Source organism: Lissotriton helveticus, chromosome 4_1, assembly GCF_964261635.1.
Source record: "Lissotriton helveticus chromosome 4_1, aLisHel1.1, whole genome shotgun sequence".
Taxonomy (NCBI): Eukaryota; Metazoa; Chordata; class Amphibia; order Caudata; family Salamandridae; genus Lissotriton; species Lissotriton helveticus.
The window spans coordinates 972,377,281-972,449,369 of record NC_136063.1 but is presented as its reverse complement, the minus strand read 5'-3'; positions in this window follow the sequence as shown (position 1 = coordinate 972,449,369).

Below are 72,089 nucleotides of genomic sequence, written 5' to 3'. Positions count from 1 at the left end.
GGCCCCTGGAAGCATGAAAATCACTTTAAACATGCTAATTTTAGCTCTTAAACTGATGATCTACCTACAAATGTGAACTGACGTTCAAAAATAATACATTTGAAAACGGACCATTATTCACCTTTCTGAAGCATGACGTAATGGGGGGGTGTTATCTCTTTTGTCAAAAATCACCTGTTTTTGCTTGAACATTAAATGCCTCCAAATTGTATTTAATTCACTTCCCGGGGTGAAGAAACCCTTTTTGAGAACTCAGAGTGAGTATATTGGCCATTTTCATGCACTTTTAACTGTTCCACAAATCTTGTGTTTAGGGCCCCTGGAAGCATGAAAATCACTTTAAACATGCTAATTTTAGCTCTTAAACTGATGATCTACCTACAAATGTAAACTGACGTTCAAAAATAAAACATTTGAAAACGGACCATTTTTCACCCTTCTGAAGCATGACGTAATGGGGGGGTGTTATCTCTTTTGTCAAAAATCACCTGTTTTTGCTTGAACATTAAATGCCTCCAAATGGTATTTAATTGACTTCCTGGGCCCCTGGAAGCATGAACATCACTTTAAACATGCTAATTTTAGCTCTTAAACTGATGATCTACCTACAAATGTGAACTGACGTTCAAAAATAATACATTTGAAAACGGACCATTATTCACCTTTCTGAAGCATGACGTAATGGGGGGGTGTTATCTCTTTTGTCAAAAATCACCTGTTTTTGCTTGAACATTAAATGCCTCCAAATTGTATTTAATTCACTTCCAGGGGTGAAGAAACCCTTTTTGAGACCTCAGAGTGAGTAAATTGGCCATTTTCATGCACTTTTAACTGTTCCACAAATCTTGTGTTTAGGGGCCCTGGAAGCATGAAAATCACTTTAAACATGCTAATTTTAGCTCTTAAACTGATGATCTACCTACAAATGTGAACTGACGTTCAAAAATAAAACATTTGAAAACGGACCATTTTTCACCTTTCAGAAGCATGACGTAATGGGGGGGTGTTATCTCTTTTGTAAAAAATCACCTGTTTTTGCTTGAACATTAAATGCCTCCAAATTGTATTTAATTCACTTCCCGGGGTGAAGAAACCCTTTTTGAGACCTCAGAGTGAGTAAATTGGCCATTTTCATGCACTTTTAACTGTTCCACAAATCTTGTGTTTAGGGGCCCTGGAAGCATGAAAATCACTTTAAACATGCAAATTTTAGCTCTTAAACTGATGATTTATCTACAAATGTGAACTGACGTTCAAAAATAAAACATTTGAAAACGGACCATTTTTCACCTTTCTGAAGCATGACGTAATGGGGGGGTGTTATCTCTTTTGTCAAAAATCACCTGTTTTTGCTTGAACATTAAATGCCTCCAAATGGTATTTAATTCACTTCCCAGGCCCCTGGAAGCATGATAATCACTTTAAACATGCTAATTTTAGCTCTTAAACTGATGATCTACCTACAAATGTGAACTGACGTTCAAAAATAAAACATTTAAAAACGGACCATTTTTCACCTTTCTGAAGCATGACGTAATGGGGGGGTGTTATCTCTTTTGTCAAAAATCACCTGTTTTTGCTTGAACATTAAATGCCTCCAAATGGTATTTAATTCACTTCCCAGGCCCCTGGAAGCATGATAATCACTTTAAACATGCTAATTTTAGCTCTTAAACTGATGATCTACCTACAAATGTGAACTGACGTTCAAAAATAAAACATTTGAAAACTGACCATTTTTCACCTTTCTGAAGCATGACGTAATGGGGGGGTGTTATCTCTTTTGTCAAAAATCACCTGTTTTTGCTTGAACATTAAATGCCTCCAAATGGTATTTAATTCACTTCCCAGGCCCCTGGAAGCATGATAATCACTTTAAACATGCTAATTTTAGCTCTTAAACTGATGATCTACCTACAAATGTGAACTGACGTTCAAAAATAAAACAATTGAAAACGGACCATTTTTCACCTTTCTGAAGCATGACGTAATGGGGGGTGTTATCTCTTTTGTCAAAAATCACCTGTTTTTGCTTGAACATTAAATGCCTCCAAATGGTATTTAATTGACTTCCTGGGCCCCTGGAAGCATGAAAATCACTTTAAACATGCTAATTTTAGCTCTTAAACTGATGATCTACCTACAAATGTGAACTGACGTTCAAAAATAATACATTTGAAAACGGACCATTTTTCACCTTTCTGAAGCATGACGTAATGGGGGGGTGTTATCTCTTTTGTCAAAAATCACCTGTTTTTGCTTGAACATTAAATGCCTCCAAATTGTATTTAATTCACTTCCCGGGGTGAAGAAACCCTTTTTGAGACCTCAGAGTGAGTATATTGGCCATTTTCATGCACTTTTAACTGTTCCACAAATCTTGTGTTTAGGGCCCCTGGAAGCATGAAAATCACTTTAAACATGCTAATTTTAGCTCTTAAACTGATGATCTACCTACAAATGTAAACTGACGTTCAAAAATAAAACATTTGAAAACGGACCATTTTTCACCCTTCTGAAGCATGACGTAATGGGGGGGTGTTATCTCTTTTGTCAAAAATCACCTGTTTTTGCTTGAACATTAAATGCCTCCAAATGGTATTTAATTGACTTCCTGGGCCCCTGGAAGCATGAAAATCACTTTAAACATGCTAATTTTAGCTCTTAAACTGATGATCTACCTACAAATGTGAACTGACGTTCAAAAATAATACATTTGAAAACGGACTATTATTCACCTTTCTGAAGCATGACGTAATGGGGGGTGTTATCTCTTTTGTCAAAAATCACCTGTTTTTGCTTGAACATTAAATGCCTCCAAATGGTATTTAATTCACTTCCCAGGCCCCTGGAAGCATGATAATCACTTTAAACATGCTAATTTTAGCTCTTAAACTGATGATCTACCTACAAATGTGAACTGACGTTCAAAAATAAAACATTTGAAAACGGACCATTTTTCACCTTTCTGAAGCATGACGTAATGGGGGGGTGTTATCTCTTTTGTCAAAAATCACCTGTTTTTGCTTGAACATTAAATGCCTCCAAATGGTATTTAATTCACTTCCCAGGCCCCTGGAATCATGATAATCACTTTAAACATGCTAATTTTAGCTCTTAAACTGATGATCTACCTACAAATGTGAACTGACGTTCAAAAATAAAACAATTGAAAACGGACCATTTTTCACCTTTCTGAAGCATGACGTAATGGGGGGTGTTATCTCTTTTGTCAAAAATCACCTGTTTTTGCTTGAACATTAAATGCCTCCAAATGGTATTTAATTGACTTCCTGGGCCCCTGGAAGCATGAAAATCACTTTAAACATGCTAATTTTAGCTCTTAAACTGATGATCTACCTACAAATGTGAACTGACGTTCAAAAATAATACATTTGAAAACGGACCATTTTTCACCTTTCTGAAGCATGACGTAATGGGGGGGTGTTATCTCTTTTGTCAAAAATCACCTGTTTTTGCTTGAACATTAAATGCCTCCAAATTGTATTTAATTCACTTCCCGGGGTGAAGAAACCGTTTTTGAGACCTCAGAGTGAGTATATTGGCCATTTTCATGCACTTTTAACTGTTCCACAAATCTTGTGTTTAGGGCCCCTGGAAGCATGAAAATCACTTTAAACATGCTAATTTTAGCTCTTAAACTGATGATCTACCTACAAATGTAAACTGACGTTCAAAAATAAAACATTTGAAAACGGACCATTTTTCACCCTTCTGAAGCATGACGTAATGGGGGGGTGTTATCTCTTTTGTCAAAAATCACCTGTTTTTGCTTGAACATTAAATGCCTCCAAATGGTATTTAATTGACTTCCTGGGCCCCTGGAAGCATGAAAATCACTTTAAACATGCTAATTTTAGCTCTTAAACTGATGATCTACCTACAAATGTGAACTGACGTTCAAAAATAATACATTTGAAAACTGACCATTTTTCACCTTTCTGAAGCATGACGTAATGGGGGGGTGTTATCTCTTTTGTCAAAAATCACCTGTTTTTCCTTGAACATTAAATGCCTCCAAATGGTATTTAATTCACTTCCCAGGCCCCTGGAAGCATGATAATCACTTTAAACATGCTAATTTTAGCTCTTAAACTGATGATCTACCTACAAATGTGAACTGACGTTCAAAAATAAAACATTTGAAAACGGACCATTTTTCACCTTTCTGAAGCATGACGTAATGGGGGGGTGTTATCTCTTTTGTCAAAAATCACCTGTTTTTGCTTGAACATTAAATGCCTCCAAATGGTATTTAATTCACTTCCCAGGCCCCTGGAATCATGATAATCACTTTAAACATGCTAATTTTAGCTCTTAAACTGATGATCTACCTACAAATGTGAACTGACGTTCAAAAATAAAACAATTGAAAACGGACCATTTTTCACCTTTCTGAAGCATGACGTAATGGGGGGTGTTATCTCTTTTGTCAAAAATCACCTGTTTTTGCTTGAACATTAAATGCCTCCAAATGGTATTTAATTGACTTCCTGGGCCCCTGGAAGCATGAAAATCACTTTAAACATGCTAATTTTAGCTCTTAAACTGATGATCTACCTACAAATGTGAACTGACGTTCAAAAATAATACATTTGAAAAAGGACCATTTTTCACCTTTCTGAAGCATGACGTAATGGGGGGGTGTTATCTCTTTTGTCAAAAATCACCTGTTTTTGCTTGAACATTAAATGCCTCCAAATTGTATTTAATTCACTTCCCGGGGTGAAGAAACCCTTTTTGAGACCTCAGAGTGAGTATATTGGCCATTTTCATGCACTTTTAACTGTTCCACAAATCTTGTGTTTAGGGCCCCTGGAAGCATGAAAATCACTTTAAACATGCTAATTTTAGCTCTTAAACTGATGATCTACCTACAAATGTAAACTGACGTTCAAAAATAAAACATTTGAAAACGGACCATTTTTCACCCTTCTGAAGCATGACGTAATGGGGGGGTGTTATCTCTTTTGTCAAAAATCACCTGTTTTTGCTTGAACATTAAATGCCTCCAAATGGTATTTAATTGACTTCCTGGGCCCCTGGAAGCATGAAAATCACTTTAAACATGCTAATTTTAGCTCTTAAACTGATGATCTACCTACAAATGTGAACTGACGTTCAAAAATAATACATTTGAAAACGGACCATTATTCACCTTTCTGAAGCATGACGTAATGGGGGGGTGTTATCTCTTTTGTCAAAAATCACCTGTTTTTGCTTGAACATTAAATGCCTCCAAATTGTATTTAATTCACTTCCCGGGGTGAAGAAACCCTTTTTGAGACCTCAGAGTGAGTAAATTGGCCATTTTCATGCACTTTTAACTGTTCCACAAATCTTGTGTTTAGGGGCCCTGGAAGCATGAAAATCACTTTAAACATGCTAATTTTAGCTCTTAAACTGATGATCTACTTACAAATGTGAACTGACGTTCAAAAATAAAACATTTGAAAACGGACCATTTTTCACCTTTCTGAAGCATGACGTAATGGGGGGGTGTTATCTCTTTTGTCAAAAATCACCTGTTTTTGCTTGAACATTAAATGCCTCCAAATTGTATTTAATTCACTTCCCGGGGTGAAGAAACCCTTTTTGAGACCTCAGAGTGAGTAAATTGGCCATTTTCATGCACTTTTAACTGTTCCACAAATCTTGTGTTTAGGGGCCCTGGAAGCATGAAAATCACTTTAAACATGCTAATTTTAGCTCTTAAACTGATGATCTACCTACAAATGTGAACTGACGTTCAAAAATAAAACATTTAAAAACGGACCATTTTTCACCTTTCTGAAGCATGACGTAATGGGGGGGTGTTATCTCTTTTGTCAAAAATCACCTGTTTTTGCTTGAACATTAAATGCCTCCAAATGGTATTTAATTCACTTCCCAGGCCCCTGGAAGCATGATAATCACTTTAAACATGCTAATTTTAGCTCTTAAACTGATGATCTACCTACAAATGTGAACTGACGTTCAAAAATAAAACATTTGAAAACTGACCATTTTTCACCTTTCTGAAGCATGACGTAATGGGGGGGTGTTATCTCTTTTGTCAAAAATCACCTGTTTTTGCTTGAACATTAAATGCCTTCAAATGGTATTTAATTCACTTCCCAGGCCCCTGGAAGCATGATAATCACTTTAAACATGCTAATTTTAGCTCTTAAACTGATGATCTACCTACAAATGTGAACTGACGTTCAAAAATAAAACATTTGAAAACGGACCATTTTTCACCTTTCTGAAGCATGACGTAATGGGGGGGTGTTATCTCTTTTGTCAAAAATCACCTGTTTTTGCTTGAACATTAAATGCCTCCAAATGGTATTTAATTCACTTCCCAGGCCCCTGGAATCATGATAATCACTTTAAACATGCTAATTTTAGCTCTTAAACTGATGATCTACCTACAAATGTGAACTGACGTTCAAAAATAAAACATTTGAAAACGGACCATTTTTCACCTTTCTGAAGCATGACGTAATGGGGGGGTGTTATCTCTTTTGTCAAAAATCACCTGTTTTTGCTTGAACATTAAATGCCTCCAAATTGTATTTAATTCACTTCCCGGGGTGAAGAAACCCTTTTTGAGACCTCAGAGTGAGTAAATTGGCCATTTTCATGCACTTTTAACTGTTCCACAAATCTTGTGTTTAGGGGCCCTGGAAGCATGAAAATCACTTTAAACATGCAAATTTTAGCTCTTAAACTGATGATTTATCTACAAATGTGAACTGACGTTCAAAAATAAAACATTTGAAAACGGACCATTTTTCACCTTTCTGAAGCATGACGTAATGGGGGGGTGTTATCTCTTTTGTCAAAAATCACCTGTTTTTGCTTGAACATTAAATGCCTCCAAATGGTATTTAATTCACTTCCCAGGCCCCTGGAAGCATGATAATCACTTTAAACATGCTAATTTTAGCTCTTAAACTGATGATCTACCTACAAATGTGAACTGACGTTCAAAAATAAAACATTTAAAAATGGACCATTTTTCACCTTTCTGAAGCATGACGTAATGGGGGGGTGTTATCTCTTTTGTCAAAAATCACCTGTTTTTGCTTGAACATTAAATGCCTCCAAATGGTATTTAATTCACTTCCCAGGCCCCTGGAAGCATGATAATCACTTTAAACATGCTAATTTTAGCTCTTAAACTGATGATCTACCTACAAATGTGAACTGACGTTCAAAAATAAAACATTTGAAAACTGACCATTTTTCACCTTTCTGAAGCATGACGTAATGGGGGGGTGTTATCTCTTTTGTCAAAAATCACCTGTTTTTGCTTGAACATTAAATGCCTCCAAATTGTATTTAATTCACTTCCCAGGCCCCTGGAAGCATGATAATCACTTTAAACATGCTAATTTTAGCTCTTAAACTGATGATCTACCTACAAATGTGAACTGACGTTCAAAAATAAAACATTTGAAAACGGACCATTTTTCACCTTTCTGAAGCATGACGTAATGGGGGGGGTGTTATCTCTTTTGTCAAAAATCACCTGTTTTTGCTTGAACATTAAATGCCTCCAAATGGTATTTAATTCACTTCCCAGGCCCCTGGAATCATGATAATCACTTTAAACATGCTAATTTTAGCTCTTAAACTGATGATCTACCTACAAATGTGAACTGACGTTCAAAAATAAAACAATTGAAAACGGACCATTTTTCACCTTTCTGAAGCATGACGTAATGGGGGGTGTTATCTCTTTTGTCAAAAATCACCTGTTTTTGCTTGAACATTAAATGCCTCCAAATGGTATTTAATTGACTTCCTGGGCCCCTGGAAGCATGAAAATCACTTTAAACATGCTAATTTTAGCTCTTAAACTGATGATCTACCTACAAATGTGAACTGACGTTCAAAAATAATACATTTGAAAACGGACCATTTTTCACCTTTCTGAAGCATGACGTAATGGGGGGTGTTATCTCTTTTGTCAAAAATCACCTGTTTTTGCTTGAACATTAAATGCCTCCAAATTGTATTTAATTCACTTCCCGGGGTGAAGAAACCCTTTTTGAGACCTCAGAGTGAGTATATTGGCCATTTTCATGCACTTTTAACTGTTCCACAAATCTTGTGTTTAGGGCCCCTGGAAGCATGAAAATCACTTTAAACATGCTAATTTTAGCTCTTAAACTGATGATCTACCTACAAATGTAAACTGACGTTCAAAAATAAAACATTTGAAAACGGACCATTTTTCACCCTTCTGAAGCATGACGTAATGGGGGGGTGTTATCTCTTTTGTCAAAAATCACCTGTTTTTGCTTGAACATTAAATGCCTCCAAATGGTATTTAATTGACTTCCTGGGCCCCTGGAAGCATGAAAATCACTTTAAACATGCTAATTTTAGCTCTTAAACTGATGATCTACCTACAAATGTGAACTGACGTTCAAAAATAATACATTTGAAAACGGACCATTATTCACCTTTCTGAAGCATGACGTAATGGGGGGGGTGTTATCTCTTTTGTCAAAAATCACCTGTTTTTGCTTGAACATTAAATGCCTCCAAATTGTATTTAATTCACTTCCCGGGGTGAAGAAACCCTTTTTGAGACCTCAGAGTGAGTAAATTGGCCATTTTCATGCACTTTTAACTGTTCCACAAATCTTGTGTTTAGGGGCCCTGGAAGCATGAAAATCACTTTAAACATGCTAATTTTAGCTCTTAAACTGATGATCTACTTACAAATGTGAACTGACGTTCAAAAATAAAACATTTGAAAACGGACCATTTTTTACCTTTCTGAAGCATGACGTAATGGGGGGGGTGTTATCTCTTTTGTCAAAAATCACCTGTTTTTGCTTGAACATTAAATGCCTCCAAATTGTATTTAATTCACTTCCCGGGGTGAAGAAACCCTTTTTGAGACCTCAGAGTGAGTAAATTGGCCATTTTCATGCACTTTTAACTGTTCCACAAATCTTGTGTTTAGGGGCCCTGGAAGCATGAAAATCACTTTAAACATGCTAATTTTAGCTCTTAAACTGATGATCTACCTACAAATGTGAACTGACGTTCAAAAATAAAACATTTAAAAACGGACCATTTTTCACCTTTCTGAAGCATGACGTAATGGGGGGGTGTTATCTCTTTTGTCAAAAATCACCTGTTTTTGCTTGAACATTAAATGCCTCCAAATGGTATTTAACCACTTGGATGCTAAGGCATGCCGATCATGCCCATTGACTTTCCATTGAAATCAATGGAAACTCCATGACGAGTTACCCTTGTCATTAGCGCTGAAGGGGTTAATTCACTTCCCAGGCCCCTGGAAGCATGATAATCACTTTAAACATGCTAATTTTAGCTCTTAAACTGATGATCTACCTACAAATGTGAACTGACGTTCAAAAATAAAACATTTGAAAACTGACCATTTTTCACCTTTCTGAAGCATGACGTAATGGGGGGGTGTTATCTCTTTTGTCAAAAATCACCTGTTTTTGCTTGAACATTAAATGCCTCCAAATGGTATTTAATTCACTTCCCAGGCCCCTGGAAGCATGATAATCACTTTAAACATGCTAATTTTAGCTCTTAAACTGATGATCTACCTACAAATGTGAACTGACGTTCAAAAATAAAACATTTGAAAACGGACCATTTTTCACCTTTCTGAAGCATGACGTAATGGGGGGGTGTTATCTCTTTTGTCAAAAATCACCTGTTTTTGCTTGAACATTAAATGCCTCCAAATGGTATTTAATTCACTTCCCAGGCCCCTGGAATCATGATAATCACTTTAAACATGCTAATTTTAGCTCTTAAACTGATGATCTACCTACAAATGTGAACTGACGTTCAAAAATAAAACAATTGAAAACGGACCATTTTTCACCTTTCTGAAGCATGACGTAATGGGGGGTGTTATCTCTTTTGTCAAAAATCACCTGTTTTTGCTTGAACATTAAATGCCTCCAAATGGTATTTAATTGACTTCCTGGGCCCCTGGAAGCATGAAAATCACTTTAAACATGCTAATTTTAGCTCTTAAACTGATGATCTACCTACAAATGTGAACTGACGTTCAAAAATAATACATTTGAAAACGGACCATTTTTCACCTTTCTGAAGCATGACGTAATGGGGGGGTGTTATCTCTTTTGTCAAAAATCACCTGTTTTTGCTTGAACATTAAATGCCTCCAAATTGTATTTAATTCACTTCCCGGGGTGAAGAAACCCTTTTTGAGACCTCAGAGTGAGTATATTGGCCATTTTCATGCACTTTTAACTGTTCCACAAATCTTGTGTTTAGGGCCCCTGGAAGCATGAAAATCACTTTAAACATGCTAATTTTAGCTCTTAAACTGATGATCTACCTACAAATGTAAACTGACGTTCAAAAATAAAACATTTGAAAACGGACCATTTTTCAACCTTCTGAAGCATGACGTAATGGGGGGGTGTTATCTCTTTTGTCAAAAATCACCTGTTTTTGCTTGAACATTAAATGCCTCCAAATGGTATTTAATTGACTTCCTGGGCCCCTGGAAGCATGAAAATCACTTTAAACATGCTAATTTTAGCTCTTAAACTGATGATCTACCTACAAATGTGAACTGACGTTCAAAAATAATACATTTGAAAACGGACCATTATTCACCTTTCTGAAGCATGAAGTAATGGGGGGGTGTTATCTCTTTTGTCAAAAATCACCTGTTTTTGCTTGAACATTAAATGCCTCCAAATTGTATTTAATTCACTTCCCGGGGTGAAGAAACCCTTTTTGAGACCTCAGAGTGAGTAAATTGGCCATTTTCATGCACTTTTAACTGTTCCACAAATCTTGTGTTTAGGGGCCCTGGAAGCATGAAAATCACTTTAAACATGCTAATTTTAGCTCTTAAACTGATGATCTACCTACAAATGTGAACTGACGTTCAAAAATAAAACATTTGAAAATGGACCATTTTTCACCTTTCTGAAGCATGACGTAATGGGGGGGTGTTATCTCTTTTGTCAAAAATCATCTGTTTTTGCTTGAACATTAAATGCCTCCAAATGGTATTTAATTGACTTCCTGGGCCGCTGGAAGCATGAAAATCACTTTAAACATGCTAATTTTAGCTCTTAAACTGATGATCTACCTACAAATGTGAACTGACGTTCAAAAATAATACATTTGAAAACGGACCATTATTCACCTTTCTGAAGCATGACGTAATGGGGGGGTGTTATCTCTTTTGTCAAAAATCACCTGTTTTTGCTTGAACATTAAATGCCTCCAAATTGTATTTAATTCACTTCCCGGGGTGAAGAAACCCTTTTTGAGACCTCAGAGTGAGTATATTGGCCATTTTCATGCACTTTTAACTGTTCCACAAATCTTGTGTTTAGGGCCCCTGGAAGCATGAAAATCACTTTAAACATGCTAATTTTAGCTCTTAAACTGATGATCTACCTACAAATGTAAACTGACGTTCAAAAATAAAACATTTGAAAACGGACCATTTTTCAACCTTCTGAAGCATGACGTAATGGGGGGGTGTTATCTCTTTTGTCAAAAATCACCTGTTTTTGCTTGAACATTAAATGCCTCCAAATGGTATTTAATTGACTTCCTGGGCCCCTGGAAGCATGAAAATCACTTTAAACATGCTAATTTTAGCTCTTAAACTGATGATCTACCTACAAATGTGAACTGACGTTCAAAAATAATACATTTGAAAACGGACCATTATTCACCTTTCTGAAGCATGAAGTAATGGGGGGGTGTTATCTCTTTTGTCAAAAATCACCTGTTTTTGCTTGAACATTAAATGCCTCCAAATTGTATTTAATTCACTTCCCGGGGTGAAGAAACCCTTTTTGAGACCTCAGAGTGAGTAAATTGGCCATTTTCATGCACTTTTAACTGTTCCACAAATCTTGTGTTTAGGGGCCCTGGAAGCATGAAAATCACTTTAAACATGCTAATTTTAGCTCTTAAACTGATGATCTACTTACAAATGTGAACTGACGTTCAAAAATAAAACATTTGAAAACGGACCATTTTTCACCTTTCTGAAGCATGACGTAAGGGGGGGGGTGTTATCTCTTTTGTCAAAAATCACCTGTTTTTGCTTGAACATTAAATGCCTCCAAATTGTATTTAATTCACTTCCCGGGGTGAAGAAACCCTTTTTGAGACCTCAGAGTGAGTAAATTGGCCATTTTCATGCACTTTTAACTGTTCCACAAATCTTGTGTTTAGGGGCCCTGGAAGCATGAAAATCACTTTAAACATGCTAATTTTAGCTCTTAAACTGATGATCTACCTACAAATGTGAACTGACGTTCAAAAATAAAACATTTGAAAATGGACCATTTTTCACCTTTCTGAAGCATGACGTAATGGGGGGGTGTTATCTCTTTTGTCAAAAATCATCTGTTTTTGCTTGAACATTAAATGCCTCCAAATGGTATTTAATTGACTTCCTGGGCCGCTGGAAGCATGAAAATCACTTTAAACATGCTAATTTTAGCTCTTAAACTGATGATCTACCTACAAATGTGAACTGACGTTCAAAAATAATACATTTGAAAACGGACCATTTTTCACCTTTCTGAAGCATGACGTAATGGGGGGGTGTTATCTCTTTTGTCAAAAATCACCTGTTTTTGCTTGAATATTAAATGGCTCCAAATTGTATTTAATTCACTTCCCGGGGTGAAGAAACCCTTTTTGAGACCTCAGATTGAGTAAATTGGCCAATATCATGCACTTTTAACTGTTCCACAAATCTTGTGTTTAGGGGCCCTGGAAGCATGAAAATCACTTTAAACATGCTAATTTTAGCTCTTAAACTGATGATCTACCCACAAATGTGAACTGACGTTCAAAAATAAAACATTTGAAAACGGACCATTTTTCACCTTTCTGAAGCATGACGTAATGGGGGGGTGTTATCTCTTTTGTCAAAAATCACCTGTTTTTGCTTGAACATTAAATGCCTCCAAATGGTATTTAATTCACTTCCCAGGCCCCTGGAAGCATGATAATCACTTTAAACATGCTAATTTTAGCTCTTAAACTGATGATCTACCTACAAATGTGAACTGACGTTCAAAAATAAAACATTTGAAAACAGACCATTTTTCACCTTTCTGAAGCATGACGTAATGGGGGGGTGTTATCTCTTTTGTCAAAAATCACCTGTTTTTGCTTGAACATTAAATGCCTCCAAATTGTATTTAATTCACTTCCCGGGGTGAAGAAACCCTTTTTGAGACCTCAGAGTGAGTATATTGGCCATTTTCATGCACTTTTAACTGTTCCACAAATCTTGTGTTTAGGGGCCCTGGAAGCATGAAAATCACTTTAAACATGCTAATTTTAGCTCTTAAACTGATGATCTACCTACAAATGTAAACTGACGTTCAAAAATAAAACATTTGAAAACGGACCATTTTTCACCTTTCTGAAGCATGACGTAATGGGGGGGTGTTATCTCTTTTGTCAAAAATCACCTGTTTTTGCTTGAACATTAAATGCCTCTAAATGGTATTTAATTGACTTCCTGGGCCCCTGGAAGCATGAAAATCACTTTAAACATGCTAATTTTAGCTCTTAAACTGATGATCTACCTACAAATGTGAACTGACGTTCAAAAATAATACATTTGAAAACGGACCATTTTTCACCTTTCTGAAGCATGACGTAATGGGGGGGTGTTATCTCTTTTGTCAAAAATCACCTGTTTTTGCTTGAACATTAAATGCCTCCAAATGGTATTTAATTGACTTCCTGGGCCCCTGGAAGCATTAAAATCACTTTAAACATGCTAATTTTAGCTCTTAAACTGATGATCTACCTACAAATGTGAACTGACGTTCAAAAATAATACATTTGAAAACGGACCATTATTCACCTTTCTGAAGCATGACGTAATGGGGGGGTGTTATCTCTTTTGTCAAAAATCACCTGTTTTTGCTTGAACATTAAATGCCTCCAAATTGTATTTAATTCACTTCCCGGGGTGAAGAAACCCTTTTTGAGACCTCAGAGTGAGTAAATTGGCCATTTTCATGCACTTTTAACTGTTCCACAAATCTTGTGTTTAGGGGCCCTGGAAGCATGAAAATCACTTTAAACATGCTAATTTTAGCTCTTAAACTGATGATCTACCTACAAATGTGAACTGACGTTCAAAAATAAAACATTTGAAAACGGACCATTTTTCACCTTTCAGAAGCATGACGTAATGGGGGGGTGTTATCTCTTTTGTAAAAAATCACCTGTTTTTGCTTGAACATTAAATGCCTCCAAATTGTATTTAATTCACTTCCCGGGGTGAAGAAACCCTTTTTGAGACCTCAGAGTGAGTAAATTGGCCATTTTCATGCACTTTTAACTGTTCCACAAATCTTGTGTTTAGGGGCCCTGGAAGCATGAAAATCACTTTAAACATGCAAATTTTAGCTCTTAAACTGATGATTTATCTACAAATGTGAACTGACGTTCAAAAATAAAACATTTGAAAACGGACCATTTTTCACCTTTCTGAAGCATGACGTAATGGGGGGGTATTATCTCTTTTGTCAAAAATCACCTGTTTTTGCTTGAACATTAAATGCCTCCAAATGGTATTTAATTCACTTCCCAGGCCCCTGGAAGCATGATAATCACTTTAAACATGCTAATTTTAGCTCTTAAACTGATGATCTACCTACAAATGTGAACTGACGTTCAAAAATAAAACATTTAAAAACGGACCATTTTTCACCTTTCTGAAGCATGACGTAATGGGGGGGTGTTATCTCTTTTGTCAAAAATCACCTGTTTTTGCTTGAACATTAAATGCCTCCAAATGATATTTAATTCACTTCCCAGGCCCCTGGAAGCATGATAATCACTTTAAACATGCTAATTTTAGCTCTTAAACTGATGATCTACCTACAAATGTGAACTGACGTTCAAAAATAAAACATTTGAAAACTGACCATTTTTCACCTTTCTGAAGCATGACGTAATGGGGGGGTATTATCTCTTTTGTCAAAAATCACCTGTTTTTGCTTGACCATTAAATGCCTCCAAATGGTATTTAATTCACTTCCCAGGCCCCTGGAAGCATGATAATCACTTTAAACATGCTAATTTTAGCTCTTAAACTGATGATCTACCTACAAATGTGAACTGACGTTCAAAAATAAAACATTTGAAAACGGACCATTTTTCACCTTTCTGAAGCATGACGTAATGGGGGGGTGTTATCTCTTTTGTCAAAAATCACCTGTTTTTGCTTGAACATTAAATGCCTCCAAATGGTATTTAATTCACTTCCCAGGCCCCTGGAATCATGATAATCACTTTAAACATGCTAATTTTAGCTCTTAAACTGATGATCTACCTACAAATGTGAACTGACGTTCAAAAATAAAACAATTGAAAACGGACCATTTTTCACCTTTCTGAAGCATGACGTAATGGGGGGTGTTATCTCTTTTGTCAAAAATCACCTGTTTTTGCTTGAACATTAAATGCCTCCAAATGGTATTTAATTGACTTCCTGGGCCCCTGGAAGCATGAAAATCACTTTAAACATGCTAATTTTAGCTCTTAAACTGATGATCTACCTACAAATGTGAACTGACGTTCAAAAATAATACATTTGAAAACGGACCATTTTTCACCTTTCTGAAGCATGACGTAATGGGGGGGTGTTATCTCTTTTGTCAAAAATCACCTGTTTTTGCTTGAACATTAAATGCCTCCAAATTGTATTTAATTCACTTCCCGGGGTGAAGAAACCCTTTTTGAGACCTCAGAGTGAGTATATTGGCCATTTTCATGCACTTTTAACTGTTCCACAAATCTTGTGTTTAGGGCCCCTGGAAGCATGAAAATCACTTTAAACATGCTAATTTTAGCTCTTAAACTGATGATCTACCTACAAATGTAAACTGACGTTCAAAAATAAAACATTTGAAAACGGACCATTTTTCACCCTTCTGAAGCATGACGTAATGGGGGGGTGTTATCTCTTTTGTCAAAAATCACCTGTTTTTGCTTGAACATTAAATGCCTCCAAATGGTATTTAATTGACTTCCTGGGCCCCTGGAAGCATGAAAATCACTTTAAACATGCTAATTTTAGCTCTTAAACTGATGATCTACCTACAAATGTGAACTGACGTTCAAAAATAATACATTTGAAAACTGACCATTATTCACCTTTCTGAAGCATGACGTAATGGGGGGGTGTTATCTCTTTTGTCAAAAATCACCTGTTTTTGCTTGAACATTAAATGCCTCCAAATTGTATTTAATTCACTTCCCGGGGTGAAGAAACCCTTTTTGAGACCTCAGAGTGAGTAAATTGGCCATTTTCATGCACTTTTAACTGTTCCACAAATCTTGTGTTTAGGGGCCCTGGAAGCATGAAAATCACTTTAAACATGCTAATTTTAGCTCTTAAACTGATGATCTACTTACAAATGTGAACTGACGTTCAAAAATAAAACATTTGAAAACGGACCATTTTTCACCTTTCTGAAGCATGACGTAATGGGGGGGTGTTATCTCTTTTGTCAAAAATCACCTGTTTTTGCTTGAACATTAAATGCCTCCAAATTGTATTTAATTCACTTCCCGGGGTGAAGAAACCCTTTTTGAGACCTCAGAGTGAGTAAATTGGCCATTTTCATGCACTTTTAACTGTTCCACAAATCTTGTGTTTAGGGGCCCTGGAAGCATGAAAATCACTTTAAACATGCTAATTTTAGCTCTTAAACTGATGATCTACCTACAAATGTGAACTGACGTTCAAAAATAAAACATTTAAAAACGGACCATTTTTCACCTTTCTGAAGCATGACGTAATGGGGGGGTGTTATCTCTTTTGTCAAAAATCACCTGTTTTTGCTTGAACATTAAATGCCTCCAAATGGTATTTAATTCACTTCCCAGGCCCCTGGAAGCATGATAATCACTTTAAACATGCTAATTTTAGCTCTTAAACTGATGATCTACCTACAAATGTGAACTGACGTTCAAAAATAAAACATTTGAAAACTGACCATTTTTCACCTTTCTGAAGCATGACGTAATGGGGGGGTGTTATCTCTTTTGTCAAAAATCACCTGTTTTTGCTTGAACATTAAATGCCTTCAAATGGTATTTAATTCACTTCCCAGGCCCCTGGAAGCATGATAATCACTTTAAACATGCTAATTTTAGCTCTTAAACTGATGATCTACCTACAAATGTGAACTGACGTTCAAAAATAAAACATTTGAAAACGGACCATTTTTCACCTTTCTGAAGCATGACGTAATGGGGGGGTGTTATCTCTTTTGTCAAAAATCACCTGTTTTTGCTTGAACATTAAATGCCTCCAAATGGTATTTAATTCACTTCCCAGGCCCCTGGAATCATGATAATCACTTTAAACATGCTAATTTTAGCTCTTAAACTGATGATCTACCTACAAATGTGAACTGACGTTCAAAAATAAAACATTTGAAAACGGACCATTTTTCACCTTTCTGAAGCATGACGTAATGGGGGGGTGTTATCTCTTTTGTCAAAAATCACCTGTTTTTGCTTGAACATTAAATGCCTCCAAATTGTATTTAATTCACTTCCCGGGGTGAAGAAACCCTTTTTGAGACCTCAGAGTGAGTAAATTGGCCTTTTTCATGCACTTTTAACTGTTCCACAAATCTTGTGTTTAGGGGCCCTGGAAGCATGAAAATCACTTTAAACATGCAAATTTTAGCTCTTAAACTGATGATTTATCTACAAATGTGAACTGACGTTCAAAAATAAAACATTTGAAAACGGACCATTTTTCACCTTTCTGAAGCATGACGTAATGGGGGGGTGTTATCTCTTTTGTCAAAAATCACCTGTTTTTGCTTGAACATTAAATGCCTCCAAATGGTATTTAATTCACTTCCCAGGCCCCTGGAAGCATGATAATCACTTTAAACATGCTAATTTTAGCTCTTAAACTGATGATCTACCTACAAATGTGAACTGACGTTCAAAAATAAAACATTTAAAAATGGACCATTTTTCACCTTTCTGAAGCATGACGTAACGGGGGGGTGTTATCTCTTTTGTCAAAAATCACCTGTTTTTGCTTGAACATTAAATGCCTCCAAATGGTATTTAATTCACTTCCCAGGCCCCTGGAAGCATGATAATCACTTTAAACATGCTAATTTTAGCTCTTAAACTGATGATCTACCTACAAATGTGAACTGACGTTCAAAAATAAAACATTTGAAAACGGACCATTTTTCACCTTTCTGAAGCATGACGTAATGGGGGGGTGTTATCTCTTTTGTCAAAAATCACCTGTTTTTGCTTGAACATTAAATGCCTCCAAATGGTATTTAATTCACTTCCCAGGCCCCTGGAATCATGATAATCACTTTAAACATGCTAATTTTAGCTCTTAAACTGATGATCTACCTACAAATGTGAACTGACGTTCAAAAATAAAACAATTGAAAACGGACCATTTTTCACCTTTCTGAAGCATGACGTAATGGGGGGTGTTATCTCTTTTGTCAAAAATCACCTGTTTTTGCTTGAACATTAAATGCCTCCAAATGGTATTTAATTGACTTCCTGGGCCCCTGGAAGCATGAAAATCACTTTAAACATGCTAATTTTAGCTCTTAAACTGATGATCTACCTACAAATGTGAACTGACGTTCAAAAATAATACATTTGAAAACGGACCATTTTTCACCTTTCTGAAGCATGACGTAATGGGGGGGTGTTATCTCTTTTGTCAAAAATCACCTGTTTTTGCTTGAACATTAAATGCCTCCAAATTGTATTTAATTCACTTCCCGGGGTGAAGAAACCCTTTTTGAGACCTCAGAGTGAGTATATTGGCCATTTTCATGCACTTTTAACTGTTCCACAAATCTTGTGTTTAGGGCCCCTGGAAGCATGAAAATCACTTTAAACATGCTAATTTTAGCTCTTAAACTGATGATCTACCTACAAATGTAAACTGACGTTCAAAAATAAAACATTTGAAAACGGACCATTTTTCACCCTTCTGAAGCATGACGTAATGGGGGGGTGTTATCTCTTTTGTCAAAAATCACCTGTTTTTGCTTGAACATTAAATGCCTCCAAATGGTATTTAATTGACTTCCTGGGCCCCTGGAAGCATGAAAATCACTTTAAACATGCTAATTTTAGCTCTTAAACTGATGATCTACCTACAAATGTGAACTGACGTTCAAAAATAATACATTTGAAAACTGACCATTATTCACCTTTCTGAAGCATGACGTAATGGGGGGGTGTTATCTCTTTTGTCAAAAATCACCTGTTTTTGCTTGAACATTAAATGCCTCCAAATTGTATTTAATTCACTTCCCGGGGTGAAGAAACCCTTTTTGAGACCTCAGAGTGAGTAAATTGGCCATTTTCATGCACTTTTAACTGTTCCACAAATCTTGTGTTTAGGGGCCCTGGAAGCATGAAAATCACTTTAAACATGCTAATTTTAGCTCTTAAACTGATGATCTACTTACAAATGTGAACTGACGTTCAAAAATAAAACATTTGAAAACGGACCATTTTTCACCTTTCTGAAGCATGACGTAATGGGGGGGTGTTATCTCTTTTGTCAAAAATCACCTGTTTTTGCTTGAACATTAAATGCCTCCAAATTGTATTTAATTCACTTCCCGGGGTGAAGAAACCCTTTTTGAGACCTCAGAGTGAGTAAATTGGCCATTTTCATGCACTTTTAACTGTTCCACAAATCTTGTGTTTAGGGGCCCTGGAAGCATGAAAATCACTTTAAACATGCTAATTTTAGCTCTTAAACTGATGATCTACCTACAAATGTGAACTGACGTTCAAAAATAAAACATTTAAAAACGGACCATTTTTCACCTTTCTGAAGCATGACGTAATGGGGGGGTGTTATCTCTTTTGTCAAAAATCACCTGTTTTTGCTTGAACATTAAATGCCTCCAAATGGTATTTAATTCACTTCCCAGGCCCCTGGAAGCATGATAATCACTTTAAACATGCTAATTTTAGCTCTTAAACTGATGATCTACCTACAAATGTGAACTGACGTTCAAAAATAAAACATTTGAAAACTGACCATTTTTCACCTTTCTGAAGCATGACGTAATGGGGGGGTGTTATCTCTTTTGTCAAAAATCACCTGTTTTTGCTTGAACATTAAATGCCTTCAAATGGTATTTAATTCACTTCCCAGGCCCCTGGAAGCATGATAATCACTTTAAACATGCTAATTTTAGCTCTTAAACTGATGATCTACCTACAAATGTGAACTGACGTTTAAAAATAAAACATTTGAAAACGGACCATTTTTCACCTTTCTGAAGCATGACGTAATGGGGGGGTGTTATCTCTTTTGTCAAAAATCACCTGTTTTTGCTTGAACATTAAATGCCTCCAAATGGTATTTAATTCACTTCCCAGGCCCCTGGAATCATGATAATCACTTTAAACATGCTAATTTTAGCTCTTAAACTGATGATCTACCTACAAATGTGAACTGACGTTCAAAAATAAAACATTTGAAAACGGACCATTTTTCACCTTTCTGAAGCATGACGTAATGGGGGGGTGTTATCTCTTTTGTCAAAAATCACCTGTTTTTGCTTGAACATTAAATGCCTCCAAATTGTATTTAATTCACTTCCCGGGGTGAAGAAACCCTTTTTGAGACCTCAGAGTGAGTAAATTGGCCTTTTTCATGCACTTTTAACTGTTCCACAAATCTTGTGTTTAGGGGCCCTGGAAGCATGAAAATCACTTTAAACATGCAAATTTTAGCTCTTAAACTGATGATTTATCTACAAATGTGAACTGACGTTCAAAAATAAAACATTTGAAAACGGACCATTTTTCACCTTTCTGAAGCATGACGTAATGGGGGGGTGTTATCTCTTTTGTCAAAAATCACCTGTTTTTGCTTGAACATTAAATGCCTCCAAATGGTATTTAATTCACTTCCCAGGCCCCTGGAAGCATGATAATCACTTTAAACATGCTAATTTTAGCTCTTAAACTGATGATCTACCTACAAATGTGAACTGACGTTCAAAAATAAAACATTTAAAAATGGACCATTTTTCACCTTTCTGAAGCATGACGTAATGGGGGGGTGTTATCTCTTTTGTCAAAAATCACCTGTTTTTGCTTGAACATTAAATGCCTCCAAATGGTATTTAATTCACTTCCCAGGCCCCTGGAAGCATGATAATCACTTTAAACATGCTAATTTTAGCTCTTAAACTGATGATCTACCTACAAATGTGAACTGACGTTCAAAAATAAAACATTTGAAAACTGACCATTTTTCACCTTTCTGAAGCATGACGTAATGGGGGGGTGTTATCTCTTTTGTCAAAAATCACCTGTTTTTGCTTGAACATTAAATGCCTCCAAATGGTATTTAATTCACTTCCCAGGCCCCTGGAAGCATGATAATCACTTTAAACATGCTAATTTTAGCTCTTAAACTGATGATCTACCTACAAATGTGAACTGACGTTCAAAAATAAAACATTTGAAAACGGACCATTTTTCACCTTTCTGAAGCATGACGTAATGGGGGGGTGTTATCTCTTTTGTCAAAAATCACCTGTTTTTGCTTGAACATTAAATGCCTCCAAATGGTATTTAATTCACTTCCCAGGCCCCTGGAATCATGATAATCACTTTAAACATGCTAATTTTAGCTCTTAAACTGATGATCTACCTACAAATGTGAACTGACGTTCAAAAATAAAACAATTGAAAACGGACCATTTTTCACCTTTCTGAAGCATGACGTAATGGGGGGTGTTATCTCTTTTGTCAAAAATCACCTGTTTTTGCTTGAACATTAAATGCCTCCAAATGGTATTTAATTGACTTCCTGGGCCCCTGGAAGCATGAAAATCACTTTAAACATGCTAATTTTAGCTCTTAAACTGATGATCTACCTACAAATGTGAACTGACGTTCAAAAATAATACATTTGAAAACGGACCATTTTTCACCTTTCTGAAGCATGACGTAATGGGGGGGTGTTATCTCTTTTGTCAAAAATCACCTGTTTTTGCTTGAACATTAAATGCCTCCAAATTGTATTTAATTCACTTCCCGGGGTGAAGAAACCCTTTTTGAGACCTCAGAGTGAGTATATTGGCCATTTTCATGCACTTTTAACTGTTCCACAAATCTTGTGTTTAGGGCCCCTGGAAGCATGAAAATCACTTTAAACATGCTAATTTTAGCTCTTAAACTGATGATCTACCTACAAATGTAAACTGACGTTCAAAAATAAAACATTTGAAAACGGACCATTTTTCAACCTTCTGAAGCATGACGTAATGGGGGGGTGTTATCTCTTTTGTCAAAAATCACCTGTTTTTGCTTGAACATTAAATGCCTCCAAATGGTATTTAATTGACTTCCTGGGCCCCTGGAAGCATGAAAATCACTTTAAACATGCTAATTTTAGCTCTTAAACTGATGATCTACCTACAAATGTGAACTGACGTTCAAAAATAATACATTTGAAAACGGACCATTATTCACCTTTCTGAAGCATGAAGTAATGGGGGGGTGTTATCTCTTTTGTCAAAAATCACCTGTTTTTGCTTGAACATTAAATGCCTCCAAATTGTATTTAATTCACTTCCCGGGGTGAAGAAACCCTTTTTGAGACCTCAGAGTGAGTAAATTGGCCATTTTCATGCACTTTTAACTGTTCCACAAATCTTGTGTTTAGGGGCCCTGGAAGCATGAAAATCACTTTAAACATGCTAATTTTAGCTCTTAAACTGATGATCTACTTACAAATGTGAACTGACGTTCAAAAATAAAACATTTGAAAACTGACCATTTTTCACCTTTCTGAAGCATGACGTAAGGGGGGGGGTGTTATCTCTTTTGTCAAAAATCACCTGTTTTTGCTTGAACATTAAATGCCTCCAAATTGTATTTAATTCACTTCCCGGGGTGAAGAAACCCTTTTTGAGACCTCAGAGTGAGTAAATTGGCCATTTTCATGCACTTTTAACTGTTCCACAAATCTTGTGTTTAGGGGCCCTGGAAGCATGAAAATCACTTTAAACATGCTAATTTTAGCTCTTAAACTGATGATCTACCTACAAATGTGAACTGACGTTCAAAAATAAAACATTTGAAAATGGACCATTTTTCACCTTTCTGAAGCATGACGTAATGGGGGGGTGTTATCTCTTTTGTCAAAAATCATCTGTTTTTGCTTGAACATTAAATGCCTCCAAATGGTATTTAATTGACTTCCTGGGCCGCTGGAAGCATGAAAATCACTTTAAACATGCTAATTTTAGCTCTTAAACTGATGATCTACCTACAAATGTGAACTGACGTTCAAAAATAATACATTTGAAAACGGACCATTTTTCACCTTTCTGAAGCATGACGTAATGGGGGGGTGTTATCTCTTTTGTCAAAAATCACCTGTTTTTGCTTGAATATTAAATGGCTCCAAATTGTATTTAATTCACTTCCCGGGGTGAAGAAACCCTTTTTGAGACCTCAGATTGAGTAAATTGGCCAATATCATGCACTTTTAACTGTTCCACAAATCTTGTGTTTAGGGGCCCTGGAAGCATGAAAATCACTTTAAACATGCTAATTTTAGCTCTTAAACTGATGATCTACCCACAAATGTGAACTGACGTTCAAAAATAAAACATTTGAAAACGGACCATTTTTCACCTTTCTGAAGCATGACGTAATGGGGGGGTGTTATCTCTTTTGTCAAAAATCACCTGTTTTTGCTTGAACATTAAATGCCTCCAAATGGTATTTAATTCACTTCCCAGGCCCCTGGAAGCATGATAATCACTTTAAACATGCTAATTTTAGCTCTTAAACTGATGATCTACCTACAAATGTGAACTGACGTTCAAAAATAAAACATTTGAAAACAGACCATTTTTCACCTTTCTGAAGCATGACGTAATGGGGGGGTGTTATCTCTTTTGTCAAAAATCACCTGTTTTTGCTTGAACATTAAATGCCTCCAAATTGTATTTAATTCACTTCCCGGGGTGAAGAAACCCTTTTTAAGACCTCAGAGTGAGTATATTGGCCATTTTCATGCACTTTTAACTGTTCCACAAATCTTGTGTTTAGGGGCCCTGGAAGCATGAAAATCACTTTAAACATGCTAATTTTAGCTCTTAAACTGATGATCTACCTACAAATGTAAACTGACGTTCAAAAATAAAACATTTGAAAACGGACCATTTTTCACCTTTCTGAAGCATGACGTAATGGGGGGGTGTTATCTCTTTTGTCAAAAATCACCTGTTTTTGCTTGAACATTAAATGCCTCTAAATGGTATTTAATTGACTTCCTGGGCCCCTGGAAGCATGAAAATCACTTTAAACATGCTAATTTTAGCTCTTAAACTGATGATCTACCTACAAATGTGAACTGACGTTCAAAAATAATACATTTGAAAACGGACCATTTTTCACCTTTCTGAAGCATGACGTAATGGGGGGGTGTTATCTCTTTTGTCAAAAATCACCTGTTTTTGCTTGAACATTAAATGCCTCCAAATGGTATTTAATTCACTTCCCAGGCCCCTGGAAGCATGATAATCACTTTAAACATGCTAATTTTAGCTCTTAAACTGATGATCTACCTACAAATGTGAACTGACGTTCAAAAATAAAACAATTGAAAACGGACCATTTTTCACCTTTCTGAAGCATGACGTAATGGGGGGTGTTATCTCTTTTGTCAAAAATCACCTGTTTTTGCTTGTACATTAAATGCCTCCAAATGGTATTTAATTGACTTCCTGGGCCCCTGGAAGCATGAAAATCACTTTAAACATGCTAATTTTAGCTCTTAAAATGATGATCTACCTACAAATGTGAACTGACGTTCAAAAATAATACATTTGAAAACGGACCATTTTTCACCTTTCTGAAGCATGACGTAATGGGGGGGTGTTATCTCTTTTGTCAAAAATCACCTGTTTTTGCTTGAACATTAAATGCCTCCAAATTGTATTTAATTCACTTCCCGGGGTGAAGAAACCCTTTTTGAGACCTCAGAGTGAGTATATTGGCCATTTTCATGCACTTTTAACTGTTCCACAAATCTTGTGTTTAGGGCCCCTGGAAGCATGAAAATCACTTTAAACATGCTAATTTTAGCTCTTAAACTGATGATCTACCTACAAATGTAAACTGACGTTCAAAAATAAAACATTTGAAAACGGACCATTTTTCACCCTTCTGAAGCATGACGTAATGGGGGGGTGTTATCTCTTTTGTCAAAAATCACCTGTTTTTGCTTGAACATTAAATGCCTCCAAATGGTATTTAATTGACTTCCTGGGCCCCTGGAAGCATTAAAATCACTTTAAACATGCTAATTTTAGCTCTTAAACTGATGATCTACCTACAAATGTGAACTGACGTTCAAAAATAATACATTTGAAAACGGACCATTATTCACCTTTCTGAAGCATGACGTAATGGGGGGGTGTTATCTCTTTTGTCAAAAATCACCTGTTTTTGCTTGAACATTAAATGCCTCCAAATTGTATTTAATTCACTTCCCGGGGTGAAGAAACCCTTTTTGAGACCTCAGAGTGAGTAAATTGGCCATTTTCATGCACTTTTAACTGTTCCACAAATCTTGTGTTTAGGGGCCCTGGAAGCATGAAAATCACTTTAAACATGCTAATTTTAGCTCTTAAACTGATGATCTACCTACAAATGTGAACTGACGTTCAAAAATAAAACATTTGAAAACGGACCATTTTTCACCTTTCAGAAGCATGACGTAATGGGGGGGTGTTATCTCTTTTGTAAAAAATCACCTGTTTTTGCTTGAACATTAAATGCCTCCAAATTGTATTTAATTCACTTCCCGGGGTGAAGAAACCCTTTTTGAGACCTCAGAGTGAGTAAATTGGCCATTTTCATGCACTTTTAACTGTTCCACAAATCTTGTGTTTAGGGGCCCTGGAAGCATGAAAATCACTTTAAACATGCAAATTTTAGCTCTTAAACTGATGATTTATCTACAAATGTGAACTGACGTTCAAAAATAAAACATTTGAAAACGGACCATTTTTCACCTTTCTGAAGCATGACGTAATGGGGGGGTATTATCTCTTTTGTCAAAAATCACCTGTTTTTGCTTGAACATTAAATGCCTCCAAATGGTATTTAATTCACTTCCCAGGCCCCTGGAAGCATGATAATCACTTTAAACATGCTAATTTTAGCTCTTAAACTGATGATCTACCTACAAATGTGAACTGACGTTCAAAAATAAAACATTTAAAAACGGACCATTTTTCACCTTTCTGAAGCATGACGTAATGGGGGGGTGTTATCTCTTTTGTCAAAAATCACCTGTTTTTGCTTGAACATTAAATGCCTCCAAATGATATTTAATTCACTTCCCAGGCCCCTGGAAGCATGATAATCACTTTAAACATGCTAATTTTAGCTCTTAAACTGATGATCTACCTACAAATGTGAACTGACGTTCAAAAATAAAACATTTGAAAACTGACCATTTTTCACCTTTCTGAAGCATGACGTAATGGGGGGGTATTATCTCTTTTGTCAAAAATCACCTGTTTTTGCTTGACCATTAAATGCCTCCAAATGGTATTTAATTCACTTCCCAGGCCCCTGGAAGCATGATAATCACTTTAAACATGCTAATTTTAGCTCTTAAACTGATGATCTACCTACAAATGTGAACTGACGTTCAAAAATAAAACATTTGAAAACGGACCATTTTTCACCTTTCTGAAGCATGACGTAATGGGGGGGTGTTATCTCTTTTGTCAAAAATCACCTGTTTTTGCTTGAACATTAAATGCCTCCAAATGGTATTTAATTCACTTCCCAGGCCCCTGGAATCATGATAATCACTTTAAACATGCTAATTTTAGCTCTTAAACTGATGATCTACCTACAAATGTGAACTGACGTTCAAAAATAAAACAATTGAAAACGGACCATTTTTCACCTTTCTGAAGCATGACGTAATGGGGGGTGTTATCTCTTTTGTCAAAAATCACCTGTTTTTGCTTGAACATTAAATGCCTCCAAATGGTATTTAATTGACTTCCTGGGCCCCTGGAAGCATGAAAATCACTTTAAACATGCTAATTTTAGCTCTTAAACTGATGATCTACCTACAAATGTGAACTGACGTTCAAAAATAATACATTTGAAAACGGACCATTTTTCACCTTTCTGAAGCATGACGTAATGGGGGGGTGTTATCTCTTTTGTCAAAAATCACCTGTTTTTGCTTGAACATTAAATGCCTCCAAATTGTATTTAATTCACTTCCCGGGGTGAAGAAACCCTTTTTGAGACCTCAGAGTGAGTATATTGGCCATTTTCATGCACTTTTAACTGTTCCACAAATCTTGTGTTTAGGGCCCCTGGAAGCATGAAAATCACTTTAAACATGCTAATTTTAGCTCTTAAACTGATGATCTACCTACAAATGTAAACTGACGTTCAAAAATAAAACATTTGAAAACGGACCATTTTTCACCCTTCTGAAGCATGACGTAATGGGGGGGTGTTATCTCTTTTGTCAAAAATCACCTGTTTTTGCTTGAACATTAAATGCCTCCAAATGGTATTTAATTGACTTCCTGGGCCCCTGGAAGCATGAAAATCACTTTAAACATGCTAATTTTAGCTCTTAAACTGATGATCTACCTACAAATGTGAACTGACGTTCAAAAATAAAACATTTGAAAACTGACCATTTTTCACCTTTCTGAAGCATGACGTAATGGGGGGGTGTTATCTCTTTTGTCAAAAATCACCTGTTTTTGCTTGAACATTAAATGCCTTCAAATGGTATTTAATTCACTTCCCAGGCCCCTGGAAGCATGATAATCACTTTAAACATGCTAATTTTAGCTCTTAAACTGATGATCTACCTACAAATGTGAACTGACGTTCAAAAATAAAACATTTGAAAACGGACCATTTTTCACCTTTCTGAAGCATGACGTAATGGGGGGGTGTTATCTCTTTTGTCAAAAATCACCTGTTTTTGCTTGAACATTAAATGCCTCCAAATGGTATTTAATTCACTTCCCAGGCCCCTGGAATCATGATAATCACTTTAAACATGCTAATTTTAGCTCTTAAACTGATGATCTACCTACAAATGTGAACTGACGTTCAAAAATAAAACATTTGAAAACGGACCATTTTTCACCTTTCTGAAGCATGACGTAATGGGGGGGTGTTATCTCTTTTGTCAAAAATCACCTGTTTTTGCTTGAACATTAAATGCCTCCAAATTGTATTTAATTCACTTCCCGGGGTGAAGAAACCCTTTTTGAGACCTCAGAGTGAGTAAATTGGCCTTTTTCATGCACTTTTAACTGTTCCACAAATCTTGTGTTTAGGGGCCCTGGAAGCATGAAAATCACTTTAAACATGCAAATTTTAGCTCTTAAACTGATGATTTATCTACAAATGTGAACTGACGTTCAAAAATAAAACATTTGAAAACGGACCATTTTTCACCTTTCTGAAGCATGACGTAATGGGGGGGTGTTATCTCTTTTGTCAAAAATCACCTGTTTTTGCTTGAACATTAAATGCCTCCAAATGGTATTTAATTCACTTCCCAGGCCCCTGGAAGCATGATAATCACTTTAAACATGCTAATTTTAGCTCTTAAACTGATGATCTACCTACAAATGTGAACTGACGTTCAAAAATAAAACATTTAAAAATGGACCATTTTTCACCTTTCTGAAGCATGACGTAATGGGGGGGTGTTATCTCTTTTGTCAAAAATCACCTGTTTTTGCTTGAACATTAAATGCCTCCAAATGGTATTTAATTCACTTCCCAGGCCCCTGGAAGCATGATAATCACTTTAAACATGCTAATTTTAGCTCTTAAACTGATGATCTACCTACAAATGTGAACTGACGTTCAAAAATAAAACATTTGAAAACTGACCATTTTTCACCTTTCTGAAGCATGACGTAATGGGGGGGTGTTATCTCTTTTGTCAAAAATCACCTGTTTTTGCTTGAACATTAAATGCCTCCAAATGGTATTTAATTCACTTCCCAGGCCCCTGGAAGCATGATAATCACTTTAAACATGCTAATTTTAGCTCTTAAACTGATGATCTACCTACAAATGTGAACTGACGTTCAAAAATAAAACATTTGAAAACGGACCATTTTTCACCTTTCTGAAGCATGACGTAATGGGGGGGTGTTATCTCTTTTGTCAAAAATCACCTGTTTTTGCTTGAACATTAAATGCCTCCAAATGGTATTTAATTCACTTCCCAGGCCCCTGGAATCATGATAATCACTTTAAACATGCTAATTTTAGCTCTTAAACTGATGATCTACCTACAAATGTGAACTGACGTTCAAAAATAAAACAATTGAAAACGGACCATTTTTCACCTTTCTGAAGCATGACGTAATGGGGGGTGTTATCTCTTTTGTCAAAAATCACCTGTTTTTGCTTGAACATTAAATGCCTCCAAATGGTATTTAATTGACTTCCTGGGCCCCTGGAAGCATGAAAATCACTTTAAACATGCTAATTTTAGCTCTTAAACTGATGATCTACCTACAAATGTGAACTGACGTTCAAAAATAATACATTTGAAAACGGACCATTTTTCACCTTTCTGAAGCATGACGTAATGGGGGGGTGTTATCTCTTTTGTCAAAAATCACCTGTTTTTGCTTGAACATTAAATGCCTCCAAATTGTATTTAATTCACTTCCCGGGGTGAAGAAACCCTTTTTGAGACCTCAGAGTGAGTATATTGGCCATTTTCATGCACTTTTAACTGTTCCACAAATCTTGTGTTTAGGGCCCCTGGAAGCATGAAAATCACTTTAAACATGCTAATTTTAGCTCTTAAACTGATGATCTACCTACAAATGTAAACTGACGTTCAAAAATAAAACATTTGAAAACGGACCATTTTTCAACCTTCTGAAGCATGACGTAATGGGGGGGTGTTATCTCTTTTGTCAAAAATCACCTGTTTTTGCTTGAACATTAAATGCCTCCAAATGGTATTTAATTGACTTCCTGGGCCCCTGGAAGCATGAAAATCACTTTAAACATGCTAATTTTAGCTCTTAAACTGATGATCTACCTACAAATGTGAACTGACGTTCAAAAATAATACATTTGAAAACGGACCATTATTCACCTTTCTGAAGCATGAAGTAATGGGGGGGTGTTATCTCTTTTGTCAAAAATCACCTGTTTTTGCTTGAACATTAAATGCCTCCAAATTGTATTTAATTCACTTCCCGGGGTGAAGAAACCCTTTTTGAGACCTCAGAGTGAGTAAATTGGCCATTTTCATGCACTTTTAACTGTTCCACAAATCTTGTGTTTAGGGGCCCTGGAAGCATGAAAATCACTTTAAACATGCTAATTTTAGCTCTTAAACTGATGATCTACTTACAAATGTGAACTGACGTTCAAAAATAAAACATTTGAAAACGGACCATTTTTCACCTTTCTGAAGCATGACGTAAGGGGGGGGGTGTTATCTCTTTTGTCAAAAATCACCTGTTTTTGCTTGAACATTAAATGCCTCCAAATTGTATTTAATTCACTTCCCGGGGTGAAGAAACCCTTTTTGAGACCTCAGAGTGAGTAAATTGGCCATTTTCATGCACTTTTAACTGTTCCACAAATCTTGTGTTTAGGGGCCCTGGAAGCATGAAAATCACTTTAAACATGCTAATTTTAGCTCTTAAACTGATGATCTACCTACAAATGTGAACTGACGTTCAAAAATAAAACATTTGAAAATGGACCATTTTTCACCTTTCTGAAGCATGACGTAATGGGGGGGTGTTATCTCTTTTGTCAAAAATCATCTGTTTTTGCTTGAACATTAAATGCCTCCAAATGGTATTTAATTGACTTCCTGGGCCGCTGGAAGCATGAAAATCACTTTAAACATGCTAATTTTAGCTCTTAAACTGATGATCTACCTACAAATGTGAACTGACGTTCAAAAATAATACATTTGAAAACGGACCATTTTTCACCTTTCTGAAGCATGACGTAATGGGGGGGTGTTATCTCTTTTGTCAAAAATCACCTGTTTTTGCTTGAATATTAAATGGCTCCAAATTGTATTTAATTCACTTCCCGGGGTGAAGAAACCCTTTTTGAGACCTCAGATTGAGTAAATTGGCCAATATCATGCACTTTTAACTGTTCCACAAATCTTGTGTTTAGGGGCCCTGGAAGCATGAAAATCACTTTAAACATGCTAATTTTAGCTCTTAAACTGATGATCTACCCACAAATGTGAACTGACGTTCAAAAATAAAACATTTGAAAACGGACCATTTTTCACCTTTCTGAAGCATGACGTAATGGGGGGGTGTTATCTCTTTTGTCAAAAATCACCTGTTTTTGCTTGAACATTAAATGCCTCCAAATGGTATTTAATTCACTTCCCAGGCCCCTGGAAGCATGATAATCACTTTAAACATGCTAATTTTAGCTCTTAAACTGATGATCTACCTACAAATGTGAACTGACGTTCAAAAATAAAACATTTGAAAACAGACCATTTTTCACCTTTCTGAAGCATGACGTAATGGGGGGGTGTTATCTCTTTTGTCAAAAATCACCTGTTTTTGCTTGAACATTAAATGCCTCCAAATTGTATTTAATTCACTTCCCGGGGTGAAGAAACCCTTTTTGAGACCTCAGAGTGAGTATATTGGCCATTTTCATGCACTTTTAACTGTTCCACAAATCTTGTGTTTAGGGGCCCTGGAAGCATGAAAATCACTTTAAACATGCTAATTTTAGCTCTTAAACTGATGATCTACCTACAAATGTAAACTGACGTTCAAAAATAAAACATTTGAAAACGGACCATTTTTCACCTTTCTGAAGCATGACGTAATGGGGGGGTGTTATCTCTTTTGTCAAAAATCACCTGTTTTTGCTTGAACATTAAATGCCTCTAAATGGTATTTAATTGACTTCCTGGGCCCCTGGAAGCATGAAAATCACTTTAAACATGCTAATTTTAGCTCTTAAACTGATGATCTACCTACAAATGTGAACTGACGTTCAAAAATAATACATTTGAAAACGGACCATTTTTCACCTTTCTGAAGCATGACGTAATGGGGGGGTGTTATCTCTTTTGTCAAAAATCACCTGTTTTTGCTTGAACATTAAATGCCTCCAAATGGTATTTAATTCACTTCCCAGGCCCCTGGAAGCATGATAATCACTTTAAACATGCTAATTTTAGCTCTTAAACTGATGATCTACCTACAAATGTGAACTGACGTTCAAAAATAAAACAATTGAAAACGGACCATTTTTCACCTTTCTGAAGCATGACGTAATGGGGGGTGTTATCTCTTTTGTCAAAAATCACCTGTTTTTGCTTGTACATTAAATGCCTCCAAATGGTATTTAATTGACTTCCTGGGCCCCTGGAAGCATGAAAATCACTTTAAACATGCTAATTTTAGCTCTTAAAATGATGATCTACCTACAAATGTGAACTGACGTTCAAAAATAATACATTTGAAAACGGACCATTTTTCACCTTTCTGAAGCATGACGTAATGGGGGGGTGTTATCTCTTTTGTCAAAAATCACCTGTTTTTGCTTGAACATTAAATGCCTCCAAATTGTATTTAATTCACTTCCCGGGGTGAAGAAACCCTTTTTGAGACCTCAGAGTGAGTATATTGGCCATTTTCATGCACTTTTAACTGTTCCACAAATCTTGTGTTTAGGGCCCCTGGAAGCATGAAAATCACTTTAAACATGCTAATTTTAGCTCTTAAACTGATGATCTACCTACAAATGTAAACTGACGTTCAAAAATAAAACATTTGAAAACGGACCATTTTTCACCCTTCTGAAGCATGACGTAATGGGGGGGTGTTATCTCTTTTGTCAAAAATCACCTGTTTTTGCTTGAACATTAAATGCCTCCAAATGGTATTTAATTGACTTCCTGGGCCCCTGGAAGCATTAAAATCACTTTAAACATGCTAATTTTAGCTCTTAAACTGATGATCTACCTACAAATGTGAACTGACGTTCAAAAATAATACATTTGAAAACGGACCATTATTCACCTTTCTGAAGCATGACGTAATGGGGGGGTGTTATCTCTTTTGTCAAAAATCACCTGTTTTTGCTTGAACATTAAATGCCTCCAAATTGTATTTAATTCACTTCCCGGGGTGAAGAAACCCTTTTTGAGACCTCAGAGTGAGTAAATTGGCCATTTTCATGCACTTTTAACTGTTCCACAAATCTTGTGTTTAGGGGCCCTGGAAGCATGAAAATCACTTTAAACATGCTAATTTTAGCTCTTAAACTGATGATCTACCTACAAATGTGAACTGACGTTCAAAAATAAAACATTTGAAAACGGACCATTTTTCACCTTTCAGAAGCATGACGTAATGGGGGGGTGTTATCTCTTTTGTAAAAAATTCACCTGTTTTTGCTTGAACATTAAATGCCTCCAAATTGTATTTAATTCACTTCCCGGGGTGAAGAAACCCTTTTTGAGACCTCAGAGTGAGTAAATTGGCCATTTTCATGCACTTTTAACTGTTCCACAAATCTTGTGTTTAGGGGCCCTGGAAGCATGAAAATCACTTTAAACATGCAAATTTTAGCTCTTAAACTGATGATTTATCTACAAATGTGAACTGACGTTCAAAAATAAAACATTTGAAAACGGACCATTTTTCACCTTTCTGAAGCATGACGTAATGGGGGGGTATTATCTCTTTTGTCAAAAATCACCTGTTTTTGCTTGAACATTAAATGCCTCCAAATGGTATTTAATTCACTTCCCAGGCCCCTGGAAGCATGATAATCACTTTAAACATGCTAATTTTAGCTCTTAAACTGATGATCTACCTACAAATGTGAACTGACGTTCAAAAATAAAACATTTAAAAACGGACCATTTTTCACCTTTCTGAAGCATGACGTAATGGGGGGGTGTTATCTCTTTTGTCAAAAATCACCTGTTTTTGCTTGAACATTAAATGCCTCCAAATGATATTTAATTCACTTCCCAGGCCCCTGGAAGCATGATAATCACTTTAAACATGCTAATTTTAGCTCTTAAACTGATGATCTACCTACAAATGTGAACTGACGTTCAAAAATAAAACATTTGAAAACTGACCATTTTTCACCTTTCTGAAGCATGACGTAATGGGGGGGTATTATCTCTTTTGTCAAAAATCACCTGTTTTTGCTTGACCATTAAATGCCTCCAAATGGTATTTAATTCACTTCCCAGGCCCCTGGAAGCATGATAATCACTTTAAACATGCTAATTTTAGCTCTTAAACTGATGATCTACCTACAAATGTGAACTGACGTTCAAAAATAAAACATTTGAAAACGGACCATTTTTCACCTTTCTGAAGCATGACGTAATGGGGGGGTGTTATCTCTTTTGTCAAAAATCACCTGTTTTTGCTTGAACATTAAATGCCTCCAAATGGTATTTAATTCACTTCCCAGGCCCCTGGAATCATGATAATCACTTTAAACATGCTAATTTTAGCTCTTAAACTGATGATCTACCTACAAATGTGAACTGACGTTCAAAAATAAAACAATTGAAAACGGACCATTTTTCACCTTTCTGAAGCATGACGTAATGGGGGGTGTTATCTCTTTTGTCAAAAATCACCTGTTTTTGCTTGAACATTAAATGCCTCCAAATGGTATTTAATTGACTTCCTGGGCCCCTGGAAGCATGAAAATCACTTTAAACATGCTAATTTTAGCTCTTAAACTGATGATCTACCTACAAATGTGAACTGACGTTCAAAAATAATACATTTGAAAACGGACCATTTTTCACCTTTCTGAAGCATGACGTAATGGGGGGGTGTTATCTCTTTTGTCAAAAATCACCTGTTTTTGCTTGAACATTAAATGCCTCCAAATTGTATTTAATTCACTTCCCGGGGTGAAGAAACCCTTTTTGAGACCTCAGAGTGAGTATATTGGCCATTTTCATGCACTTTTAACTGTTCCACAAATCTTGTGTTTAGGGCCCCTGGAAGCATGAAAATCACTTTAAACATGCTAATTTTAGCTCTTAAACTGATGATCTACCTACAAATGTAAACTGACGTTCAAAAATAAAACATTTGAAAACGGACCATTTTTCACCCTTCTGAAGCATGACGTAATGGGGGGGTGTTATCTCTTTTGTCAAAAATCACCTGTTTTTGCTTGAACATTAAATGCCTCCAAATGGTATTTAATTGACTTCCTGGGCCCCTGGAAGCATGAAAATCACTTTAAACATGCTAATTTTAGCTCTTAAACTGATGATCTACCTACAAATGTGAACTGACGTTCAAAAATAATACATTTGAAAACTGACCATTATTCACCTTTCTGAAGCATGACGTAATGGGGGGGTGTTATCTCTTTTGTCAAAAATCACCTGTTTTTGCTTGAACATTAAATGCCTCCAAATTGTATTTAATTCACTTCCCGGGGTGAAGAAACCCTTTTTGAGACCTCAGAGTGAGTAAATTGGCCATTTTCATGCACTTTTAACTGTTCCACAAATCTTGTGTTTAGGGGCCCTGGAAGCATGAAAATCACTTTAAACATGCTAATTTTAGCTCTTAAACTGATGATCTACTTACAAATGTGAACTGACGTTCAAAAATAAAACATTTAAAAACGGACCATTTTTCACCTTTCTGAAGCATGACGTAATGGGGGGGTGTTATCTCTTTTGTCAAAAATCACCTGTTTTTGCTTGAACATTAAATGCCTCCAAATGGTATTTAATTCACTTCCCAGGCCCCTGGAAGCATGATAATCACTTTAAACATGCTAATTTTAGCTCTTAAACTGATGATCTACCTACAAATGTGAACTGACGTTCAAAAATAAAACATTTGAAAACTGACCATTTTTCACTTTTCTGAAGCATGACGTAATGGGGGGGTGTTATCTCTTTTGTCAAAAATCACCTGTTTTTGCTTGAACATTAAATGCCTCCAAATGGTATTTAATTGACTTCCTGGGCCCCTGGAAGCATGAAAATCACTTTAAACATGCTAATTTTAGCTCTTAAACTGATGATCTACCTACAAATGTGAACTGACGTTCAAAAATAATACATTTGAAAACTGACCATTATTCACCTTTCTGAAGCATGACGTAATGGGGGGGTGTTATCTCTTTTGTCAAAAATCACCTGTTTTTGCTTGAACATTAAATGCCTCCAAATTGTATTTAATTCACTTCCCGGGGTGAAGAAACCCTTTTTGAGACCTCAGAGTGAGTAAATTGGCCATTTTCATGCACTTTTAACTGTTCCACAAATCTTGTGTTTAGGGGCCCTGGAAGCATGAAAATCACTTTAAACATGCTAATTTTAGCTCTTAAACTGATGATCTACTTACAAATGTGAACTGACGTTCAAAAATAAAACATTTAAAAACGGACCATTTTTCACCCTTCTGAAGCATGACGTAATGGGGGGGTGTTATCTCTTTTGTCAAAAATCACCTGTTTTTGCTTGAACATTAAATGCCTCCAAATGGTATTTAATTGACTTCCTGGGCCCCTGGAAGCATGAAAATCACTTTAAACATGCTAATTTTAGCTCTTAAACTGATGATCTACCTACAAATGTGAACTGACGTTCAAAAATAATACATTTGAAAACTGACCATTATTCACCTTTCTGAAGCATGACGTAATGGGGGGGTGTTATCTCTTTTGTCAAAAATCACCTGTTTTTGCTTGAACATTAAATGCCTCCAAATTGTATTTAATTCACTTCCCGGGGTGAAGAAACCCTTTTTGAGACCTCAGAGTGAGTAAATTGGCCATTTTCATGCACTTTTAACTGTTCCACAAATCTTGTGTTTAGGGGCCCTGGAAGCATGAAAATCACTTTAAACATGCTAATTTTAGCTCTTAAACTGATGATCTACCTACAAATGTGAACTGACGTTCAAAAATAAAACATTTAAAAACGGACCATTTTTCACCTTTCTGAAGCATGACGTAATGGGGGGGTGTTATCTCTTTTGTCAAAAATCACCTGTTTTTGCTTGAACATTAAATGCCTCCAAATGGTATTTAATTCACTTCCCAGGCCCCTGGAAGCATGATAATCACTTTAAACATGCTAATTTTAGCTCTTAAACTGATGATCTACCTACAAATGTGAACTGACGTTCAAAAATAAAACATTTGAAAACTGACCATTTTTCACTTTTCTGAAGCATGACGTAATGGGGGGGTGTTATCTCTTTTGTCAAAAATCACCTGTTTTTGCTTGAACATTAAATGCCTTCAAATGGTATTTAATTCACTTCCCAGGCCCCTGGAAGCATGATAATCACTTTAAACATGCTAATTTTAGCTCTTAAACTGATGATCTACCTACAAATGTGAACTGACGTTCAAAAATAAAACATTTGAAAACGGACCATTTTTCACCTTTCTGAAGCATGACGTAATGGGGGGGTGTTATCTCTTTTGTCAAAAATCACCTGTTTTTGCTTGAACATTAAATGCCTCCAAATGGTATTTAATTCACTTCCCAGGCCTCTGGAATCATGATAATCACTTTAAACATGCTAATTTTAGCTCTTAAACTGATGATCTACCTACAAATGTGAACTGACGTTCAAAAATAAAACATTTGAAAACGGACCATTTTTCACCTTTCTGAAGCATGACGTAATGGGGGGGTGTTATCTCTTTTGTCAAAAATCACCTGTTTTTGCTTGAACATTAAATGCCTCCAAATTGTATTTAATTCACTTCCCGGGGTGAAGAAACCCTTTTTGAGACCTCAGAGTGAGTAAATTGGCCTTTTTCATGCACTTTTAACTGTTCCACAAATCTTGTGTTTAGGGGCCCTGGAAGCATGAAAATCACTTTAAACATGCAAATTTTAGCTCTTAAACTGATGATTTATCTACAAATGTGAACTGACGTTCAAAAATAAAACATTTGAAAACGGACCATTTTTCACCTTTCTGAAGCATGACGTAATGGGGGGGTGTTATCTCTTTTGTCAAAAATCACCTGTTTTTGCTTGAACATTAAATGCCTCCAAATTGTATTTAATTCACTTCCCGGGGTGAAGAAACCCTTTTTGAGACCTCAGAGTGAGTATATTGGCCATTTTCATGCACTTTTAACTGTTCCACAAATCTTGTGTTTAGGGCCCCTGGAAGCATGAAAATCACTTTAAACATGCTAATTTTAGCTCTTAAACTGATGATCTACCTACAAATGTAAACTGACGTTCAAAAATAAAACATTTGAAAACGGACCATTTTTCACCCTTCTGAAGCATGACGTAATGGGGGGGTGTTATCTCTTTTGTCAAAAATCACCTGTTTTTGCTTGAACATTAAATGCCTCCAAATGGTATTTAATTGACTTCCTGGGCCCCTGGAAGCATTAAAATCACTTTAAACATGCTAATTTTAGCTCTTAAACTGATGATCTACCTACAAATGTGAACTGACGTTCAAAAATAATACATTTGAAAACGGACCATTATTCACCTTTCTGAAGCATGACGTAATGGGGGGGTGTTATCTCTTTTGTCAAAAATCACCTGTTTTTGCTTGAACATTAAATGCCTCCAAATTGTATTTAATTCACTTCCCGGGGTGAAGAAACCCTTTTTGAGACCTCAGAGTGAGTAAATTGGCCATTTTCATGCACTTTTAACTGTTCCACAAATCTTGTGTTTAGGGGCCCTGGAAGCATGAAAATCACTTTAAACATGCTAATTTTAGCTCTTAAACTGATGATCTACCTACAAATGTGAACTGACGTTCAAAAATAAAACATTTGAAAACGGACCATTTTTCACCTTTCAGAAGCATGACGTAATGGGGGGGTGTTATCTCTTTTGTAAAAAATTCACCTGTTTTTGCTTGAACATTAAATGCCTCCAAATTGTATTTAATTCACTTCCCGGGGTGAAGAAACCCTTTTTGAGACCTCAGAGTGAGTAAATTGGCCATTTTCATGCACTTTTAACTGTTCCACAAATCTTGTGTTTAGGGGCCCTGGAAGCATGAAAATCACTTTAAACATGCAAATTTTAGCTCTTAAACTGATGATTTATCTACAAATGTGAACTGACGTTCAAAAATAAAACATTTGAAAACGGACCATTTTTCACCTTTCTGAAGCATGACGTAATGGGGGGGTATTATCTCTTTTGTCAAAAATCACCTGTTTTTGCTTGAACATTAAATGCCTCCAAATGGTATTTAATTCACTTCCCAGGCCCCTGGAAGCATGATAATCACTTTAAACATGCTAATTTTAGCTCTTAAACTGATGATCTACCTACAAATGTGAACTGACGTTCAAAAATAAAACATTTAAAAACGGACCATTTTTCACCTTTCTGAAGCATGACGTAATGGGGGGGTGTTATCTCTTTTGTCAAAAATCACCTGTTTTTGCTTGAACATTAAATGCCTCCAAATGATATTTAATTCACTTCCCAGGCCCCTGGAAGCATGATAATCACTTTAAACATGCTAATTTTAGCTCTTAAACTGATGATCTACCTACAAATGTGAACTGACGTTCAAAAATAAAACATTTGAAAACTGACCATTTTTCACCTTTCTGAAGCATGACGTAATGGGGGGGTATTATCTCTTTTGTCAAAAATCACCTGTTTTTGCTTGACCATTAAATGCCTCCAAATGGTATTTAATTTACTTCCCAGGCCCCTGGAAGCATGATAATCACTTTAAACATGCTAATTTTAGCTCTTAAACTGATGATCTACCTACAAATGTGAACTGACGTTCAAAAATAAAACATTTGAAAACGGACCATTTTTCACCTTTCTGAAGCATGACGTAATGGGGGGGTGTTATCTCTTTTGTCAAAAATCACCTGTTTTTGCTTGAACATTAAATGCCTCCAAATGGTATTTAATTCACTTCCCAGGCCCCTGGAATCATGATAATCACTTTAAACATGCTAATTTTAGCTCTTAAACTGATGATCTACCTACAAATGTGAACTGACGTTCAAAAATAAAACAATTGAAAACGGACCATTTTTCACCTTTCTGAAGCATGACGTAATGGGGGGTGTTATCTCTTTTGTCAAAAATCACCTGTTTTTGCTTGAACATTAAATGCCTCCAAATGGTATTTAATTGACTTCCTGGGCCCCTGGAAGCATGAAAATCACTTTAAACATGCTAATTTTAGCTCTTAAACTGATGATCTACCTACAAATGTGAACTGACGTTCAAAAATAATACATTTGAAAACGGACCATTTTTCACCTTTCTGAAGCATGACGTAATGGGGGGGTGTTATCTCTTTTGTCAAAAATCACCTGTTTTTGCTTGAACATTAAATGCCTCCAAATTGTATTTAATTCACTTCCCGGGGTGAAGAAACCCTTTTTGAGACCTCAGAGTGAGTATATTGGCCATTTTCATGCACTTTTAACTGTTCCACAAATCTTGTGTTTAGGGCCCCTGGAAGCATGAAAATCACTTTAAACATGCTAATTTTAGCTCTTAAACTGATGATCTACCTACAAATGTAAACTGACGTTCAAAAATAAAACATTTGAAAACGGACCATTTTTCACCCTTCTGAAGCATGACGTAATGGGGGGGTGTTATCTCTTTTGTCAAAAATCACCTGTTTTTGCTTGAACATTAAATGCCTCCAAATGGTATTTAATTGACTTCCTGGGCCCCTGGAAGCATGAAAATCACTTTAAACATGCTAATTTTAGCTCTTAAACTGATGATCTACCTACAAATGTGAACTGACGTTCAAAAATAATACATTTGAAAACTGACCATTATTCACCTTTCTGAAGCATGACGTAATGGGGGGGTGTTATCTCTTTTGTCAAAAATCACCTGTTTTTGCTTGAACATTAAATGCCTCCAAATTGTATTTAATTCACTTCCCGGGGTGAAGAAACCCTTTTTGAGACCTCAGAGTGAGTAAATTGGCCATTTTCATGCACTTTTAACTGTTCCACAAATCTTGTGTTTAGGGGCCCTGGAAGCATGAAAATCACTTTAAACATGCTAATTTTAGCTCTTAAACTGATGATCTACTTACAAATGTGAACTGACGTTCAAAAATAAAACATTTAAAAACGGACCATTTTTCACCTTTCTGAAGCATGACGTAATGGGGGGGTGTTATCTCTTTTGTCAAAAATCACCTGTTTTTGCTTGAACATTAAATGCCTCCAAATGGTATTTAATTCACTTCCCAGGCCCCTGGAAGCATGATAATCACTTTAAACATGCTAATTTTAGCTCTTAAACTGATGATCTACCTACAAATGTGAACTGACGTTCAAAAATAAAACATTTGAAAACTGACCATTTTTCACTTTTCTGAAGCATGACGTAATGGGGGGGTGTTATCTCTTTTGTCAAAAATCACCTGTTTTTGCTTGAACATTAAATGCCTCCAAATGGTATTTAATTGACTTCCTGGGCCCCTGGAAGCATGAAAATCACTTTAAACATGCTAATTTTAGCTCTTAAACTGATGATCTACCTACAAATGTGAACTGACGTTCAAAAATAATACATTTGAAAACTGACCATTATTCACCTTTCTGAAGCATGACGTAATGGGGGGGTGTTATCTCTTTTGTCAAAAATCACCTGTTTTTGCTTGAACATTAAATGCCTCCAAATTGTATTTAATTCACTTCCCGGGGTGAAGAAACCCTTTTTGAGACCTCAGAGTGAGTAAATTGGCCATTTTCATGCACTTTTAACTGTTCCACAAATCTTGTGTTTAGGGGCCCTGGAAGCATGAAAATCACTTTAAACATGCTAATTTTAGCTCTTAAACTGATGATCTACTTACAAATGTGAACTGACGTTCAAAAATAAAACATTTAAAAACGGACCATTTTTCACCCTTCTGAAGCATGACGTAATGGGGGGGGTGTTATCTCTTTTGTCAAAAATCACCTGTTTTTGCTTGAACATTAAATGCCTCCAAATGGTATTTAATTGACTTCCTGGGCCCCTGGAAGCATGAAAATCACTTTAAACATGCTAATTTTAGCTCTTAAACTGATGATCTACCTACAAATGTGAACTGACGTTCAAAAATAATACATTTGAAAACTGACCATTATTCACCTTTCTGAAGCATGACGTAATGGGGGGGTGTTATCTCTTTTGTCAAAAATCACCTGTTTTTGCTTGAACATTAAATGCCTCCAAATTGTATTTAATTCACTTCCCGGGGTGAAGAAACCCTTTTTGAGACCTCAGAGTGAGTAAATTGGCCATTTTCATGCACTTTTAACTGTTCCACAAATCTTGTGTTTAGGGGCCCTGGAAGCATGAAAATCACTTTAAACATGCTAATTTTAGCTCTTAAACTGATGATCTACCTACAAATGTGAACTGACGTTCAAAAATAAAACATTTAAAAACGGACCATTTTTCACCTTTCTGAAGCATGACGTAATGGGGGGGTGTTATCTCTTTTGTCAAAAATCACCTGTTTTTGCTTGAACATTAAATGCCTCCAAATGGTATTTAATTCACTTCCCAGGCCCCTGGAAGCATGATAATCACTTTAAACATGCTAATTTTAGCTCTTAAACTGATGATCTACCTACAAATGTGAACTGACGTTCAAAAATAAAACATTTGAAAACTGACCATTTTTCACTTTTCTGAAGCATGACGTAATGGGGGGGTGTTATCTCTTTTGTCAAAAATCACCTGTTTTTGCTTGAACATTAAATGCCTTCAAATGGTATTTAATTCACTTCCCAGGCCCCTGGAAGCATGATAATCACTTTAAACATGCTAATTTTAGCTCTTAAACTGATGATCTACCTACAAATGTGAACTGACGTTCAAAAATAAAACATTTGAAAACGGACCATTTTTCACCTTTCTGAAGCATGACGTAATGGGGGGGTGTTATCTCTTTTGTCAAAAATCACCTGTTTTTGCTTGAACATTAAATGCCTCCAAATGGTATTTAATTCACTTCCCAGGCCCCTGGAATCATGATAATCACTTTAAACATGCTAATTTTAGCTCTTAAACTGATGATCTACCTACAAATGTGAACTGACGTTCAAAAATAAAACATTTGAAAACGGACCATTTTTCACCTTTCTGAAGCATGACGTAATGGGGGGGTGTTATCTCTTTTGTCAAAAATCACCTGTTTTTGCTTGAACATTAAATGCCTCCAAATTGTATTTAATTCACTTCCCGGGGTGAAGAAACCCTTTTTGAGACCTCAGAGTGAGTAAATTGGCCTTTTTCATGCACTTTTAACTGTTCCACAAATCTTGTGTTTAGGGGCCCTGGAAGCATGAAAATCACTTTAAACATGCAAATTTTAGCTCTTAAACTGATGATTTATCTACAAATGTGAACTGACGTTCAAAAATAAAACATTTGAAAACGGACCATTTTTCACCTTTCTGAAGCATGACGTAATGGGGGGGTGTTATCTCTTTTGTCAAAAATCACCTGTTTTTGCTTGAACATTAAATGCCTCCAAATGGTATTTAATTCACTTCCCAGGCCCCTGGAAGCATGATAATCACTTTAAACATGCTAATTTTAGCTCTTAAACTGATGATCTACCTACAAATGTGAACTGACGTTCAAAAATAAAACATTTAAAAATGGACCATTTTTCACCTTTCTGAAGCATGACGTAATGGGGGGGTGTTATCTCTTTTGTCAAAAATCACCTGTTTTTGCTTGAACATTAAATGCCTCCAAATGGTATTTAATTCACTTCCCAGGCCCCTGGAAGCATGATAATCACTTTAAACATGCTAATTTTAGCTCTTAAACTGATGATCTACCTACAAATGTGAACTGACGTTCAAAAATAAAACATTTGAAAACTGACCATTTTTCACCTTTCTGAAGCATGACGTAATGGGGGGGTGTTATCTCTTTTGTCAAAAATCACCTGTTTTTGCTTGAACATTAAATGCCTCCAAATGGTATTTAATTCACTTCCCAGGCCCCTGGAATCATGATAATCACTTTAAACATGCTAATTTTAGCTCTTAAACTGATGATCTACCTACAAATGTGAACTGACGTTCAAAAATAAAACAATTGAAAACGGACCATTTTTCACCTTTCTGAAGCATGACGTAATGGGGGGTGTTATCTCTTTTGTCAAAAATCACCTGTTTTTGCTTGAACATTAAATACCTCCAAATGGTATTTAATTGACTTCCTGGGCCCCTGGAAGCATGAAAATCACTTTAAACATGCTAATTTTAGCTCTTAAACTGATGATCTACCTACAAATGTGAACTGACGTTCAAAAATAATACATTTGAAAACGGACCATTTTTCACCTTTCTGAAGCATGACGTAATGGGGGGGTGTTATCTCTTTTGTCAAAAATCACCTGTTTTTGCTTGAACATTAAATGCCTCCAAATTGTATTTAATTCACTTCCCGGGGTGAAGAAACCCTTTTTGAGACCTCAGAGTGAGTATATTGGCCATTTTCATGCACTTTTAACTGTTCCACAAATCTTGTGTTTAGGGCCCCTGGAAGCATGAAAATCACTTTAAACATGCTAATTTTAGCTCTTAAACTGATGATCTACCTACAAATGTAAACTGACGTTCAAAAATAAAACATTTGAAAACGGACCATTTTTCACCCTTCTGAAGCATGACGTAATGGGGGGGTGTTATCTCTTTTGTCAAAAATCACCTGTTTTTGCTTGAACATTAAATGCCTCCAAATGGTATTTAATTGACTTCCTGGGCCCCTGGAAGCATGAAAATCACTTTAAACATGCTAATTTTAGCTCTTAAACTGATGATCTACCTACAAATGTGAACTGACGTTCAAAAATAATACATTTGAAAACGGACCATTATTCACCTTTCTGAAGCATGACGTAATGGGGGGGTGTTATCTCTTTTGTCAAAAATCACCTGTTTTTGCTTGAACATTAAATGCCTCCAAATTGTATTTAATTCACTTCCCGGGGTGAAGAAACCCTTTTTGAGACCTCAGAGTGAGTAAATTGGCCATTTTCATGCACTTTTAACTGTTCCACAAATCTTGTGTTTAGGGGCCCTGGAAGCATGAAAATCACTTTAAACATGCTAATTTTAGCTCTTAAACTGATGATCTACCTACAAATGTGAACTGACGTTCAAAAATAAAACATTTAAAAACGGACCATTTTTCACCTTTCTGAAGCATGACGTAATGGGGGGGTGTTATCTCTTTTGTCAAAAATCACCTGTTTTTGCTTGAACATTAAATGCCTCCAAATGGTATTTAATTCACTTCCCAGGCCCCTGGAAGCATGATAATCACTTTAAACATGCTAATTTTAGCTCTTAAACTGATGATCTACCTACAAATGTGAACTGACGTTCAAAAATAAAACATTTGAAAACTGACCATTTTTCACCTTTCTGAAGCATGACGTAATGGGGGGGTGTTATCTCTTTTGTCAAAAATCACCTGTTTTTGCTTGAACATTAAATGCCTCCAAATGGTATTTAATTCACTTCCCAGGCCCCTGGAAGCATGATAATCACTTTAAACATGCTAATTTTAGCTCTTAAACTGATGATCTACCTACAAATGTGAACTGACGTTCAAAAATAAAACATTTGAAAACGGACCATTTTTCACCTTTCTGAAGCATGACGTAATGGGGGGGTGTTATCTCTTTTGTCAAAAATCACCTGTTTTTGCTTGAACATTAAATGCCTCCAAATGGTATTTAATTCACTTCCCAGGCCCCTGGAATCATGATAATCACTTTAAACATGCTAATTTTAGCTCTTAAACTGATGATCTACCTACAAATGTGAACTGACGTTCAAAAATAAAACAATTGAAAACGGACCATTTTTCACCTTTCTGAAGCATGACGTAATGGGGGGTGTTATCTCTTTTGTCAAAAATCACCTGTTTTTGCTTGAACATTAAATGCCTCCAAATGGTATTTAATTGACTTCCTGGGCCCCTGGAAGCATGAAAATCACTTTAAACATGCTAATTTTAGCTCTTAAACTGATGATCTACCTACAAATGTGAACTGACGTTCAAAAATAATACATTTGAAAACGGACCATTTTTCACCTTTCTGAAGCATGACGTAATGGGGGGGTGTTATCTCTTTTGTCAAAAATCACCTGTTTTTGCTTGAACATTAAATGCCTCCAAATTGTATTTAATTCACTTCCCGGGGTGAAGAAACCCTTTTTGAGACCTCAGAGTGAGTATATTGGCCATTTTCATGCACTTTTAACTGTTCCACAAATCTTGTGTTTAGGGCCCCTGGAAGCATGAAAATCACTTTAAACATGCTAATTTTAGCTCTTAAACTGATGATCTACCTACAAATGTAAACTGACGTTCAAAAATAAAACATTTGAAAACGGACCATTTTTCAACCTTCTGAAGCATGACGTAATGGGGGGGTGTTATCTCTTTTGTCAAAAATCACCTGTTTTTGCTTGAACATTAAATGCCTCCAAATGGTATTTAATTGACTTCCTGGGCCCCTGGAAGCATGAAAATCACTTTAAACATGCTAATTTTAGCTCTTAAACTGATGATCTACCTACAAATGTGAACTGACGTTCAAAAATAATACATTTGAAAACGGACCATTATTCACCTTTCTGAAGCATGACGTAATGGGGGGGTGTTATCTCTTTTGTCAAAAATCACCTGTTTTTGCTTGAACATTAAATGCCTCCAAATTGTATTTAATTCACTTCCCGGGGTGAAGAAACCCTTTTTGAGACCTCAGAGTGAGTAAATTGGCCATTTTCATGCACTTTTAACTGTTCCACAAATCTTGTGTTTAGGGGCCCTGGAAGCATGAAAATCACTTTAAACATGCTAATTTTAGCTCTTAAACTGATGATCTACTTACAAATGTGAACTGACGTTCAAAAATAAAACATTTGAAAACGGACCATTTTTCACCTTTCTGAAGCATGACGTAATGGGGGGGGTGTTATCTCTTTTGTCAAAAATCACCTGTTTTTGCTTGAACATTAAATGCCTCCAAATTGTATTTAATTCACTTCCCGGGGTGAAGAAACCCTTTTTGAGACCTCAGAGTGAGTAAATTGGCCATTTTCATGCACTTTTAACTGTTCCACAAATCTTGTGTTTAGGGGCCCTGGAAGCATGAAAATCACTTTAAACATGCTAATTTTAGCTCTTAAACTGATGATCTACCTACAAATGTGAACTGACGTTCAAAAATAAAACATTTAAAAACGGACCATTTTTCACCTTTCTGAAGCATGACGTAATGGGGGGGTGTTATCTCTTTTGTCAAAAATCACCTGTTTTTGCTTGAACATTAAATGCCTCCAAATGGTATTTAATTCACTTCCCAGGCCCCTGGAAGCATGATAATCACTTTAAACATGCTAATTTTAGCTCTTAAACTGATGATCTACCTACAAATGTGAACTGACGTTCAAAAATAAAACATTTGAAAACTGACCATTTTTCACCTTTCTGAAGCATGACGTAATGGGGGGGTGTTATCTCTTTTGTCAAAAATCACCTGTTTTTGCTTGAACATTAAATGCCTCCAAATGGTATTTAATTCACTTCCCAGGCCCCTGGAAGCATGATAATCACTTTAAACATGCTAATTTTAGCTCTTAAACTGATGATCTACCTACAAATGTGAACTGACGTTCAAAAATAAAACATTTGAAAACGGACCATTTTTCACCTTTCTGAAGCATGACGTAATGGGGGGGTGTTATCTCTTTTGTCAAAAATCACCTGTTTTTGCTTGAACATTAAATGCCTCCAAATGGTATTTAATTCACTTCCCAGGCCCCTGGAATCATGATAATCACTTTAAACATGCTAATTTTAGCTCTTAAACTGATGATCTACCTACAAATGTGAACTGACGTTCAAAAATAAAACAATTGAAAACGGACCATTTTTCACCTTTCTGAAGCATGACGTAATGGGGGGTGTTATCTCTTTTGTCAAAAATCACCTGTTTTTGCTTGAACATTAAATGCCTCCAAATGGTATTTAATTGACTTCCTGGGCCCCTGGAAGCATGAAAATCACTTTAAACATGCTAATTTTAGCTCTTAAACTGATGATCTACCTACAAATGTGAACTGACGTTCAAAAATAATACATTTGAAAACGGACCATTTTTCACCTTTCTGAAGCATGACGTAATGGGGGGGTGTTATCTCTTTTGTCAAAAATCACCTGTTTTTGCTTGAACATTAAATGCCTCCAAATTGTATTTAATTCACTTCCCGGGGTGAAGAAACCCTTTTTGAGACCTCAGAGTGAGTATATTGGCCATTTTCATGCACTTTTAACTGTTCCACAAATCTTGTGTTTAGGGCCCCTGGAAGCATGAAAATCACTTTAAACATGCTAATTTTAGCTCTTAAACTGATGATCTACCTACAAATGTAAACTGACGTTCAAAAATAAAACATTTGAAAACGGACCATTTTTCAACCTTCTGAAGCATGACGTAATGGGGGGGTGTTATCTCTTTTGTCAAAAATCACCTGTTTTTGCTTGAACATTAAATGCCTCCAAATGGTATTTAATTGACTTCCTGGGCCCCTGGAAGCATGAAAATCACTTTAAACATGCTAATTTTAGCTCTTAAACTGATGATCTACCTACAAATGTGAACTGACGTTCAAAAATAATACATTTGAAAACGGACCATTATTCACCTTTCTGAAGCATGACGTAATGGGGGGGTGTTATCTCTTTTGTCAAAAATCACCTGTTTTTGCTTGAACATTAAATGCCTCCAAATTGTATTTAATTCACTTCCCGGGGTGAAGAAACCCTTTTTGAGACCTCAGAGTGAGTAAATTGGCCATTTTCATGCACTTTTAACTGTTCCACAAATCTTGTGTTTAGGGGCCCTGGAAGCATGAAAATCACTTTAAACATGCTAATTTTAGCTCTTAAACTGATGATCTACTTACAAATGTGAACTGACGTTCAAAAATAAAACATTTGAAAACGGACCATTTTTCACCTTTCTGAAGCATGACGTAATGGGGGGGGTGTTATCTCTTTTGTCAAAAATCACCTGTTTTTGCTTGAACATTAAATGCCTCCAAATTGTATTTAATTCACTTCCCGGGGTGAAGAAACCCTTTTTGAGACCTCAGAGTGAGTAAATTGGCCATTTTCATGCACTTTTAACTGTTCCACAAATCTTGTGTTTAGGGGCCCTGGAAGCATGAAAATCACTTTAAACATGCTAATTTTAGCTCTTAAACTGATGATCTACCTACAAATGTGAACTGACGTTCAAAAATAAAACATTTGAAAATGGACCATTTTTCACCTTTCTGAAGCATGACGTAATGGGGGGGTGTTATCTCTTTTGTCAAAAATCATCTGTTTTTGCTTGAACATTAAATGCCTCCAAATGGTATTTAATTGACTTCCTGGGCCGCTGGAAGCATGAAAATCACTTTAAACATGCTAATTTTAGCTCTTAAACTGATGATCTACCTACAAATGTGAACTGACGTTCAAAAATAATACATTTGAAAACGGACCATTTTTCACCTTTCTGAAGCATGACGTAATGGGGGGGTGTTATCTCTTTTGTCAAAAATCACCTGTTTTTGCTTGAATATTAAATGGCTCCAAATTGTATTTAATTCACTTCCCGGGGTGAAGAAACCCTTTTTGAGACCTCAGATTGAGTAAATTGGCCAATATCATGCACTTTTAACTGTTCCACAAATCTTGTGTTTAGGGGCCCTGGAAGCATGAAAATCACTTTAAACATGCTAATTTTAGCTCTTAAACTGATGATCTACCCACAAATGTGAACTGACGTTCAAAAATAAAACATTTGAAAACGGACCATTTTTCACCTTTCTGAAGCATGACGTAATGGGGGGGTGTTATCTCTTTTGTCAAAAATCACCTGTTTTTGCTTGAACATTAAATGCCTCCAAATGGTATTTAATTCACTTCCCAGGCCCCTGGAAGCATGATAATCACTTTAAACATGCTAATTTTAGCTCTTAAACTGATGATCTACCTACAAATGTGAACTGACGTTCAAAAATAAAACATTTGAAAACAGACCATTTTTCACCTTTCTGAAGCATGACGTAATGGGGGGGTGTTATCTCTTTTGTCAAAAATCACCTGTTTTTGCTTGAACATTAAATGCCTCCAAATTGTATTTAATTCACTTCCCGGGGTGAAGAAACCCTTTTTGAGACCTCAGAGTGAGTATATTGGCCATTTTCATGCACTTTTAACTGTTCCACAAATCTTGTGTTTAGGGGCCCTGGAAGCATGAAAATCACTTTAAACATGCTAATTTTAGCTCTTAAACTGATGATCTACCTACAAATGTAAACTGACGTTCAAAAATAAAACATTTGAAAACGGACCATTTTTCACCTTTCTGAAGCATGACGTAATGGGGGGGTGTTATCTCTTTTGTCAAAAATCACCTGTTTTTGCTTGAACATTAAATGCCTCTAAATGGTATTTAATTGACTTCCTGGGCCCCTGGAAGCATGAAAATCACTTTAAACATGCTAATTTTAGCTCTTAAACTGATGATCTACCTACAAATGTGAACTGACGTTCAAAAATAATACATTTGAAAACGGACCATTTTTCACCTTTCTGAAGCATGACGTAATGGGGGGGTGTTATCTCTTTTGTCAAAAATCACCTGTTTTTGCTTGAACATTAAATGCCTCCAAATGGTATTTAATTCACTTCCCAGGCCCCTGGAAGCATGATAATCACTTTAAACATGCTAATTTTAGCTCTTAAACTGATGATCTACCTACAAATGTGAACTGACGTTCAAAAATAAAACAATTGAAAACGGACCATTTTTCACCTTTCTGAAGCATGACGTAATGGGGGGTGTTATCTCTTTTGTCAAAAATCACCTGTTTTTGCTTGTACATTAAATGCCTCCAAATGGTATTTAATTGACTTCCTGGGCCCCTGGAAGCATGAAAATCACTTTAAACATGCTAATTTTAGCTCTTAAACTGATGATCTACCTACAAATGTGAACTGACGTTCAAAAATAATACATTTGAAAACGGACCATTTTTCACCTTTCTGAAGCATGACGTAATGGGGGGGTGTTATCTCTTTTGTCAAAAATCACCTGTTTTTGCTTGAACATTAAATGCCTCCAAATTGTATTTAATTCACTTCCCGGGGTGAAGAAACCCTTTTTGAGACCTCAGAGTGAGTATATTGGCCATTTTCATGCACTTTTAACTGTTCCACAAATCTTGTGTTTAGGGCCCCTGGAAGCATGAAAATCACTTTAAACATGCTAATTTTAGCTCTTAAACTGATGATCTACCTACAAATGTAAACTGACGTTCAAAAATAAAACATTTGAAAACGGACCATTTTTCACCCTTCTGAAGCATGACGTAATGGGGGGGTGTTATCTCTTTTGTCAAAAATCACCTGTTTTTGCTTGAACATTAAATGCCTCCAAATGGTATTTAATTGACTTCCTGGGCCCCTGGAAGCATTAAAATCACTTTAAACATGCTAATTTTAGCTCTTAAACTGATGATCTACCTACAAATGTGAACTGACGTTCAAAAATAATACATTTGAAAACGGACCATTATTCACCTTTCTGAAGCATGACGTAATGGGGGGGTGTTATCTCTTTTGTCAAAAATCACCTGTTTTTGCTTGAACATTAAATGCCTCCAAATTGTATTTAATTCACTTCCCGGGGTGAAGAAACCCTTTTTGAGACCTCAGAGTGAGTAAATTGGCCATTTTCATGCACTTTTAACTGTTCCACAAATCTTGTGTTTAGGGGCCCTGGAAGCATGAAAATCACTTTAAACATGCTAATTTTAGCTCTTAAACTGATGATCTACCTACAAATGTGAACTGACGTTCAAAAATAAAACATTTGAAAACGGACCATTTTTCACCTTTCAGAAGCATGACGTAATGGGGGGGTGTTATCTCTTTTGTAAAAAATCACCTGTTTTTGCTTGAACATTAAATGCCTCCAAATTGTATTTAATTCACTTCCCGGGGTGAAGAAACCCTTTTTGAGACCTCAGAGTGAGTAAATTGGCCATTTTCATGCACTTTTAACTGTTCCACAAATCTTGTGTTTAGGGGCCCTGGAAGCATGAAAATCACTTTAAACATGCAAATTTTAGCTCTTAAACTGATGATTTATCTACAAATGTGAACTGACGTTCAAAAATAAAACATTTGAAAACGGACCATTTTTCACCTTTCTGAAGCATGACGTAATGGGGGGGTATTATCTCTTTTGTCAAAAATCACCTGTTTTTGCTTGAACATTAAATGCCTCCAAATGGTATTTAATTCACTTCCCAGGCCCCTGGAAGCATGATAATCACTTTAAACATGCTAATTTTAGCTCTTAAACTGATGATCTACCTACAAATGTGAACTGACGTTCAAAAATAAAACATTTAAAAATGGACCATTTTTCACCTTTCTGAAGCATGACGTAATGGGGGGGTGTTATCTCTTTTGTCAAAAATCACCTGTTTTTGCTTGAACATTAAATGCCTCCAAATGATATTTAATTCACTTCCCAGGCCCCTGGAAGCATGATAATCACTTTAAACATGCTAATTTTAGCTCTTAAACTGATGATCTACCTACAAATGTGAACTGACGTTCAAAAATAAAACATTTGAAAACTGACCATTTTTCACCTTTCTGAAGCATGACGTAATGGGGGGGTATTATCTCTTTTGTCAAAAATCACCTGTTTTTGCTTGACCATTAAATGCCTCCAAATGGTATTTAATTCACTTCCCAGGCCCCTGGAAGCATGATAATCACTTTAAACATGCTAATTTTAGCTCTTAAACTGATGATCTACCTACAAATGTGAACTGACGTTCAAAAATAAAACATTTGAAAACGGACCATTTTTCACCTTTCTGAAGCATGACGTAATGGGGGGGTGTTATCTCTTTTGTCAAAAATCACCTGTTTTTGCTTGAACATTAAATGCCTCCAAATGGTATTTAATTCACTTCCCAGGCCCCTGGAATCATGATAATCACTTTAAACATGCTAATTTTAGCTCTTAAACTGATGATCTACCTACAAATGTGAACTGACGTTCAAAAATAAAACAATTGAAAACGGACCATTTTTCACCTTTCTGAAGCATGACGTAATGGGGGGTGTTATCTCTTTTGTCAAAAATCACCTGTTTTTGCTTGAACATTAAATGCCTCCAAATGGTATTTAATTGACTTCCTGGGCCCCTGGAAGCATGAAAATCACTTTAAACATGCTAATTTTAGCTCTTAAACTGATGATCTACCTACAAATGTGAACTGACGTTCAAAAATAATACATTTGAAAACGGACCATTTTTCACCTTTCTGAAGCATGACGTAATGGGGGGGTGTTATCTCTTTTGTCAAAAATCACCTGTTTTTGCTTGAACATTAAATGCCTCCAAATTGTATTTAATTCACTTCCCGGGGTGAAGAAACCCTTTTTGAGACCTCAGAGTGAGTATATTGGCCATTTTCATGCACTTTTAACTGTTCCACAAATCTTGTGTTTAGGGCCCCTGGAAGCATGAAAATCACTTTAAACATGCTAATTTTAGCTCTTAAACTGATGATCTACCTACAAATGTAAACTGACGTTCAAAAATAAAACATTTGAAAACGGACCATTTTTCACCCTTCTGAAGCATGACGTAATGGGGGGGTGTTATCTCTTTTGTCAAAAATCACCTGTTTTTGCTTGAACATTAAATGCCTCCAAATGGTATTTAATTGACTTCCTGGGCCCCTGGAAGCATGAAAATCACTTTAAACATGCTAATTTTAGCTCTTAAACTGATGATCTACCTACAAATGTGAACTGACGTTCAAAAATAATACATTTGAAAACTGACCATTATTCACCTTTCTGAAGCATGACGTAATGGGGGGGTGTTATCTCTTTTGTCAAAAATCACCTGTTTTTGCTTGAACATTAAATGCCTCCAAATTGTATTTAATTCACTTCCCGGGGTGAAGAAACCCTTTTTGAGACCTCAGAGTGAGTAAATTGGCCATTTTCATGCACTTTTAACTGTTCCACAAATCTTGTGTTTAGGGGCCCTGGAAGCATGAAAATCACTTTAAACATGCTAATTTTAGCTCTTAAACTGATGATCTACTTACAAATGTGAACTGACGTTCAAAAATAAAACATTTGAAAACGGACCATTTTTCACCTTTCTGAAGCATGACGTAATGGGGGGGGTGTTATCTCTTTTGTCAAAAATCACCTGTTTTTGCTTGAACATTAAATGCCTCCAAATTGTATTTAATTCACTTCCCGGGGTGAAGAAACCCTTTTTGAGACCTCAGAGTGAGTAAATTGGCCATTTTCATGCACTTTTAACTGTTCCACAAATCTTGTGTTTAGGGGCCCTGGAAGCATGAAAATCACTTTAAACATGCTAATTTTAGCTCTTAAACTGATGATCTACCTACAAATGTGAACTGACGTTCAAAAATAAAACATTTAAAAACGGACCATTTTTCACCTTTCTGAAGCATGACGTAATGGGGGGGTGTTATCTCTTTTGTCAAAAATCACCTGTTTTTGCTTGAACATTAAATGCCTCCAAATGGTATTTAATTCACTTCCCAGGCCCCTGGAAGCATGATAATCACTTTAAACATGCTAATTTTAGCTCTTAAACTGATGATCTACCTACAAATGTGAACTGACGTTCAAAAATAAAACATTTGAAAACTGACCATTTTTCACTTTTCTGAAGCATGACGTAATGGGGGGGTGTTATCTCTTTTGTCAAAAATCACCTGTTTTTGCTTGAACATTAAATGCCTTCAAATGGTATTTAATTCACTTCCCAGGCCCCTGGAAGCATGATAATCACTTTAAACATGCTAATTTTAGCTCTTAAACTGATGATCTACCTACAAATGTGAACTGACGTTCAAAAATAAAACATTTGAAAACGGACCATTTTTCACCTTTCTGAAGCATGACGTAATGGGGGGGTGTTATCTCTTTTGTCAAAAATCACCTGTTTTTGCTTGAACATTAAATGCCTCCAAATGGTATTTAATTCACTTCCCAGGCCCCTGGAATCATGATAATCACTTTAAACATGCTAATTTTAGCTCTTAAACTGATGATCTACCTACAAATGTGAACTGACGTTCAAAAATAAAACATTTGAAAACGGACCATTTTTCACCTTTCTGAAGCATGACGTAATGGGGGGGTGTTATCTCTTTTGTCAAAAATCACCTGTTTTTGCTTGAACATTAAATGCCTCCAAATTGTATTTAATTCACTTCCCGGGGTGAAGAAACCCTTTTTGAGACCTCAGAGTGAGTAAATTGGCCTTTTTCATGCACTTTTAACTGTTCCACAAATCTTGTGTTTAGGGGCCCTAGAAGCATGAAAATCACTTTAAACATGCAAATTTTAGCTCTTAAACTGATGATTTATCTACAAATGTGAACTGACGTTCAAAAATAAAACATTTGAAAACGGACCATTTTTCACCTTTCTGAAGCATGACGTAATGGGGGGGTGTTATCTCTTTTGTCAAAAATCACCTGTTTTTGCTTGAACATTAAATGCCTCCAAATGGTATTTAATTCACTTCCCAGGCCCCTGGAAGCATGATAATCACTTTAAACATGCTAATTTTAGCTCTTAAACTGATGATCTACCTACAAATGTGAACTGACGTTCAAAAATAAAACATTTAAAAATGGACCATTTTTCACCTTTCTGAAGCATGACGTAATGGGGGGGTGTTATCTCTTTTGTCAAAAATCACCTGTTTTTGCTTGAACATTAAATGCCTCCAAATGGTATTTAATTCACTTCCCAGGCCCCTGGAAGCATGATAATCACTTTAAACATGCTAATTTTAGCTCTTAAACTGATGATCTACCTACAAATGTGAACTGACGTTCAAAAATAAAACATTTGAAAACTGACCATTTTTCACCTTTCTGAAGCATGACGTAATGGGGGGGTGTTATCTCTTTTGTCAAAAATCACCTGTTTTTGCTTGAACATTAAATGCCTCCAAATGGTATTTAATTCACTTCCCAGGCCCCTGGAAGCATGATAATCACTTTAAACATGCTAATTTTAGCTCTTAAACTGATGATCTACCTACAAATGTGAACTGACGTTCAAAAATAAAACATTTGAAAACGGACCATTTTTCACCTTTCTGAAGCATGACGTAATGGGGGGGTGTTATCTCTTTTGTCAAAAATCACCTGTTTTTGCTTGAACATTAAATGCCTCCAAATGGTATTTAATTCACTTCCCAGGCCCCTGGAATCATGATAATCACTTTAAACATGCTAATTTTAGCTCTTAAACTGATGATCTACCTACAAATGTGAACTGACGTTCAAAAATAAAACAATTGAAAACGGACCATTTTTCACCTTTCTGAAGCATGACGTAATGGGGGGTGTTATCTCTTTTGTCAAAAATCACCTGTTTTTGCTTGAACATTAAATACCTCCAAATGGTATTTAATTGACTTCCTGGGCCCCTGGAAGCATGAAAATCACTTTAAACATGCTAATTTTAGCTCTTAAACTGATGATCTACCTACAAATGTGAACTGACGTTCAAAAATAATACATTTGAAAACGGACCATTTTTCACCTTTCTGAAGCATGACGTAATGGGGGGGTGTTATCTCTTTTGTCAAAAATCACCTGTTTTTGCTTGAACATTAAATGCCTCCAAATTGTATTTAATTCACTTCCCGGGGTGAAGAAACCCTTTTTGAGACCTCAGAGTGAGTATATTGGCCATTTTCATGCACTTTTAACTGTTCCACAAATCTTGTGTTTAGGGCCCCTGGAAGCATGAAAATCACTTTAAACATGCTAATTTTAGCTCTTAAACTGATGATCTACCTACAAATGTAAACTGACGTTCAAAAATAAAACATTTGAAAACGGACCATTTTTCACCCTTCTGAAGCATGACGTAATGGGGGGGTGTTATCTCTTTTGTCAAAAATCACCTGTTTTTGCTTGAACATTAAATGCCTCCAAATGGTATTTAATTGACTTCCTGGGCCCCTGGAAGCATGAAAATCACTTTAAACATGCTAATTTTAGCTCTTAAACTGATGATCTACCTACAAATGTGAACTGACGTTCAAAAATAATACATTTGAAAACGGACCATTATTCACCTTTCTGAAGCATGACGTAATGGGGGGGTGTTATCTCTTTTGTCAAAAATCACCTGTTTTTGCTTGAACATTAAATGCCTCCAAATTGTATTTAATTCACTTCCCGGGGTGAAGAAACCCTTTTTGAGACCTCAGAGTGAGTAAATTGGCCATTTTCATGCACTTTTAACTGTTCCACAAATCTTGTGTTTAGGGGCCCTGGAAGCATGAAAATCACTTTAAACATGCTAATTTTAGCTCTTAAACTGATGATCTACTTACAAATGTGAACTGACGTTCAAAAATAAAACATTTGAAAACGGACCATTTTTCACCTTTCTGAAGCATGACGTAATGGGGGGGGTGTTATCTCTTTTGTCAAAAATCACCTGTTTTTGCTTGAACATTAAATGCCTCCAAATTGTATTTAATTCACTTCCCGGGGTGAAGAAACCCTTTTTGAGACCTCAGAGTGAGTAAATTGGCCATTTTCATGCACTTTTAACTGTTCCACAAATCTTGTGTTTAGGGGCCCTGGAAGCATGAAAATCACTTTAAACATGCTAATTTTAGCTCTTAAACTGATGATCTACCTACAAATGTGAACTGACGTTCAAAAATAAAACATTTAAAAACGGACCATTTTTCACCTTTCTGAAGCATGACGTAATGGGGGGGTGTTATCTCTTTTGTCAAAAATCACCTGTTTTTGCTTGAACATTAAATGCCTCCAAATGGTATTTAATTCACTTCCCAGGCCCCTGGAAGCATGATAATCACTTTAAACATGCTAATTTTAGCTCTTAAACTGATGATCTACCTACAAATGTGAACTGACGTTCAAAAATAAAACATTTGAAAACTGACCATTTTTCACCTTTCTGAAGCATGACGTAATGGGGGGGTGTTATCTCTTTTGTCAAAAATCACCTGTTTTTGCTTGAACATTAAATGCCTCCAAATGGTATTTAATTCACTTCCCAGGCCCCTGGAAGCATGATAATCACTTTAAACATGCTAATTTTAGCTCTTAAACTGATGATCTACCTACAAATGTGAACTGACGTTCAAAAATAAAACATTTGAAAACGGACCATTTTTCACCTTTCTGAAGCATGACGTAATGGGGGGGTGTTATCTCTTTTGTCAAAAATCACCTGTTTTTGCTTGAACATTAAATGCCTCCAAATGGTATTTAATTCACTTCCCAGGCCCCTGGAATCATGATAATCACTTTAAACATGCTAATTTTAGCTCTTAAACTGATGATCTACCTACAAATGTGAACTGACGTTCAAAAATAAAACAATTGAAAACGGACCATTTTTCACCTTTCTGAAGCATGACGTAATGGGGGGTGTTATCTCTTTTGTCAAAAATCACCTGTTTTTGCTTGAACATTAAATGCCTCCAAATGGTATTTAATTGACTTCCTGGGCCCCTGGAAGCATGAAAATCACTTTAAACATGCTAATTTTAGCTCTTAAACTGATGATCTACCTACAAATGTGAACTGACGTTCAAAAATAATACATTTGAAAACGGACCATTTTTCACCTTTCTGAAGCATGACGTAATGGGGGGGTGTTATCTCTTTTGTCAAAAATCACCTGTTTTTGCTTGAACATTAAATGCCTCCAAATTGTATTTAATTCACTTCCCGGGGTGAAGAAACCCTTTTTGAGACCTCAGAGTGAGTATATTGGCCATTTTCATGCACTTTTAACTGTTCCACAAATCTTGTGTTTAGGGCCCCTGGAAGCATGAAAATCACTTTAAACATGCTAATTTTAGCTCTTAAACTGATGATCTACCTACAAATGTAAACTGACGTTCAAAAATAAAACATTTGAAAACGGACCATTTTTCAACCTTCTGAAGCATGACGTAATGGGGGGGTGTTATCTCTTTTGTCAAAAATCACCTGTTTTTGCTTGAACATTAAATGCCTCCAAATTGTATTTAATTCACTACCTGGGGTGAAGAAACCCTTTTTGAGACCTCAGAGTGAGTAAATTGGCCATTTTCATGCACTTTTAACTGTTCCACAAATCTTGTGTTTAGGGGCCCTGGAAGCATGAAAATCACTTTAAACATGCTAATTTTAGCTCTTAAACTGATGATCTACCTACAAATGTGAACTGACGTTCAAAAATGAAACATTTGAAAACGGACCATTTTTCACCTTTCTGAAGCATGACGTAATGGGGGGGTGTTATCTCTTTTGTCAAAAATCACCTGTTTTTGCTTGAACATTAAATGCCTCCAAATGGTATTTAATTGACTTCCTGGGCCCCTGGAAGCATGAAAATCACTTTAAACATGCTAATTTTAGCTCTTAAACTGATGATCTACCTACAAATCTGAACTGACGTTCAAAAATAATACATTCGAAAACGGACCATTTTTCACCTTTCTGAAGCATGACGTAATGGGGGGGTGTTATCTCTTTTGTCAAAAATCACCTGTTTTTGCTTGAACATTAAATGCCTCCAAATTGTATTTAATTCACTTCCCGGGGTGAAGAAACCCTTTTTGAGACCTCAGAGTGAGTAAATTGGCCATTTTCATGCACTTTTAACTGTTCCACAAATCTTGTGTTTAGGGGCCCTGGAAGCATGAAAATCACTTTAAACATGCTAATTTTAGCTCTTAAAGTGATGATCTACCTACAAATGTGAACTGACGTTCAAAAATAAAACATTTGAAAACGGACTATTTTTCACCTTTCTGAAGCATGACATAATGGGGGGGTGTTATCTCTTTTGTCAAAAATCACCTGTTTTTGCTTGAACATTAAATGCCTCCAAATGGTATTTAATTGACTTCCTGGGCCCCTGTAAGCATGAAAATCACTTTAAACATGCTAATTTTAGCTCTTAAACTGATGATCTACCTACAAATGTGAACTGACGTTCAAAAATAAAACATTTGAAAACGGACCATTTTTCACCTTTCTGAAGCATGACGTAATGGGGGGGTGTTATCTCTTTTGTAAAAAATCACCTGTTTTTGCTTGAACATTAAATGCCTCCAAATGGTATTTAATTCACTTCCCAGGCCCCTGGAAGCATGATAATCACTTTAAACATGCTAATTTTAGCTCTTAAACTGATGATCTACCTACAAATGTGAACTAACGTTCAAAAATAAAACATTTGAAAACGGACCATTTTTCACCTTTCTGAAGCATGACGTAATGGGGGGGTGTTATCTCTTTTTTCAAAAATCACCTGTTTTTGCTTGAACATTAAATGCCTCCAAATGGTATTTAATTCACTACCCGGGGTGAAGAAACACTTTTTGAGACCTCTGAGTGAGTAAATTGGCCATTTTCATGCACTTTTAACTGTTCCACAAATCTTGTGTTTAGGGGCCCTGGAAGCATGAAAATCACTTTAAACATGCTAATTTTAGCTCTTAAACTGATGATCTACCTACAAATGTGAACTGACGTTCAAAAATAAAACATTTGAAAACGGACCATTTTTCAACTTTCTGAAGCATGACGTAATGGGGGGGTGTTATCTCTTTTGTCAAAAATCACCTGTTTTTGCTTGAACATTAAATGCCTCCAAATGGTATTTAATTCACTTCCCAGGCCCCTGGAAGCATGATAATCACTTTAAACATGCTAATTTTAGCTCTTAAACTGATGATCTACCTACAAATGTGAACTGACGTTCAAAAATAAAACATTTGAAAACGGACCATTTTTCACCTTTCTGAAGCATGACGTAATAGGGGGGTGTTATCTCTTTTGTGAAAAATCACCTGTTTTTGCTTGAACATTAAATGCCTCCAAATGGTATTTAATTGACTTCCTGGGCACCTGGAAGCATGAAAATCACTTTAAACATGCTAATTTTAGCTCTTAAACTGATGATCTACCTACAAATGTGAACTGACGTTCAAAAATAAAACATTTGAAAACTGACCATTTTTCACCTTTCTGAAGCATGACGTAATGGGGGGGTGTTATCTCTTTTGTCAAAAATCACCTGTTTTTGCTTGAACATTAAATGCCTCCAAATTGTATTTAATTCACTACCTGGGGTGAAGAAACCCTTTTTGAGACCTCAGAGTGAGTAAATTGGCCATTTTCATGCACTTTTAACTGTTCCACAAATCTTGTGTTTAGGGGCCCTGGAAGCATGAAAATCACTTTAAACATGCTAATTTTAGCTCTTAAACTGATGATCTACCTACAAATGTGAACTGACGTTCAAAAATAATACATTTGAAAACGGACCATTTTTCACCTTTCAGAAGCATGACGTAATGGGGGGGTGTTATCTCTTTTGTAAAAAATCACCTGTTTTTGCTTGAACATTAAATGCCTCCAAATGGTATTTAATTCACTTCCCAGGCCCCTGGAAGCATGATAATCACTTTAAACATGCTAATTTTAGCTCTTAAACTGATGATCTACCTACAAATGTGAACTAACGTTCAAAAATAAAACATTTGAAAACGGACCATTTTTCACCTTTCTGAAGCATGACGTAATGGGGGGGTGTTATCTCTTTTGTCAAAAATCACCTGTTTTTGCTTGAACATTAAATGCCTCCAAATGGTATTTAATTCACTTCCCAGGCCCCTGGAAGCATAATAATCACTTTAAACAGGCTAATTTTAGCTCTTAAACTGATGATCTACCTACAAATGTGAACTGACGTTCAAAAATAAAACATTTGAAAACGGACCATTTTTCACCTTTCTGAAGCATGACGTAATGGGGGGTGTTATCTCTTTTTTCAAAAATCACCTGTTTTTGCTTGAACATTAAATCCCTCCAAATGGTATTTAATTCACTTCCCAGGCCCCTGGAAGCATGATAATCACTTTAAACATGCTAATTTTAGCTCTTAAACTGATGATCTACCTACAAATGTGAACTGACGTTCAAAAATAAAACATTTGAAAACGGACCATTTTTCACCTTTCTGAAGCATGACGTAATAGGGGGGTGTTATCTCTTTTGTGAAAAATCACCTGTTTTTGCTTGAACATTAAATGCCTCCAAATGGTATTTAATTGACTTCCTGGGCACCTGGAAGCATGAAAATCACTTTAAACATGCTAATTTTAGCTCTTAAACTGATGATCTACCTACAAATGTGAACTGACGTTCAAAAATAAAACATTTGAAAACTGACCATTTTTCACCTTTCTGAAGCATGACGTAATGGGGGGGGTGTTATCTCTTTTGTCAAAAATCACCTGTTTTTGCTTGAACATTAAATGCCTCCAAATTGTATTTAATTCACTACCTGGGGTGAAGAAACCCTTTTTGAGACCTCAGAGTGAGTAAATTGGCCATTTTCATGCACTTTTAACTGTTCCACAAATCTTGTGTTTAGGGGCCCTGGAAGCATGAAAATCACTTTAAACATGCTAATTTTAGCTCTTAAACTGATGATCTACCTACAAATGTGAACTGACGTTCAAAAATAAAACATTTGAAAACGGACCATTTTTCACCTTTCTGAAGCATGACGTAATGGGGGGGTGTTATCTCTTTTGTCAAAAATCACCTGTTTTTGCTTGAACATTAAATGCCTCCAAATGGTATTTAATTCACTTCCCGGGGTGAAGAAACCCTTTTTGAGACCTCAGAGTGAGTAAATTGGCCATTTTCATGCACTTTTAACTGTTCCACAAATCTTGTGTTTAGGGCCCCTGGAAGCATGAAAATCACTTTAAACATGCTAATTTTAGCTCTTAAACTGATGATCTACCTACAAATGTGAACTGACGTTCAAAAATAATACATTTGAAAACAGACCATTTTTCACCTTTCAGAAGCATGACGTAATGGGGGGGTGTTATCTCTTTTGTAAAAAATCACCTGTTTTTGCTTGAACATTAAATGCCTCCAAATGGTATTTAATTCACTTCCCAGGCCCCTGGAAGCATGATAATCACTTTAAACATGCTAATTTTAGCTCTTAAACTGATGATCTACCTACAAATGTGAACTAACGTTCAAAAATAAAACATTTGAAAACAGACCATTTTTCACCTTTCTGAAGCATGACGTAATGGGGGGGTGTTATCTCTTTTGTCAAAAATCACCTGTTTTTGCTTGAACATTAAATGCCTCCAAATGGTATTTAATTCACTTCCCAGGCCCCTGGAAGCATGATAATCACTTTAAACAGGCTCATTTTAGCTCTTAAACTGATGATCTACCTACAAATGTGAACTGACGTTCAAAAATAAAACATTTGAAAACGGACCATTTTTCACCTTTCTGAAGCATGACGTAATGGGGGGGTGTTATCTCTTTTTTCAAAAATCACCTGTTTTTGCTTGAACATTAAATGCCTCCAAATGGTATTTAATTCACTACCCGGGGTGAAGAAACACTTTTTGAGACCTCTGAGTGAGTAAATTGGCCATTTTCATGCACTTTTAACTGTTCCACAAATCTTGTGTTTAGGGGCCCTGGAAGCATGAAAATCACTTTAAACATGCTAATTTTAGCTCTTAAACTGATGATCTACCTACAAATGTGAACTGACGTTCAAAAATAAAACATTTGAAAACGGACCATTTTTCAACTTTCTGAAGCATGACGTAATGGGGGGGTGTTATCTCTTTTGTCAAAAATCACCTGTTTTTGCTTGAACATTAAATGCCTCCAAATGGTATTTAATTCACTTCCCAGGCCCCTGGAAGCATGATAATCACTTTAAACATGCTAATTTTAGCTCTTAAACTGATGATCTACCTACAAATGTGAACTGACGTTCAAAAATAAAACATTTGAAAACGGACCATTTTTCACCTTTCTGAAGCATGACGTAATGGGGGGGTGTTATCTCTTTTGTCAAAAATCACCTGTTTTTGCTTGAACATTAAATGCCTCCAAATGGTATTTAATTCACTTCCCAGGCCCCTGGAATCATGATAATCACTTTAAACATGCTAATTTTAGCTCTTAAACTGATGATCTACCTACAAATGTGAACTGACGTTCAAAAATAAAACAATTGAAAACGGACCATTTTTCACCTTTCTGAAGCATGACGTAATGGGGGGTGTTATCTCTTTTGTCAAAAATCACCTGTTTTTGCTTGAACATTAAATACCTCCAAATGGTATTTAATTGACTTCCTGGGCCCCTGGAAGCATGAAAATCACTTTAAACATGCTAATTTTAGCTCTTAAACTGATGATCTACCTACAAATGTGAACTGACGTTCAAAAATAATACATTTGAAAACGGACCATTTTTCACCTTTCTGAAGCATGACGTAATGGGGGGGTGTTATCTCTTTTGTCAAAAATCACCTGTTTTTGCTTGAACATTAAATGCCTCCAAATTGTATTTAATTCACTTCCCGGGGTGAAGAAACCCTTTTTGAGACCTCAGAGTGAGTATATTGGCCATTTTCATGCACTTTTAACTGTTCCACAAATCTTGTGTTTAGGGCCCCTGGAAGCATGAAAATCACTTTAAACATGCTAATTTTAGCTCTTAAACTGATGATCTACCTACAAATGTAAACTGACGTTCAAAAATAAAACATTTGAAAACGGACCATTTTTCACCCTTCTGAAGCATGACGTAATGGGGGGGTGTTATCTCTTTTGTCAAAAATCACCTGTTTTTGCTTGAACATTAAATGCCTCCAAATGGTATTTAATTGACTTCCTGGGCCCCTGGAAGCATGAAAATCACTTTAAACATGCTAATTTTAGCTCTTAAACTGATGATCTACCTACAAATGTGAACTGACGTTCAAAAATAATACATTTGAAAACGGACCATTATTCACCTTTCTGAAGCATGACGTAATGGGGGGGTGTTATCTCTTTTGTCAAAAATCACCTGTTTTTGCTTGAACATTAAATGCCTCCAAATTGTATTTAATTCACTTCCCGGGGTGAAGAAACCCTTTTTGAGACCTCAGAGTGAGTAAATTGGCCATTTTCATGCACTTTTAACTGTTCCACAAATCTTGTGTTTAGGGGCCCTGGAAGCATGAAAATCACTTTAAACATGCTAATTTTAGCTCTTAAACTGATGATCTACTTACAAATGTGAACTGACGTTCAAAAATAAAACATTTGAAAACGGACCATTTTTCACCTTTCTGAAGCATGACGTAATGGGGGGGGTGTTATCTCTTTTGTCAAAAATCACCTGTTTTTGCTTGAACATTAAATGCCTCCAAATTGTATTTAATTCACTTCCCGGGGTGAAGAAACCCTTTTTGAGACCTCAGAGTGAGTAAATTGGCCATTTTCATGCACTTTTAACTGTTCCACAAATCTTGTGTTTAGGGGCCCTGGAAGCATGAAAATCACTTTAAACATGCTAATTTTAGCTCTTAAACTGATGATCTACCTACAAATGTGAACTGACGTTCAAAAATAAAACATTTAAAAACGGACCATTTTTCACCTTTCTGAAGCATGACGTAATGGGGGGGTGTTATCTCTTTTGTCAAAAATCACCTGTTTTTGCTTGAACATTAAATGCCTCCAAATGGTATTTAATTCACTTCCCAGGCCCCTGGAAGCATGATAATCACTTTAAACATGCTAATTTTAGCTCTTAAACTGATGATCTACCTACAAATGTGAACTGACGTTCAAAAATAAAACATTTGAAAACTGACCATTTTTCACCTTTCTGAAGCATGACGTAATGGGGGGGTGTTATCTCTTTTGTCAAAAATCACCTGTTTTTGCTTGAACATTAAATGCCTCCAAATGGTATTTAATTCACTTCCCAGGCCCCTGGAAGCATGATAATCACTTTAAACATGCTAATTTTAGCTCTTAAACTGATGATCTACCTACAAATGTGAACTGACGTTCAAAAATAAAACATTTGAAAACGGACCATTTTTCACCTTTCTGAAGCATGACGTAATGGGGGGGTGTTATCTCTTTTGTCAAAAATCACCTGTTTTTGCTTGAACATTAAATGCCTCCAAATGGTATTTAATTCACTTCCCAGGCCCCTGGAATCATGATAATCACTTTAAACATGCTAATTTTAGCTCTTAAACTGATGATCTACCTACAAATGTGAACTGACGTTCAAAAATAAAACAATTGAAAACGGACCATTTTTCACCTTTCTGAAGCATGACGTAATGGGGGGTGTTATCTCTTTTGTCAAAAATCACCTGTTTTTGCTTGAACATTAAATGCCTCCAAATGGTATTTAATTGACTTCCTGGGCCCCTGGAAGCATGAAAATCACTTTAAACATGCTAATTTTAGCTCTTAAACTGATGATCTACCTACAAATGTGAACTGACGTTCAAAAATAATACATTTGAAAACGGACCATTTTTCACCTTTCTGAAGCATGACGTAATGGGGGGGTGTTATCTCTTTTGTCAAAAATCACCTGTTTTTGCTTGAACATTAAATGCCTCCAAATTGTATTTAATTCACTTCCCGGGGTGAAGAAACCCTTTTTGAGACCTCAGAGTGAGTATATTGGCCATTTTCATGCACTTTTAACTGTTCCACAAATCTTGTGTTTAGGGCCCCTGGAAGCATGAAAATCACTTTAAACATGCTAATTTTAGCTCTTAAACTGATGATCTACCTACAAATGTAAACTGACGTTCAAAAATAAAACATTTGAAAACGGACCATTTTTCAACCTTCTGAAGCATGACGTAATGGGGGGGTGTTATCTCTTTTGTCAAAAATCACCTGTTTTTGCTTGAACATTAAATGCCTCCAAATTGTATTTAATTCACTACCTGGGGTGAAGAAACCCTTTTTGAGACCTCAGAGTGAGTAAATTGGCCATTTTCATGCACTTTTAACTGTTCCACAAATCTTGTGTTTAGGGGCCCTGGAAGCATGAAAATCACTTTAAACATGCTAATTTTAGCTCTTAAACTGATGATCTACCTACAAATGTGAACTGACGTTCAAAAATGAAACATTTGAAAACGGACCATTTTTCACCTTTCTGAAGCATGACGTAATGGGGGGGTGTTATCTCTTTTGTCAAAAATCACCTGTTTTTGCTTGAACATTAAATGCCTCCAAATGGTATTTAATTGACTTCCTGGGCCCCTGGAAGCATGAAAATCACTTTAAACATGCTAATTTTAGCTCTTAAACTGATGATCTACCTACAAATCTGAACTGACGTTCAAAAATAATACATTCGAAAACGGACCATTTTTCACCTTTCTGAAGCATGACGTAATGGGGGGGTGTTATCTCTTTTGTCAAAAATCACCTGTTTTTGCTTGAACATTAAATGCCTCCAAATTGTATTTAATTCACTTCCCGGGGTGAAGAAACCCTTTTTGAGACCTCAGAGTGAGTAAATTGGCCATTTTCATGCACTTTTAACTGTTCCACAAATCTTGTGTTTAGGGGCCCTGGAAGCATGAAAATCACTTTAAACATGCTAATTTTAGCTCTTAAAGTGATGATCTACCTACAAATGTGAACTGACGTTCAAAAATAAAACATTTGAAAACGGACTATTTTTCACCTTTCTGAAGCATGACATAATGGGGGGGTGTTATCTCTTTTGTCAAAAATCACCTGTTTTTGCTTGAACATTAAATGCCTCCAAATGGTATTTAATTGACTTCCTGGGCCCCTGTAAGCATGAAAATCACTTTAAACATGCTAATTTTAGCTCTTAAACTGATGATCTACCTACAAATGTGAACTGACGTTCAAAAATAAAACATTTGAAAACGGACCATTTTTCACCTTTCTGAAGCATGACGTAATGGGGGGGTGTTATCTCTTTTGTAAAAAATCACCTGTTTTTGCTTGAACATTAAATGCCTCCAAATGGTATTTAATTCACTTCCCAGGCCCCTGGAAGCATGATAATCACTTTAAACATGCTAATTTTAGCTCTTAAACTGATGATCTACCTACAAATGTGAACTAACGTTCAAAAATAAAACATTTGAAAACGGACCATTTTTCACCTTTCTGAAGCATGACGTAATGGGGGGGTGTTATCTCTTTTTTCAAAAATCACCTGTTTTTGCTTGAACATTAAATGCCTCCAAATGGTATTTAATTCACTACCCGGGGTGAAGAAACACTTTTTGAGACCTCTGAGTGAGTAAATTGGCCATTTTCATGCACTTTTAACTGTTCCACAAATCTTGTGTTTAGGGGCCCTGGAAGCATGAAAATCACTTTAAACATGCTAATTTTAGCTCTTAAACTGATGATCTACCTACAAATGTGAACTGACGTTCAAAAATAAAACATTTGAAAACGGACCATTTTTCAACTTTCTGAAGCATGACGTAATGGGGGGGTGTTATCTCTTTTGTCAAAAATCACCTGTTTTTGCTTGAACATTAAATGCCTCCAAATGGTATTTAATTCACTTCCCAGGCCCCTGGAAGCATGATAATCACTTTAAACATGCTAATTTTAGCTCTTAAACTGATGATCTACCTACAAATGTGAACTGACGTTCAAAAATAAAACATTTGAAAACGGACCATTTTTCACCTTTCTGAAGCATGACGTAATAGGGGGGTGTTATCTCTTTTGTGAAAAATCACCTGTTTTTGCTTGAACATTAAATGCCTCCAAATGGTATTTAATTGACTTCCTGGGCACCTGGAAGCATGAAAATCACTTTAAACATGCTAATTTTAGCTCTTAAACTGATGATCTACCTACAAATGTGAACTGACGTTCAAAAATAAAACATTTGAAAACTGACCATTTTTCACCTTTCTGAAGCATGACGTAATGGGGGGGTGTTATCTCTTTTGTCAAAAATCACCTGTTTTTGCTTGAACATTAAATGCCTCCAAATTGTATTTAATTCACTACCTGGGGTGAAGAAACCCTTTTTGAGACCTCAGAGTGAGTAAATTGGCCATTTTCATGCACTTTTAACTGTTCCACAAATCTTGTGTTTAGGGGCCCTGGAAGCATGAAAATCACTTTAAACATGCTAATTTTAGCTCTTAAACTGATGATCTACCTACAAATGTGAACTGACGTTCAAAAATAATACATTTGAAAACGGACCATTTTTCACCTTTCAGAAGCATGACGTAATGGGGGGGTGTTATCTCTTTTGTAAAAAATCACCTGTTTTTGCTTGAACATTAAATGCCTCCAAATGGTATTTAATTCACTTCCCAGGCCCCTGGAAGCATGATAATCACTTTAAACATGCTAATTTTAGCTCTTAAACTGATGATCTACCTACAAATGTGAACTAACGTTCAAAAATAAAACATTTGAAAACGGACCATTTTTCACCTTTCTGAAGCATGACGTAATGGGGGGGTGTTATCTCTTTTGTCAAAAATCACCTGTTTTTGCTTGAACATTAAATGCCTCCAAATGGTATTTAATTCACTTCCCAGGCCCCTGGAAGCATAATAATCACTTTAAACAGGCTAATTTTAGCTCTTAAACTGATGATCTACCTACAAATGTGAACTGACGTTCAAAAATAAAACATTTGAAAACGGACCATTTTTCACCTTTCTGAAGCATGACGTAATGGGGGGTGTTATCTCTTTTTTCAAAAATCACCTGTTTTTGCTTGAACATTAAATCCCTCCAAATGGTATTTAATTCACTTCCCAGGCCCCTGGAAGCATGATAATCACTTTAAACATGCTAATTTTAGCTCTTAAACTGATGATCTACCTACAAATGTGAACTGACGTTCAAAAATAAAACATTTGAAAACGGACCATTTTTCACCTTTCTGAAGCATGACGTAATAGGGGGGTGTTATCTCTTTTGTGAAAAATCACCTGTTTTTGCTTGAACATTAAATGCCTCCAAATGGTATTTAATTGACTTCCTGGGCACCTGGAAGCATGAAAATCACTTTAAACATGCTAATTTTAGCTCTTAAACTGATGATCTACCTACAAATGTGAACTGACGTTCAAAAATAAAACATTTGAAAACTGACCATTTTTCACCTTTCTGAAGCATGACGTAATGGGGGGGGTGTTATCTCTTTTGTCAAAAATCACCTGTTTTTGCTTGAACATTAAATGCCTCCAAATTGTATTTAATTCACTACCTGGGGTGAAGAAACCCTTTTTGAGACCTCAGAGTGAGTAAATTGGCCATTTTCATGCACTTTTAACTGTTCCACAAATCTTGTGTTTAGGGGCCCTGGAAGCATGAAAATCACTTTAAACATGCTAATTTTAGCTCTTAAACTGATGATCTACCTACAAATGTGAACTGACGTTCAAAAATAAAACATTTGAAAACGGACCATTTTTCACCTTTCTGAAGCATGACGTAATGGGGGGGTGTTATCTCTTTTGTCAAAAATCACCTGTTTTTGCTTGAACATTAAATGCCTCCAAATGGTATTTAATTCACTTCCCGGGGTGAAGAAACCCTTTTTGAGACCTCAGAGTGAGTAAATTGGCCATTTTCATGCACTTTTAACTGTTCCACAAATCTTGTGTTTAGGGCCCCTGGAAGCATGAAAATCACTTTAAACATGCTAATTTTAGCTCTTAAACTGATGATCTACCTACAAATGTGAACTGACGTTCAAAAATAATACATTTGAAAACAGACCATTTTTCACCTTTCAGAAGCATGACGTAATGGGGGGGTGTTATCTCTTTTGTAAAAAATCACCTGTTTTTGCTTGAACATTAAATGCCTCCAAATGGTATTTAATTCACTTCCCAGGCCCCTGGAAGCATGATAATCACTTTAAACATGCTAATTTTAGCTCTTAAACTGATGATCTACCTACAAATGTGAACTAACGTTCAAAAATAAAACATTTGAAAACAGACCATTTTTCACCTTTCTGAAGCATGACGTAATGGGGGGGTGTTATCTCTTTTGTCAAAAATCACCTGTTTTTGCTTGAACATTAAATGCCTCCAAATGGTATTTAATTCACTTCCCAGGCCCCTGGAAGCATGATAATCACTTTAAACAGGCTCATTTTAGCTCTTAAACTGATGATCTACCTACAAATGTGAACTGACGTTCAAAAATAAAACATTTGAAAACGGACCATTTTTCACCTTTCTGAAGCATGACGTAATGGGGGGGTGTTATCTCTTTTTTCAAAAATCACCTGTTTTTGCTTGAACATTAAATGCCTCCAAATGGTATTTAATTCACTACCCGGGGTGAAGAAACACTTTTTGAGACCTCTGAGTGAGTAAATTGGCCATTTTCATGCACTTTTAACTGTTCCACAAATCTTGTGTTTAGGGGCCCTGGAAGCATGAAAATCACTTTAAACATGCTAATTTTAGCTCTTAAACTGATGATCTACCTACAAATGTGAACTGACGTTCAAAAATAAAACATTTGAAAACGGACCATTTTTCAACTTTCTGAAGCATGACGTAATGGGGGGGTGTTATCTCTTTTGTCAAAAATCACCTGTTTTTGCTTGAACATTAAATGCCTCCAAATGGTATTTAATTCACTTCCCAGGCCCCTGGAAGCATGATAATCACTTTAAACATGCTAATTTTAGCTCTTAAACTGATGATCTACCTACAAATGTGAACTGACGTTCAAAAATAAAACATTTGAAAACGGACCATTTTTCACCTTTCTGAAGCATGACGTAATAGGGGGGTGTTATCTCTTTTGTGAAAAATCACCTGTTTTTGCTTGAACATTAAATGCCTCCAAATGGTATTTAATTGACTTCCTGGGCACCTGGAAGCATGAAAATCACTTTAAACATGCTAATTTTAGCTCTTA